Here is a 72,089-nt window from a genome sequence, read left to right on the forward strand (position 1 = left end):
ACTCAGAGTATGTTCAAGCGCGTGCACCACCACAATAAAAAGGCAGCATGAATGGAGCCATGATACTACGATTCACCATGATAACAACCACAAACAAACAGGTTGAAATACTCATGCGCACAAACAGCGAGTTTGAACATGCATTTTGTTATAAAAAAGCAAGACAGCGGCTGCTGTAAAAGAGAGAGAAGTGGTGTGGGAGAAAATTGCTGCTCCAGTCAATGCGTAAGCATTAACAGTGTATTAATTTCATATTTAATCACAGTTAACTGATAATATTACTGGTGAAAACTGGAATTGTATTACACCTATAATTTCATTTAGGTGCAGTCCTGTGGGCGAAAACGTAAGCTAGGCCTACTACTATATCCCATTCTGAGGCTGCAGCACCATGATCATTAACAGAACTATAATGTATAATCATTTATTTCTTTTGAATGGCTCTCACTGGTTTGTCTCCAGGGAACACTACAAAAACGTTTAAAAAATGTTTCAGAGCGAGTCACACTTTTCTGACAGCTCTCCATACAGTGGCTTTACTATTACAGCATGATCCGCATCACCAGTGTTATAAAGAAAACTGCCGTCTGCAAAAAACCTATGCAACACAAATAATCTGCTTGGATGTTAATAAAGCATGTCCATGATGGTGGATGTTAGTGATATGAGGACGGATATCTACATATCTGATGGACTGTGGAAAAAAATACCTCTCAAATCTGTGAAGTAATATAGCTTTTTCATCCACGGGATTGTTGATAAAAGGACATGACATGTTTGAGAAATAAACGTTTTGTAATCTGCCATACATAAACCAAAACGTTTTTGTATTAATGCAGATAACAAACTGCATTAAAATGCGCCTGATACAGACTGAATGAATGAATGAGGAAATGAGAGAGAAGAAACCTGGAGTTTCTTGAAGAAAACCTGCTCCCGACCAGGTTAGGTTCACAGAGTCAGTTACTTAAGTCACCTCTCTTTCTGAAACAGAAAACCCAGAGTTTCCCTCATCTCAGGGTTAACAAACTCAGAGTTTTCACTAAACCTGCTTTCTGAAACGGACCCCAGTTGTGATGACACGCTCGCAAAGATTACATCACCGCACACTGAGGTATTTCAGTGCCGAGCGTGCAGCACATTATGTAAGGATTACGCATTCACACACACGAGTTATGTAACTGAGCAGAACTCAGTGTTTCTTTAAGAAAAAAGAAGAGGAAGCTATTTCACATATTAGATCAGTTCTGGGCGCAAACACGCCGAGGAAACTGAAATTAAATTTACTTTTCTGTACATGAACCAGAGAGTAAATATGAGACAAAATGTTCAAAAAATGATGGAAGACAACATCAAAAACATAGGAAAAAAACGACCAAAACATATGAAAAAGTTCCAAAAACACTGTAAAGAATAAAAAACAAAAATGTCTTAAAAAAATGACAAAAACTTTGAAAAAAGTGCCAAAAATGCTGTAAACGAGACAAAGACATTGAAAAAAGTGCCAAAAATGCTGTAAACGAGACAAAACTGTTGAAAAAAGTGCCAAAAATGTTTTAAAAACTGACAAAAACTTTGAAAAAAGTGCCAAAAATGCTGTAAACGAGACAAACATGTTGAATAAAGTGCCAAAAATGTCTTAAAAACTGACAAAAACTTTGAAAAAAAGTGCCAAAAATGCTGTAAACGAGACAAAACTGTTGAAAAAAGTGCCAAAAATGTTTTAAAAACTGACAAAAACTTTGAAAAAAGTGCCAAAAATGCTGTAAACGAGACAAAGACATTGAAAACATTGCCAAAAATGTCTTAAAAACTGACAAAAACTTTGAAAAAAGTGCCAAAAATGTCTTAAAAAAATGACAAAAACTTTGAAAAAAGTGCCAAAAATGCTGTAAACGAGACAAAACTGTTGAAAAAAGTGCCAAAAATGTCTTAAAAAAATGACAAAAACTTTGAAAAAAGTGCCAAAAATGCTGTAAACGAGACAAAGACATTGAAAAAAGTGCCAAAAATGCTGTAAACGAGACAAAACTGTTGAAAAAAGTGCCAAAAATGTTTTAAAAACTGACAAAAACTTTGAAAAAAGTGCCAAAAATGCTGTAAACGAGACAAAGACATTGAAAAAAGTGCCAAAAATGTCTCAAAAAGTGCCAAAAACGTTGATAAAAGTACCAAAAATGCTGTAAAAGTGTCAAAAACTTTGAAAAAAGCAACCAGAACGTTGAAAAGGGACAACAAAAGTGTTTTTTTTCATGGTTGAAAGAAAGACAACACATGGGTTAACCCAGTGTGTGTGTGTGTGTGTGTGTGTGTGTGTGTGTGTGTGTGTGTGTGTGTGTGTGTGTGTGTGTGTGTGTGTGTGTGTGTGTGTGTGTGTGTGCGCGGACTTTTATGTTTTAAAAAAAGGATCTTACTCTTTAACAGAAAGGTCGACCTCCTTAGAAATACTTTCCACAATGTTGTCAGACACTTAGGATATTAATCTGAGCCTGTCAGCGGCAAAACGAGGACTTTTATGAACGTAAATACAAGCTGGACAATTGACGTCCATTAACTCACATTGTAGCCGACTGCAGTGATCTCGTTTAATACTGGACCAATGTCAAAGGAAAATATTTCCTCAATAGTTTTAACTGTATCTGATACTCAATGAGCTGTTGCAGAAACAAGCCCAGCGTGAAGCAATAAAGCAAAAGCTGTCAGATAAATGTAGTCAGTACACATTACAGCATTTCCCTCTGAGGTGTAGTGGAGTACAAGTATGAAGTAGCAGCAGGATCAGACCTTTAGGGGGGCTCAGCCCCTCATGAGAATGGGACACGGATACGGCGTATGCTAAAGTGTTAACCCCATTGCTGTGACAAATTGCAAGAAAATTAACATTGAACTTACATAAAATTTTATCATATTTGCATTCTGCATAAATCTCTGCACACCCATTATTCTCTGTGAAATATCTCACAAACTCTTCACTCAACACATGCATCGGTACAACAAGCGGTCCCTGAGCTTTATAATGTATTCTCATGTAAACTATTAATGTCAGCACAGACATTTTTGTAAGTTGCTTAGCCAGTGTATCCCACCATAATGGTTATTATATTGCCGGATTCCAGACAATCCCACTTACTTATATATATTCCACTTACAAATATGAATATATATTTCTACTGGTATGCTTCCTAGTGACATTCATGCAAAAATATGAAGAAAAAACTATTCCAGCTTGTGCCCCAGTGCAGCTCTAGGTCTAGTGACCCCCCCTAGGGGAGCTTATGCCCCAGTGCAGCTCTAGGTCTAGTGACCCCCCTAGGGGAGCTTGTGCCCTCAGTGCAGCTCTAGGTCTAGTGACCCCCCTAGGGGAGCTTATGCCTCAGTGCAGCTCTAGGTCTAGTGACCCCCCTAGGGGAGCTTATGCCCCAGTGCAGCTCTAGGTCTAGTGACCCCCCTAGGGGGGCTTGTGCCCCAGTGCAGCTCTAGGTCTAGTGACCCCCCTAGGGGAGCTTGTGCCCCAGTGCAGCTCTAGGTCTAGTGACCCCCCCCTAGGGGAGCTTGTGCCTCAGTGCAGCTCTAGGTCTAGTGACCCCCCCTAGGGGAGCTTGTGCCCCAGTGCAGCTCTAGGTCTAGTGACCCCCCCCTAGGGGAGCTTGTGCCTCAGTGCAGCTCTAGGTCTAGTGATGCCCCTAGGGGAGCTTGTGCCTCAGTGCAGCTCTAGGTCTAGTGATGCCCCTAGGGGAGCTTGTGCCCCAGTGCAGCTCTAGGTCTAGTGATGCCCCCCTAGGGGAGCTTGTGCCCCAGTGCAGCTGTAGGTCTAGTGATGCCCCTGGGGCAGTGTCCCCGTTTTAAGTTTACAAAGATAAAAAATTACCTGTTTTGGAGGTATTTATGCTTCTGAGCTGAAAATGTCCCCGGATTTTGTCTCAGAAATCTGGTCACCTTAATCTAAAAATGTCTTGTAGGTTTTTTCAGAGACGACATCCGAAAATATCCCTTTCATTTCAGTTTTGATTTTAACTGCAGTGAAATTATGAGCTTCAGTATTTCAGATAATTTGAGGTCTGACTGATGAGGAAGCTCATTGTTCTTCTGCAGATTCTGGCCGAACGCCCGTGGCATGAGGGAGGCGGAGGTGGAGGTGGAGGGGATCACATCCCATAATGAGCGAGGTCAGGCTCCTGCGTCAGGCGGCTTCTCTCTGAATGGAGCGCTGTTCTGTGGTGTGACGCCTCGCTAAGTTTCTGCACGGTTAGTCAGCAGCATAAAGGGATAACATCCCAGCAGCATTTACTGTTTGAATTTAGCTGCTCCAGAGCTCTGGTGAGCTGGCTACCAGCGGCAGTTGTTTAGCCGCCAATAGGTGACTGTGAGCTGGCTACCAGCGGCAGTTGTTTAGCCGCCAATAGGTGACTGTGAGCTGGCTATAGGCACCGCCAGATGACGCTCCTGTCAAGGGCCGTGGTAGTGGAGTTTAGACAGAAAACGTGAGTGTCATGCAGCGACGACAGTTACGTTTAGACACCAAAACAAGTCGTTAGGTTTAGGAAAAAGATGGTGGCTTGGTTTAAACACTCCCGAGGAACAAACGAGCGTTTCCTGGGTAAAACAGTATTTTTTTTTTCAACCATATTGAAAAAAAAAAAACGTGGATGGTTCCATACAACGCACTTCACAAGTAAAATAAATGATCAGTTCACTAATTTCATTGAATGTGGGTGTTTTGTTAAATTTTATAGCATTTGAAGAAAATAATTGATAAAATAACGTTAAATAAAAGCTTCAAAAACGTTGAAAAGTGACACAAACATCGGGAAATGTAACAAACGTCAAAAAAAGCTTCAAAAACATCAGGAAATGCGACAAAAATGTCAAAACAAAGCTTCAAAAACATCAAAAAGCTTAAAAAATGTTGGGGTAAAGCAACAAAAAGTGTCAAAAAAGACGGCCAGAATGTTGAAAAACTACTGGGTAGTATTTCGTCTTTGCCGCAAAGCAAACTTTTCTCTCCGGCTTGAACACGATGTGTTTCATGTTGACACCACATTGTGGTATTTCATTTTGAGATTATTTTCCATTGGCTATTGAAGTGCATAAACAAGTGTTTTTTGTGTAAAAAGTGTCACTTTTGCTAGTTTGACGGCGGAAAAAAGGGTCCGTGCGCCGGGCGCATGGTTCATAAAGGGTTGTACTTAGTGTCTTCATTAATCAGAGGTGTGTTTTGGGCGTAACATGCAATCAACCAATCAGAGATCATCTCCCATTCCCTTTAAAAGCCAGGCGCGTTTGGACCTTGGAGCATTGCTGTTATGATGGAGGATTTGCACCGTAATATTTGTATTTGTAATCTTCTGCATGTGTGTGTGCTGCTGTGCGTCCCTGTGTGTGTAACAAGCATAGTGTGTGCGCTCTGTGCACGAGCCTAGGAGCATTTTACTAATGCTCTGTTAAAATAACAATGAAATGCTGCGTTATTGACTTTAGACCAGGTTTTTGTTGGTCAATGGTGCCATCACTTCCCGCTGCCTCAAGATAGCAATACGCCCAGAATGCACCTGAACACACCTCCCTGTAAGACCAGCACGCCCAGAATGCACCTGAACACACCTCCCTGTAAGACCAGCACGCCCAGAATGCACCTGAACACACCTCCCTGTAAGACCAGCATGCCCAGAATGCACCTGAACACACCTCCCTGTAAGACCAGCACGCCCAGAATGCACCTGAACACACCTCCCTGTAAGACCAGCATGGGCCACAGATGGACGCAGGTGCATTTGTTATTTAAACGACGTGGGCGCTGGACGGTCATAAAATAGCAAAGACACTTGCATCGGGCTTTGCGCCGTGCTGCTAGATAGGGCCCCTAGACTCATAAAAAGTTTCCTCCGTCCTATTGACACTCAAAATATATTCTTCAGGATGCTTCAGTTCTCCTAAAATCTAAACTTCACTAACTCTTGAATCGAAGACTTCAAACTTGCAAGCTAAGAGCAGAATGAGGCTTAAATATTGTCTCAAACCGGACTGTTTTGCCACATATATTCACATATTCAAAGCACTTTTCAATTTAATGTGGATATGAAAAGTTTAAAGGGGCTTTCAATCTTCTTTCTCTGGTACATGTGAACTGTAAGAAATGACTGAATATGTTTGTTTACAGCCTAAAACTTCTCATATTTTAATATGTTTTTGTTCTGTTGGTTTACAGACAAAAGAAGTAAAAATGATTCGACAGGTTTACATTTTTAAACCTGCTATAATGATTTCCAGACTCATAAAAAAGTTGCCATCCTGTTGACACTCATTGGTAACATAATAATTTTTCACATGTACACTTACAGACAGATTTGACCCAGATAATAACATTAAAACCAACCACATATGAGGTTATGTCAGTTCAGAGTCAATGCAGCAATGCAGCAGTGTCTTTCAAATCCTGTTTTTGTTGTCGCTGTTGCTCTCAGCGTAAACTCCCCCCTGGCTGCTTCTGCTTCTCTCTTTCTCGCCTCTGCGGTTCAGGATCAGAAGTGGGAGTGTTCATCCTCTGCAGACACTCAGCAGCGGGGTTTCCCCCGCTCACGGAACCTGAAAGTTGAGACCTTTCCTCTTGAGTCTTTTGCTGCAGATGACAGTACAAGCACCTGCTCAGTTTCACTTTCAGTTTCAGCGTGACACTCCTCGTCTGTCTTTTTCAGAAGGCGTGGAGTGCTTGGTAGCGTATGATCTTCTGGGATCTCAGCAGAGGCGTCTGAGTGTCCATGTCTCGAGATAAAACCCTCCTGCCGACTCGCCGGAGACGTGCACAGGTCCATCCGTACACCAGACAGTTGAGAAAACCCTGAGAGGCCGAGGTGAAAGCCTAAAGGACAGAGAACAGTCAGTGAAACGTACACGGCTTTCTGTTTCTGCACACTTAAAGGTTCAATCCAGATGTTTTGCATGTTTCATACGTGTTCTTTCAAACTCTCCAAAAATCTCCAAAAAGGTTTATTTCAGCACTGAAATATACACAAACATTTAAGTTACAAATATGATCTTTGGTCCCTGAAAGGGGTGTTGTTGCTCATAAGTTTATGAACTCATGCTAAAGTTGAATAAAAAGGGAAATAACATTTTTTGGAAATTGATCTTAATGCCTTAATTAAAAAAAATTAGGAAAAATCCAACCTTTAAGGACACCAATTTCCTTTGTGAATGAATAATGTATCGTCAATAAATAAATGTTCTTCCTTAAAATACAGGGGGCATAAGTCAGTACACCCCTATGTTAAATTCCCATAGAGGCAGGCAGACTTTTATTTTGAAAGGCCAGTTATTTCATGGATCCAGGATACTATGCATCCTGATAAAGTTCCCTTGGCCCCCACATCATCACATACCCTTCACCATACCCCCCCATCATCACATACCCTTCACCATACCCCCACATCATCACATACCCTTCACCATACCCCCACATCATCACATACCCTTCACCATACCCCCACATCATCACATACCCTTCACCATACCCCCACATCATCACATACCCTTCACCATACCCCCACATCATCACATACCCTTCACCATACCCCCACATCATCACATACCCTTCACCATACCTAGAGATTGACATGGGGTTCTTTCCATAAAATCATCTCTCAATGCAAATCAAACCAGCTATTAGGCTAACTGAAATACAACCATGCCAATCTCTAGGTATGGTGAAGGGTATGTGATGATGTGGGGGTATGGTGAAGGGTGTGTGATGATGGGGGGGTATTTTAATGCCAAAGGCCAAGGGAACTTCATCAGGATGTATAGTATCCTGGATCCATGAAATAACTGGCCTTTCAAAATAAAAGTCTGCCTGCCTCTAATATTTTGTTCCAATGCGTTCATGGACTCTCTATGGGCTTCTCCCTTGACTGTATGCCTCCACGTCCCCCCCAATTGCTGCGAGCTTCTCCTCTACTATACGGTTATTCCTACTGTGAGACAGTAAGTCGCATGGTTATGACACAATCGTTAGCCTATTTTTATAAAAATGTTTGCTACGGAGCCATAACGTGAGGTACAAGGTAATGGAGCCTTTTATACATTGTCGTGTTTCTTTAGAGATAAACAACGGACAAATAGAGTCTTTAAACGCTTCAGATGTAAAGTTATTCACTGTCAAAGTGGTGCCCAAATGAAGTGGAGTCAATGGGATGCTAACGGAAGGTGATGGCTTGTTGGCCTCAGAATCTCCCCATAGGAGGTACGCTTTCCAGATGCTGGCTTACCCCCTCGGACTGACCTGAGATATGTAGAGGACGACCCCTGCCTTGCCGTGACCTGCGGAGGGCGTCGCCACCCGCAGAAATGCCAGAGCCACCGCTGAGGAAACAAAAACACAGCAAACAGATTCAAACCCTGCGCTTCCATCATTCATAACAACCAATCAGAAACACCTGCTGTCTCCAGTAACCATGGGGAATTTGAATATGGAGGCGGAAACAGACCTGGACCCCAACAGAGGACGAAAACCAGCGGGTACAGGAGCATCCTCCGGTCCATCACACGGAAGGAGGCCTGCTGCTCATTGCCCAGGTAACCGGTCGACGTCACGACTCGCCTGTAAATCTGACGGGCTTTAACCACGAGCCCCTGCAGCAGGAGAGGATATATATATATATAATTGACACATTTTCTGATGTTTTTGTCACTTTCTTTCCATGTTTTCGATGCTATTCTTCTCTAACGCCAACTTATTACCAATAGTTTTACACATATTTTTGGAATTTATGGTCAATAAATCTCATTTATAGGAGATTATACCTAATTATGAAATGATGAATGATTTTGACTAATGAATGATGAACTTATGTTGGTGGAGATTCACAGACGTGTGGATGTCAAAGTTTAGTCAGGTTTTAAAACCATTTACAGTTTTTCAAATGCTATGAAATTAAATACCCACAACACAATGAAAGTAGTAATCGAGTACTTGCAATTGTACCCTTATTTCTGATATAGAAGTTTTGAGAACAGGTCAAATTTGACCAGAGGACAACATGACTTAATAGTGAGGTCAGTTATTTGTTTTACCAAGCAGATGCATTCATGCTTTAATTAGCAACTACGGTCAATCGATTCAAATGTTTGCTGTCTGCATCCGCTTCAAGACACTAGTACTTACATACACGGACATGAATGGATCAGCTACAGCATGCATCCAGGACATGGTCAAACCCTACACCCCAACCCGCCCACTCCGCTTGCATCAGCCAACCTGCTTGCTGCTACCTCACAGCGAGGGACAACTAATCACTCAACAGAATCCCGACTGTTCGCTGTCCTGGCTCCTAAATGGTGGAATGAGCTCCCTGTTGACATCAGGATGGCCGAAAGCCTACGCATCTTCCGCCGAAGCCTAAAAACACATCTCTTCTGACTGCTTTGCCTTCTGAGAATATAGTTCCCAGTATGTATACGGTTAGAAGATGGCTGTGTGTCATGTGACCTTGTTATTTGTACACGCTGTGAATATACAAATCACTACATGTAAATAGGAACATGTTGGCGTTATTTGGTCACTTATTGGGAGCAGTAGGCTAGATGGAGCCGGTTACCTCCAGGATCTGTGCTAAGCTAGGCTAGCGGTGGGGTGCGTCAGACAGAGTTACGACACACACGGAGATGAGAAGGGTATGTATGGACTTATCTAACTCTGGGGGATACGGGGAATAAGACAAAGTCCCAATAAGTAGGCATGTTCCTTTAAGTGCCCAAGACAACATGTGGGACATTTGACCAATAAAGTGAATCTTAATCTTGATCTTGATCTGTTCTGAATGTACTTTAAGTATGAGAACGGAAAACACTCCTGTGTCTTCTGTCGTATTAGAAGGTAAGAACAAACGGCTCGTGTGGTTAAGACGACTTATTGCATTTCCCCCTACTTTCTGACATTTAATTGATTAGCGATTAATCGTGCAAATGAGCAGGTAATCAATAATGAAAATAATCATCAGTTGAACGTCAGCCACGCACATGTTCTTTCATGTCATGTAATGTCACATCACGTCATTTCACATCACGCGTCGTTACTCACTATGATGCTGAGCAGCGTGAGGAGGAAGATGGCGAGGAAGACGGCGATACTGTAAGTGTGCAGCAGGCTGCAGGCTCTGATTGGCTGCTGGTGCTCCGAGGTAAGATACAGCTCTCCGGTGTGCATCAGTAGACACCTGGCGAGGTACGGTGCACAGCGAGGGTCAAAAAATGCAAACATCACACACATTGTTATCATCAAAACCTTAAACTTTCACTCATGCAATGGTAGTCTGAACATTTAAAGGTTCTCTCCTGTCACCTGTAGGGCTCGCTGAAGTTGGCCTGACATTGGCTGATGTTTCCTTGTATAAACACAGGTGTCATCAGCAACACAGGAATCAGACTGCAAACACAACGGAGGAAGTCAGACATATTTTACATATTCCCATGTGTGTTAAATGTTGCCATGCGATAAAACAGTTTTAACCATGGTCTGGGTAAATCCTCGATTCTGATTGGCTGCAGGGGTGTCCATAAAAAAGTGATGTAGGACACCTACTAAAGGAGGTCCGGTGAAACTGACTGTTTACTGTTCTAAATGAATGTGCTACATTAAATCAAAAAGGAAATGTGGATCTGTTATTTCCAACACTGTGAGGTGCTTCAGTGCCTCGTCCTCTGAACACCACAGGATGGCGCTAACACACACGCTGCAGGAAGTACGTCATACTTCCCCTCTGGACTGACCTTGTTTCACAGAGAATAACGTTATCTCCGTTCACTGTTCAGGTCGCTACTTCAGGCTGCGGCTATATTGTTTTGGGGATAATGACATGGCTGATAGCTAGCTTGTCGTGTTGTTCAACATACTGTCAGGTTATTTTTACTGATTGCCAACTGTACATAATGTGATTGACTTTGGATCTTGCTAGCATAGCGTTAGCTTTCTGGCTCGTAGCTGAGCTGACGGGTTCTACGAGCTGAACGCCAAGTCGTATCTAAGGTCCTTCCTATTTCCTGGAGGAGGGAACATTTGCATTGCATAAGAACCTTATAGGATGGGAATGATTGTTCCAGGTATTAGTCAAACCGTCAGTCATAACCAGGGAAACGGAGTTATTGTTTGTAAAAACTTTAGATTTCGATTGTAAAATGAATTGAAATATAAACTAATGTTTTACAAATATGTTATTTGGCAAGTGACCATGCTATAAGCGGGTTAATGCCCTTCGAGGTGTCCATTGTCAGGTATTAATGAACTTCAGCGGAGGCCGGTTCACGCCTCGCTGTCGTCCATTAATACCTGACAATGGACACCTCGTCGGCCATTAACCCTTACTTGTACTCACCCTGAGAGCAGCGCGGTGGTTTTGCCAGCAGTGCTCACTCTGTTGGAAAACTGGACAACAACATGGGAAATGACGATTGCAATTTATATTCATAGAAAAATGAGATTAGTTAGAAGTAAGAGAGAGATAATATAAGAGATAAGATAAAACGTTATTGTCTGTTCACACAGAACATGTTCTTGCATCGTCTGCTCAAACAATCAACAGATAACAATAAAAACACAAACATAAAAAACATCTGTATGGTCACCCAACACACTCTTTCTCTATAGGGCTGTGGAAACATTGGGCTGTGGGAACATTGGGCTATTGGAACATAGGGCTATGGGAACATAGGGCTGTGGGAATATTGGGCTGTGGGAACATAGGGCTGTGGGAATATTGGGCTGTGGGAACATAGGGCTGTGGGACCATTGGGCTGTGGGAACATAGGGCTGTGGGAACATAAGGCTGTGGGACCATTGGGCTATGGGAACATAGGGCCTAGGGCCTAATTTTCAGTGAAAAAAAAATTCTTAGAAATGTGGGAACATTGGGCTGTGGGACCATTAGATGGAGTAGTGGCGTGTGGTGGTTTCATGTACCTGCACGTATCCATTCATGCAGCTGTAGAACTTCTCTCGGATTCCCGTGTAGAGGTTCCACACGTAGTTCAGGGTGTAGAGGAAGGACGCCATGTACAGAATCTGACAGAACAGAAACACAGTTTGTAGTTTCATCGAATCATAATCACTTCTCATATGAACCCATTCTCACAATTTGGTCCGTGTGATATCGTGTGAAAATGGATGCACACCAATGTGTATGTTATACTACGAAATTAGGCGACGGCCTGCCAGTTACGTAACAGTAATGTTTAAGAGGTCTTTACAGTTAAATCTAGACGGTAAAAGGTGACTGTGAGCCGGGACATGAACACCTGTTTCCTGGGTGAAAGTCTTTGAAAGTGTTTTCTCCATAAAGGACAATATCGGCGCAAAACGAACCTAGGGGTTAACAACAGATGTGTAGCCACTCTGTCATTCTCTGGGACATGTTTTCATGCTAATCGAATGTGTTTGTAGCTTGAAACAAGCTAGCGCGGACCGCTGATTAGCTTACAACGCTAATATTTCAGGCACAGGGAAAGTAAAAACAAATCTCTATTTATACCACTAAAAAGGCTCAAAATATCACCAAACTTCAACGGTAGCATAATGAGGGTCCCTACATGTTAACAGAAGCATTGCGAACAATGTATTTGTGCAGACAGTTTATTAAAAAGATAGATTAGGAAGACAGTAGCTCCCAAGACGGCGGCTGCCTGTATACGAGAACGCGACTGTCTTTATAATCTATCTTTTTAATAAACTGTCTGTACACTTACAATGTTCTCAATGCTTCGGTTAACATTTAGGGACCCTCATTATGCTACCGTTGAAGTATTACTTTCCCTGTGCCTCTAATACTAACGTTGTAAGCTAATCAGCTACAAACACATTCGAATAGCATGAAAACATGTCCCAGAGAATGACAGAGTGGGAACACATCTGTTATTAACCCATAGGTTCGTTTTGTGCCGGAATTGACCTTTAACTTCTTCGAGACACGAACACCTGTTGTCCCGGAAGACATTAAGGAGAAAACTAACAAGACTTTCACACAGGAAACAGGTGTTCGTAGGATATCATACGAATCGTTTTAGTACAATATGCTTCGATGCCATTCATGAGAATGCGTCGACCACAGCTCTCTTATACAGCAGCAGTCAATGTGAGGCTGACAGTAATAAATACTTAGAATACATACAAATGAAAGTACTTTTCGTACGAATGGTTGGTGAGAATAGCCTGTTCATATGGAGCTTGTTTGTGTCACACTCACACTCTCTGACCAGTAAACATCCAGCAGCTGAGCCGAGGCTCGGTGCGTCGGAACAATACATGTAGGTCAGGAATGTTTTGTGCTCTTTATCTCTTTACATCCAGTCTGATGTCCGTCCTGCTTCTGCTGCTCTAATTCCTCCCAGACTGACCCAGTTCAGGGTCTGTTCTGGACCAGGCCAAAATACCAGGACAGGATCTCTTTAAACAGTAGATCTGTTCACGGCTGAATCAATGCCCATGTTTCCATCCACACGTTTTTATGCAAATGAAGTAATATGGAATGAAATATGCCTCATGGAAATAGTAAAATACGACTAAATTTCATGAATATCGACACAGAGTTTGTGCATTCCATCTCATCTCTTCAGATTTTCTCTTAATCTGTAAACGGCTATTATAACTTGTGCAATAATTTGTACGTAGATGGCGCGATCCATTTTGGCTAGCAAACTTTGTACGCAAATGTTTGCTTGAATGTTGTGTGATTCAGTGCGAAAATGAATGGAAACACTAGCCTGACTCCGCCCTCCTACGTACGTACGGTTTGCGGTATATTCGCAGGTGTGACGACTCCTAGGCCTATTAAGTCCCTCTGGTTGCTGGGATCTGGGGCTTGGCTAATGAGGACTGATGACTGACACCTGGATCAACTGATTGCTCACATGTCTATGAATATGAGTGCATGGGCAGTCATTCTCTCTCCCTCCTCAAGGTTGCTTGGTTCGTTTGGATTTTTGGTTTATTTTTGCGTTCTAGCTTTGATACATGTACACACATCCATACATTACACACATTACTGATTAACTGATTGCACGTTTATCTTAGTTAATATAAATAAACTGGATTTAATTGAACAACCACGTGCGTCTCCACCTTTTGTCATGCCTTTGAGCCAGGTCGTGACAGCAGGTTTTCTCCGGCCAAATCTTTACCGGTCCAATCAGTGAAGAGGGAGCGGCTGAGAACGATGACGTTGAGGCCCAGACAGCCAGGTCGCCCCTCTGATAAAACTGCAGCAGAGCATACTGGAGAGAAACCTACCTCACGTATCCATCCCATTAGGAGGGAGGAAGTTGAGATTTTGTGGCCTGTGTGGCAAGCTTCATATGAGAGATCCTTATTTTGGGTGATTTTTGAGGAAACATAGGGAGGAAATATGTTTGTTTGTTATGAGGAAGGAAACCCCATAAAGTTTCCAAACTTTAGTGAAAAAGCACATAGGTTTCCCCCAAAAAATATTAGAAAGCTCTGTCTGACCTGCACTGACCGGCTGTCTGTTAAAGGACCTGGAGTCTTGGTTTCAACTATTTCTTTTTTATTAGAAATTAAATATAAAAAGGCAAATATTAAAAACTAAAACAGTTGCTCAGTGTGTGTGTGTGTGTGTGTGTGTGTGTGTGTGTGTATGTGTGTGTTTCCTGCTCCACTGTGTGTGTGTGTGTGTGTGTGTGTGTGTGTGTGTGTGTTTCCTGCTCCACTGTGTGTGTGTGTGTGTGTGTGTGTGTGTGTGTGTGTGTGTGTGTGTGTGTATGTGCCTGTGTTTGTGTTACCTGCTCCACAGTGTGTGTGTGTGTGTGTGTGTGTGTGTGTATGTGTGTGTGTGTGTGTGTGTGTGTGTGTGTGTGTGTGTGTGTGTGTTACCTGCTCCACAGTGTGTGTGTGTGTGTGTGTGTGTGTGTGTGTGTGTGTTACCTGCTCCACAGTGTGTGTGTTACCTGCTCCAAAGTGTGTGTGTGTGTGTGTGTTACCTGCTCCACAGTGTGTGTGTGTGTGTGTGTGTGTGTGTGTGTGTGTGTGTGTGTATGTGTGTGTGTTACCTGCTCCACAGTGTGTGTGTGTGTTTCCTGCTCCACAGTGTGTGTGTGTGTGTGTGTGTGTGTGTGTGTGTGTGTGTGTGTGTATGTGCCTGTGTTTGTGTTACCTGCTCCACAGTGTGTGTGTGTGTGTGTGTGTGTGTGTGTTACCTGCTCCACAGTGTGCAGGTGGTAACAGTGTGTGCAGCGCTGAGAGAAGAGCGCCACTCCGATGAGCCAGCAGACGGCGAGCAGCAGGTCAGACGCGCAGAGCAGGAGCAGCGGCTGCAGCTGCAAACACAAACACACACAAGGTTTTATCCTTTTAAGGCAGTGCAAACCGCAGCTGCAGCGAGCAGAAAACGTGTAAAACAAAAGAATAAAATAAGGAACTGACCTCCGGCGTCCGGCCGAGTCTCTGTATCGTCACACAGATGATGATGGAGCCTGAACCCAGAACACTGCAGACAGAATCACAGATTCAGTTCAATCCTCCTGTGGTCCTCATCTGACCCATTTTCAAAAAGTTTCTATATCAGAAATTTGGGTTTCTTTCAACCAAATTTTAAAACAAAATAACGAGGATGGTTCCCTACAACGCTCTTCACAAGTTAAATAAATGATCAGTTCACTATTTTCATTAAATGTGGGTGTTTTATTCAATTTTATAGCGTGTAAAGAAAGATGTATAATAGCACGGTGAAAAACGTAGGAAACGTCAAAAAAGCACAGAAAAAAGTGACAAAAACATGGGAAAAGCTTAAAGGTCCAATGTGTGGGAATTTCTCCCATCTGGGGTTGAGATCATATATCGCAATTAACTCTCTCGCGCCACGCAGTTCAAAGTACTACTACAAAGTATTACTCCTCATTTCCACCAACTGCGGAACTTCTGTGGATCCGCTCTGCTGCGGATCGGCTCCGTGCTCCGCCATCCTTCAATACCCACCAGGTCTGGATTTCTGAGGCTGTGACTGACAGCTGAAGTCACGAGGACCCACGAGATCTCGTGAATTCACGTATGATCGCGCGATATAACAGGATGTAGTTTCTATAAACAGAACCACAAAACCAGCAACAGTTTGTTTCCATCCATTATGACGTTTTCAAGGCGTAGTTCAGGGAAATATGACCCGCCGTGAGCATGGTGTATTTTATTTTGAAAATTAACCAGATATTTTATTTTGTTTCTGTGCTCGACTTCCTGTCCTGCACTATCTGCCCTGTGCTGAATTTCTGCGGAGCTCTCCGGCATCTGGCAAGTCAGTGGAAATACACACATTGACTTTAATGGAAACCTACTGACTCCGCCACCGTTCCGCAGCCGTTCCGCAGTTGGTGGAAATTAGCAGTTACAGCTACGGTAGCCTTCAATCTCCAAAAAGCTGGTCTCCTGCTCTTTTCAATATCCTTTTTCTTTTTAGTCGAAGACGAAGAAGACTCCTGTTCCTGAAATCTGGATTTTGAATACGTGTGGTCCTCCATGTTTCCTTCTTCAGGAAGCTACGATACCCGTTAGCAGCGTTAGCAGCAGCTGTTAGTTCATCATGTGACAGAGAAACATGTGAAAGGCGGAGCAGTATGTCCTGTATGTCCCTTATAGTGATCACCGGTTAATGAGACAGCGTTTGTACTCCGCAGCAGTTCCAGTGTGGCTGCTTTCTCCGTGTCGTACTACTGTCCCCCTCGACTGCTTTTTAAAAGTAAACTTTCCATTCAGAATCTTATTGGCATCCATTTCGGCGTCTCGCGCTCGCCATCCACTCAAAACGTAACGTTAGCCTACTACTCTTTGGCCGGCACGCAAGCCCAAACAAGTGTGTGCGGCGTGCCTGTTGTTGTGTTTCCGGTCTAGCTAGATCCGGTGTGGTGTTGTAGTTTTTCTAACGTAGTTGTTGCAACAGCATGTGAAAAAAACTACAACGTTTGCTAGGCCAAAAAGAACGCTAATGTTGCGATAAAAAAATGCACGCCGTTAAAATGGGTTTGCGTTAACTCCGTTAATAACGCGTTCAACTGACAGCACTATTAATAACTAACGCTAACTACCATTTTAGTGATCAATAATGAGCCTGTGTCTATGTTATCTCCTTACATATACCTACGCTCTCCGTCTCTGCTAGATTGGGAATGATTGAGATTTCTCTTGGCACAGCTACCAGAAGACTTCCAACTTTCAGACAGGTTGCTCACGTCACATCTACGTCTTCAAGCTCAGTTGGAGGCTGCTCAGTAACGCTCAGCCATCACCGGGAAAGAGCTTCTAATGTCCTTCACTGGTCTCCGTCCAGAGACACGGGACCTGTTGGTCCATTTCTTTAACTGTCTATGATATTTGGTAACAAACGCTTTGCAGCTTCTCAAAATGTCCCTCCATGAAACAAGCTCTCTAATCAGATTATTTCACACTGAAGTGAACTTCTCAGTCTCTCATTGTCCGTGTGCAGTGACCTTTGACCTTTAACCACCCGCCTCTCCGTTTAATTGCAGAGTGCATGAAGCAGAAACTGAAGCGTACAGTAATGTGCTGAAGGGACATTAAATAGCATCTGAAACAAAGTAAGAATCTCAACCTAAACTAACCCCTATGGACACGTATGGTTATTGTTCATGATAGAAGGTCACAACCGTACGTTTAAATGAGACTGTCCTTCTCTGAAAAGGACAGTTTAAAAATATTCTTAATTCTTTCTTAAAAAATGTGACTTTTTTTCCTAAAATATTGCATCTTTTTCTAAAATATTCGAAATTTTCCCCCAAAACTCCATTAAGTGAACAATCTTTTCTCATAAATCATTTCAAAATAAAAGTAACCGTACGGCGCTGCAGAACCACAGAATTGTGTCGGTAACGAATCCAACTTTTTGCAGAAACCAGTTGAACCAACAGAACCAGGAAGTGACTGACCTGAGCAGAGCCATGACGAGCTGGATCCACCTGACGACTTCATACACCTGCAGACAAGGTGAGTTCCATTATGACAGCACATTTCAGACACGCATTACAGTGATTTACATCAACATCAACACATAAAACAGAGAATAAAAAAAGAAATACGGTAGATTTAAAAGAGTAAAGAGGCGTATAAATATAAGAATGTGGTATCTTCAGGGGTGTAATGTAACTAAGTACTTACTATTTACTCCAGTACTGTACTTCAGTCCAAATGTTGAGGTATTTGTACTTTACTTGAGTCTTTTCTTTTCATGCCACTTTTTACTTCTATTGTACTTTTTACTCCACTACATTCATCTGTTACAGCTTTAGTTACTAGTTACTTTAGTTACTAGTTACTTTACACATTAAGATTTCTGCACACAGAACACATGTAGTTTATAACATGCGTAAACAATATACATAACAATATAACGACTACAAGTCCAGCTGAGATGATCAGACCATTAAACACACAGCTGGTTGGATTCTTTACACGTTCTACAATGGGAGGATTCTTCTTTACTTTTAATACTTTAACTACATTTTCCTGATGATACTTACAGGCTTTTGCTTAAAGTGCTCATAGTGCTTTGTTGTGCATGTTACAAGTTTACAAAGTGAAAAAGCCCAAAGTCCCCCCCAAAGGGACTTACCATCTCCAACAGAAAACACTGTTCACAAACTGCTCCAAACAGCTCTATTGTAGTCCAGCCTTTACTTCAGAGACAAACGTGGTCACTTTGGAACACACGTTATAATGCTCGCCTAGCTGCTAGCATGGCACGCCCTCATACTCTGCTTCTGACTGGCTAGTAGTCCTTACCTAGCTACTGTCAGGGCACGCCCTCATACTCTGCTTCTGACTGGCTAGTAGTCCTTACCTAGGTACTGTCAGGGCACGCCCTCATACTCTGCTTCTGATTGGCTAGTAGTCCTTACCTAGGTACTGTCAGGGCCCTCATACTCTGCTTCTGACTGGCTAGTAGTCCTTACCTAGCTACTGTCAGGGCACCCCCTCATACTCTGCTGGATGATGCTGGGACAAACGACCTATGTGGGCGTTTTTTTCCGGAGGAAGACAGTCTCTTTCATTGTGTTTTCTTCCACCATACCTTTATTTAGGTACCAGTAGGAACTGATAGATGCCTAAACAAAACAACCTATGTTGGCGTTTTTCCAGGTTAGTTTAACACCTCAAAACCACTTTTAGTTCACACTAACGTCACTTTAAAGTACGATTATCACACTGAGGAAGTTTCAAAGTAAAAGGAAACAAAGCAGAGGTCCAAGTAGGAAGTTTACAAAGAAAGCTAATAAAAAAAACTACATTAGTGACCAGTGCAATAGAAACCAGCACTTTATAGATAACTTAATAAACATAAATAGTTCTCAGCATGTTTCTGAGATCTAAAGGCTCAGACTTCATCAGTTTAGAAGTCTAAAGTGTGACATTTAATGAGGAAACGTTAACATGAAAACTGAAGCTGGTTTGAGTCGCTTCTCTTTTGGGTTTTTGTGTCTCGCCGTCTTCTCTATTTTTAACACTTTCACTCTCAGACATCTGCAGCTGATTTGAACATGAAGTTTTAATGCTCCTGTTGTCCTCTTCAAACCGTTTCTATATCAGTAATTAGTTTTTTTCAACCAAATTGTCAAAAAGAAATAACGTGGATGGTCCCGTACGATGCTCTTCACAAGTAAAATAAATGATCAGTTCACTACTTTCATTGAATTTGGGTGTTTTATTTAATTTTATAGCATGTAAAGGAAAATTGGTAACAGAACGTTGAAAAACGTAGGAAAAGAAATGTCAAAAAAGCACAGAAAAAGTGACAAAAAACTTGGAAAAAAGTGACAAAAAACGTCGAAAAAGACGACCAAAACGTTGGGTTAAGGACAAGTCTGCCTGGCAACAAATCTCTGTTGCCACAAATTACTCAGCAGGAGTAATAAGTCCCCCAAATAAGTTTAGTTTAAAGTACTTTTTACTTCTACATCTATGGTGAAAAGTATTAAAAGATCCATTTCTGGATTTTATAATTCGATATCAGTTCACTCAAACAAAGATCGATTTTAATTGGACAATCGATCATTTTAACTTGGCCCTTAATATAATATATAGTATTTTTTCTGCAGAATGAGGACTTTTACTTTGGTATATTTTGATGCTGATACTTTTCTGAGAGAGTCAACACTCTGAGTACTTCTTCCACCACATACATTATATATCAAGGGCTTTATATCCATTTGAAAATGGATATAAACAAGGCTTTTTGTTGCCTTTTCGTCGCCTTTCTTTGTTGTCGCCTTTGTTGTCGCCTTTTCGTTGCCTTTGTTGTCGCCTTTGTTGTCGCCTTTTCGTTGCCTTTGTTGTCGCCTTTGTTGTCGCTTTTGTTGTTGCCTTTTCTTTGCCTTTTTGTCACCTTTTTGTCGCCTTTTTGTCGCCTTTATTGTTGCATGAATGTGTAAAGATTACAACTGGTTGAGATAAAAAGAATGGGGGCGTAATTAACTTTAGATTTGACTTGTTTGACTTCAGACGTCTCTACGTCTTCTTACAGCTGGAACATACCGAACACGTTTACAAGCGTCACGTATAGCAGCGTAGCGCAGCGCAGCTATTTTTATCTCGCCGCCCATGTTATCCAATCTGTCCGGCCACACTGGGCGTCGGCCCGCACACTGCAGCGATCGTTTCGGCATCTCCTCTATTTTTTGCGCAATACGTGAGCATATGTGTCGAGCCAGTCAGATAATCACATACAAGAAGACCACAGTGCAGCCGGATACTTTACCAAAATAAACACAACATGCAATCAGGCACACGGAGAGAGTGACACACACACACTGTGGAGCAGGTAACACACACACACACACACACACACACACACACACACACACACTGAGCAACTGTTTTAGACAATTACTGAGCCTTTGTTTAAACACAAAACTATATATTTTTATTTAATTTCTAATAAAAAAGAAATAGTTGAAACCAAGACTTCAGGTCCTTTAACTGACAGCCGGTCAGGTCAGGCCACTGGGGGGGGACTTTATGGGGTTTCCCTTCCTTCCTCATAACATACACATATATTTCCTTCTTATGTTTCCTCAAAAATTACCCAAAACAATGCATCCTACTAAAACAAAGGGACGCTTCACAACTGGAAAGTCTTAACTTCCTCCTGAGAAATGCAGCTGAAATAGAACCTTTCCCTTCAAACAGCTGTACCAGCTATACTTTACTGCAGTAAAAGTACTAAAACACACAGTGAAAATACTCCACTACAACTTAGAGTCGTTATGTTGCAGTAAAATGTTCCCTGTCAGTCCTGTTTTCAGCTTTGTGACGATTTTCCTGCTAATTGCAAAGTAGTGGTGGGCGGCTCGATCCAAATATCGATAATATCGATACCAACGTTGGTATATAATGAGACCGATACTTTAGTTTCAGTTTCTCCCCAGTATGCATCGCTGCGGTTTCATCAAGGATGCGACCTGGCTGTCTGTGCCGGTGTCTGTTTATGTGCCGCTGCTTTCAAATTCCACAACACTGATCCACATTTTTCACAATTTTCTGACATTTTAGAGACCAGACAAACTCATCCATTCATCCAGAAAATAATCTGCATATTAATTTCCATACAGTAACACACACACACACACACACACAGTGCATTTCACTATCTTTGTGGGGACCTGTCGTTGACATAATGCATTCCCTAGCCCCTTACCCTAACCTTAACCATCCCAACTAAATGCCTAACCTTAACCCTTACCCTCACCCTAACCAGAACCTCATTCTAACCCTAATCCTAAAACCAAGTCTTAACCCTCAAACAGACCTTTAACCTCAAGTATAGTGTACTCATAGTTTTTGGACCCCACGAATGTAGTTAAACAAGAACACACACACACACACACACACACACACACACACACACACACACACACACACACACTTGTTTTAGACATCTAATGTTTGTTCTTTAAGATAAAATACAATTCCAGTGTCACTAATGATTGTAGTTGGACTTCTTTAGTTTTAAGTTTGATCTTTAAGCTTTTTGAGTGTTATGTAGTTTATTATGTGCTCTAGCGTTTCCAAAGGTTTAAGACACAGATATAGAGATAATAACGGTCCAAAATGATGTGAAAAAGAGACACAAAGTGACTACAAAGAGACACCAAATGACCACAGAGACCCAAAACAACCCCAAAGGAAACACAAATGACCAAAAAGATGACTACAAAGGGACACAATAACCCCACAAAGAGACAAAACTCCACAAAGAGAAGGGAAATTGCATTTTTTTAAATTGAAAAACGTGACATTTTCTTGAGGAACGGGCACCTAAAACCCAGCGCCAAATACAAGCGCCTATAAGTCTTCCACAAAGTGAGGGAAAACACTGCATTCCTATTGGTTGATAATACCTCTGTACTTGTACTTAATAATAAACTAAAAGAAGCAGTATTTTTTCTAAGTAATAGCACAGTAATTGATCCGAGGTTTCTCACCTCGGTCCAGTCGTTTGCTCCGGTGGTGTTTTTCTCCGGGCTGTTGGGGAAGACCTCGGGCAGACTCTCTGCAGCCCACATGCTGAAAACTCTCCCTGATTTAAAGATGATTCAAGATGAGAATGAAGGTATGTGTGTGTGTAGCCTGGAGCTGAGACTGTCAGATAAACCCCCCAGCAGGGAGGTTTTTATCCTGCAGCTGACAGACAGGAGGCTGGACTTATTTCCACTGACTCTGCCCACACAATACACTCCATCTTCAATGCTCTTGTTGCCATGTGAAATCCCCTGTCAGTATTATGAAGTGTTCTCAGTGGTGGAGTCTATACCAGTGTTTCTCAAATGAGGGTGCTCTGGAGGGTACGTGTACCCCTAGGGGTACTCTGGAGGACTGCAGGGGGTACGTGTCCCTCTAAGGGTACTCTGGAGGACTGCAGGGGGTACGTGTCCCTCTAAGGGTACTCTGGAGGACTGCAGGGGGTACGTGTCCCCCTAGGGGTACTCTGGAGTACTGCAGGGGTACGTGTCCCCCTAGGGGTACTCTGGAGGACTGCAGGGGGTACGTGTCCCCCTAGGGGTACTTTGGAGGACTGCAGGGGGTACATGTCCCCCTAGGGGTACTCTGGAGGACTGCAGGGGGTACGTGTCCCCCTAGGGGTACTCTGGAGGACTGCAGGGGGTACATGTACCCCTAGGGGTACTTTGGAGGACTGCAGGGGGTACGTGACATTTTTTGCAAAAAGTTTTTCAGTTACAAGGCTGTAGTTACTTCTACTGTCTTTTTCAAAGTTTTTGTAGCTGTTTTTGAAGTTTGTCACCTTTTCTTGAAGGTTTTGTCGTTTGTTTTGACCTATTCTTGCCTTTCTTCCTTACTTTTTTCTTTTTTTTCTTCGAAGTTTTTTTTGTCGCTTATTTGAATTTTTTGTTCCTTTTGTCGCCCTAGTGTTGCCTTCCTATTTTCTACTGTTTTTTTTTTTATTTTTGTTACTATTATTCAACCTATTCTTGCCTTCCTTCCTTCTTTCTACTATCTTTTTTCCAAGTTTTTGTCTCCTTTTTCCATCATCATCTAAATGTTTTCCAGGTCCAAGGCTGTTGTTTAGTAAATCTGTCTCTGACATCGCTGTATTCTTCCTCTTTATACAGACTTTTTTATTCTACCAAACATCATTCGTGCTGGTTGAGGGTACATGGCTTAAAAACACTCTTCAAAGGGGAACATTATTGAAAAAAGCTTGAGAACCACTGATGTAGACAACATGATGTAGACTACACCACTGGATGTTCTGCTAAAAAAGGGGATATTTTTTGTCCTGAGGGTGGCACTAAAAAGAAAGAATCGGGGGTTTGTTCTGACTCTAGCTTAGTCCGGTCCCGAACAAAAAAGGACAAAATATCCTCTTTTTTTTTAGGCAGAACAGTTCATTATACTTACAAGATTTAACAGGACTGGAGTTCACTCAGTTACACGCCTTCCTCCAGATGTGGAATCAAAGTAACTTTACTCAAGATGTTTACTTAAAGACAAATTCAATGTACTCGAGTGTTTCCATTTTCTGCTCCTTTCTACTTGCACTCCACTACATCTCAGAGGGAAATATTGTACTTTTTACTCCACTATACATTTGTTTGACAGTCAAATAAATGTAGTTAAAAGTGTAAAGTATTACAGTAGAAGTATAGTAGCTCAAAACAGTATTTTACTGTTTGATTTTTCCCTTGACATGTTCTAAATTTGAAGGTAAACTCTGATCCTGTGAGTAAACATAGTTTAACTGGGTGTGTTTGGTTTAACTTCCTCTACATCCCTGCTGCTGAGTGTCCTGTCTGATGGCGCCCCCTGCTGGTCGGTGGGAGAAACTACCGGAGAAATCAAAACCCAGCTGAGAATGTGAGGCTCATATTCACATTTGGGCGCCTTCCTAGGGAGGTGTTCCAGGCACGTCCAGCTGGGAGGAGGCCTCGGGGAGACCCAGGACTAGGTGGAGGGATTATATCTCTAACCTGGCCTGGGAACGCCTCGGGATCCCCCAGTCGGAGCTGGTTAATGTGGCCCGGGAAAGGGAAGTTTGGGGTCCCCTGCTGGAGCTGCTGCCCCCGCGACCCGACCCCGGATAAGCGGATGAAGATGGAAGATGGAAGATGGATATTCACATTTGATTATGGTGCTAAAACAGTCTCCCAAGTATTTGTAACTCGTGAAACACAATGCACACATGAATGTAGAGCAATTTGTATCCGCAAATGCGTATCTGTGTCCGTGCGTCTAATTTGTAACTCGTATTTCATCATTTGTAAATGAACTTAGTATTTTTCAATGTAAAAATATTTGTAAATCTCCTACTTGTGTGGCTACTTTTGAGACTGTTTTTCCACGCTGTTGTTGTCACAAACAATTCATGTCTCAGGTGACGATCCCAGCACTCTCCAGTATATGGAGGTAATGCAACATTTATTGTTACAGATTTCAGACTCAATCTTGTCTTATTCTTACATTAAGTGCCTTAATGTTCCACTTTCATAAACCAAAACCAGTTTTTTAATTTATTTTGTATTTAGCTTCTTTTTTAACTTATTCTTCATGGTTTCTCAGCATTTTATTTTTAGGTTTACCTAAATATCCTCCCTTTTGGAAATCCATAATCTCTATGATTCCGGTCCATATCAATCCATCATGATTCCCACAAAAGGCCCTCCCGGCCTCTGTTTTTACTCCCTTGTCCTCCCATTTCACACAAAGGACAGTAATACTAGTCCTGGACTAGTAAACACAGTCGTCACCATGTATCTTGGCTTGTTCCTAGGCACATTCAAAGTTAACCTTTGTGTTGTCCTCGGGTCAAATTTGACACGTTTTCAAAGTTTTTAACGTCAGAAATATGGGTTTCTTTCAAACAAATTGCTCAAAAATAACTTGTAACGTGTACGTTGTATAGAACCCATACATTTAAAAAAAAGGATTATTTCCATTAAATTTTGGGTCTTTAATTTTAATTGTATAGCATTTGAAAAGAATGTTTGAAATGGTTTCAAAAACCGTATCCTGACTAAACTTTGACAGTATGTGTCCTCACCATCCTCTGATCTTAACTCATAGTCAAAATAATTCATAATTTCTGCATTTTTTACCAAAAACATTTTTTGACCATGAAAAAACGTCAGATAAAGCACCAAAAAAAGTTGACCCGGAAAGACAACTACTTCATGGTCGACGGGAAGACAACATTAACAGGGTTAAAGGCGTTACGTCTAGGACGTAAGCGAGAAATCCCTTCTCGTCTTTAGTAGTAAGAGGTTCTGTTTGTTTGTCTTACAGTATCTTGTAATTCTGAATTTGCTTCATTTATATAACTATATATATATATATATATATATATATATATATACATACACACACACATCATTTTGACTTATAATTAAATTTTCTTAAAGAAAAAACTGGAATTTCAACTTCTCACTGAATTTAGGAGATTATTTCCCTTCGTCTAGATCGGTGTGGAGTTGATCGGTGACCGTTGGGTGCCTTTATCCTCTTGTCTTCCAATCCCATTTTTTGTGGAGGCAGAGGAAAGGTGAGCAGCCTCTGCACCCTCCAGATCCCTGACGGACTCACACCTGATCCCACTTCTGATACCAAATTGTTGTAGAAAATGTCTTTGGTGGTCGGTGATGAAGCTGGAAATTAAGATTGTCTGACACACTGGAGTTATTCATGTTATTTTCTTTATTATTCTTGCAAGTAGAAGGAGACAGTTTTTACTGCCAAGTACATCAGCTACATGATCTTTAAGATAATTGAGCACTTATAATGGATCCCTATAACTGATAGATTATATAATATAGAAAACAGAGTAAATGTTGTATAGTATGAAAGTAAATACATATAAAGTCATGAAAATATAAAAACATGCAGTAATGGATAATATATGAAAGAAATATCACACATCAGTGTGACAGATAAAAACTTCCCACTACAGGTAGCTCCTTCCTCCCAATCTTATGGCGATATCAATGGTGGAGTGGGGTTGGGGGAGGGTTTGGTGTGTTCGCACATGACGTCGACCACCCTTTGCTTGAGAGAGTGCAAAACATCATAGTTCCGCACAGTGAACAGCCTCTCTGGGGTGCCAGCAATCTGCAGGAGCTGCAGGTAGTGGAGATCTCCAACGCCGATGGCAAATATCGTAATGTTCCGATCCCTGAGAACGTCAGCTGCGTCCTCCACGTCATCACGAGAATCACCATCTGTGATCACCACCAGTTTTTTGGGGACCCGGTCACGGCTGCCCCTCGACTCCTCAAAGTAATTCTTAATGTGATCCAAGGCTTTCCCTAAGTAGGAGTTTCCACCTGTGTAATCCACTTCAAGGATGTGTGTGTTCAAATCCTCCTTATTGTAGTACTTGTTGAGGTAAAACTCATCCTTAGGATTGTCACTGAACTGGCAAAGTCCAATGTGCACCAACTTTTCACCGACTTCAAAGCTGTTGACTAATGTTGTCGTGAAGTTTTTCATGATACTGTGTTCGTCTTGGTTGATGCTGCTAGACCGATCAAGTAGGAAGACAAAATCGCCACTCTTGCAAGCTGCCAAAGCAAAAAAAAAAGAGAGAAAGGCATTTGTCTACATTACTAATACACAAGTGTGCCTTGGAATTATAACTGTATAGCCGGCGTTAATTTGATTGATCAATTTCAGAAGGTCGGTCTTAAAAGACCCTAACGTTTGTTGAGCTATGCCGCTGTCCACCAGGAAGAAAATATCTGCAAACCTTTCTGCCAAAGCTGCAAGAAGAAGAAAATCATGAACATTATTACATTGTGTTATAGTTTAATACAGTCAAGTCAATATTGCCTGGCTCCTCCCAGCCACCTCTCAAAGTTATAGTTAATTTGTCTTCATTTGGCTTGCACTGGAGCTTCTTGGACCTCTCAGCAGCAGCCTCGTGCTGTCATTATAAGCCACTATGAGTTTTCTAATGCTGCCTTGCTCATAACGGCACCACAGGTAGGCAGTATACAAAGGTGTACAATACGCTCTAAAGAGTGAGATCTTCACAGGTGCAGAGCACATGCTAAACTTACGACACAGCATGTTCGCTTGAGCATACAGCTTCCGACGCTGCCTATAGATATCCTTGTCATCAGACAGGTCATTTGCAATATTATAGCCCAAATATGTAATCTTACTGCACACCCTAAGTGCAGTGCCAGATAGATAGAAGTCAGGGAAGGTTGACTGTGTTCTCTACGCCCCCTATGCTTTAGCCACGCCCCATTTCACAGCTAATGAACTGTATGGCGTAGAGTCTTGTGTGAGGTATCATTGAACTCAGCAGAGAGTTCCTTTTTGATTGTGATGGTTTGACCCGCCCCCTATGCGTTAGCTACGCGCCTTTTCATAACTAGCGACCCGTTTAATGTAGAGTCTTGTGTGAGGTGTCAATGAACTCAGAAGAGAGTTTGTTTGTCATTGGTCATGGTTTGGCCCGCCCCCTATGTTTAAGCCACGCCCCTTTTCATAACTGGTGACCCATTTAAGGTAAAGTCTTGTGTGAGGTATCATTGAACTCAACAGAGAGTTCCGTTTTCATTGGCCATGGTTTGGCCCGCCCCCTATCATTTAGCCACGCCCCTTTCACAGCTAATTAACTGTACGACGTAGGGTCTTGTGTGAGGTATCATTGAACTCAGCAGGGAGTTCCCTTTTCATTGGTGACGATTTGCGGTGTCTGACTGCCGCGCAAATGCAAAGTTGCAAGGAGCGGCGTCCGCCAGTAACCCTGATGCACGCAGAGGCGTAAGGGCCCGTCCAACGCTGCTTGCAGCTTTAATTAGGGCCCGAGTGCCGACAGCGGCGAAGGCCATTTTGGAACTGAAGGAATTATTATTATTCTTTTTCCCGGCAAATTAATTGCCTTTTTGAGGGGCTTAACATATTCAAAAACTCACCAAATTTGGCGGTCGCATCAAGTCTGGTGAAAATGTACGTATTTTAAGGGTTTTAAGCGCCCCCTACAAAATTATACATGATACATATGTATCATGTCAAGACGCACGGAAAACGTCATTGGAGCCATACCCTAAACCCAACAGCAAGTCCACCATTTTGAATTGAAAGTTCGAAATTAGTGAGATTTTGGCCATTTCCACATGTCGTACTTTAATGAACTCCTCCTAGAGATTTCATCTGGCGGACTTCAAATTTGGTCTGTACCATCTCAACACGTTAAAGATGAAAAGTCATTAAAAGAAAAACTTTTCGTCAAACGGTGTGGGCGTGGCACGGCGGCCATTTTGAGTGTTTAGCGATGAACGAGAAAGTGGCTGTAACTAGAATGTGCATTGTCATATCTGCTTGAAATTTCCCACAATCAACAAGAGTCCAGGCCTGAGGACATATACAGGCCAATATTGACTTTGGTCATAGCGCCCCCCGCTGGCAACAGGAAATCAGCCTCATATGACAAACATCATCCGATTTACATGAAACTTAGAATGTGTGGTCTACATGTGATACTGAGCCCCCCCCTATACTTTAACCACGCCCACTTACTCAGGCCACTTTCATAACATTTGAACCGTTTAAGGTAGACCCTTGTGTGAGGTATCATTGAACTCAGCAGAGAGTTTGTTTGTCATTGGTCATGGTTTTGCCTGCCCCCTATGTTTAAGCCACGCCCCCCTTTCATAACTGGTGACCCATTTAAGGTAGAGTCTTGTGTGAGGTATCGTTGAACTCAGCAGAGACTTCCTTTTTCATTGGTTATGGTTTCATTGGTCAAAATGGTCTCGCTAGCGCCCCCTACAAAATTAAAAAAATTGAGCCCCTGCAGCACGTTTAATGTAGACTCACTGAACTTGGTAAACATATGTATCATGTCAAGACGCACAGAAAACGTCATTGGAGCTATACCCTAAACCCAACAGAAAGTCCACGCTAAAGTTTGGCCATTTCCACGTCGTACTTTAATGAACTCCTCCTAGAGATTTCATCTGGCGGACTTCAAATTTGGTCTGTACCATCTCAACACGTTAAAGATGAAAAGTCATTAAAAGAAAAACTTTTCGTCAAACGGTATGGGCGTGGCACGGTGGCCATTTTGAGTGTTTAGCGATGAACGAGAAAGTGGCTGTAACTAGAATGTGCATTGTCATATCTGCTTGAAATTTCCCACAATCAACAAGAGTCCAGGCCTGAGGACATATACAGGCCAATATTGACTTTTGGTCATAGCGCCCCCCGCTGGCAACAGGAAATCAGCCTCATATGACAAACATCATCCGATTTACATGAAACTTAGAATGTGTGGTCTACATGTGATACTGAGCCCCCCCCTATACTTTAACCACGCCCACTTACTCAGGCCACTTTCATAACATTTGAACCGTTTAAGGTAGACCCTTGTGTGAGGTATCATTGAACTCAGCAGAGAGTTTGTTTGTCATTGGTCATGGTTTTGCCTGCCCCCTATGTTTAAGCCACGCCCCCTTTCATAACTGGTGACCCATTTAAGGTAGAGTCTTGTGTGAGGTATCGTTGAACTCAGCAGAGACTTCCTTTTTCATTGGTTATGGTTTCATTGGTCAAAATGGCTCGCTAGCGCCCCCTACAAAATTAAAAAAATTGAGCCCCTGCAGCACGTTTAATGTAGACTCACTGAACTTGGTAAACATATGTATCATGTCAAGACGCACAGAAAACGTCATTGGAGCTATACCCTAAACCCAACAGAAAGTCCGCTAAAGTTTGGCCATTTCCACGTCGTACTTTAACAAACTTCTCCTAGAGATTTCATCCGATCAACTTCAAATTTGTTAAAAAAATTTCGTCATAGGGCGTGGCCTCGGCAGGGCGCCCATTTTGTGTGTTTCACCATCAAAACAGGAAGTAGGTGTAACTTGAGTGTACATTGTCCAATTGGCTCGAAACTTTTCATTCCATCTATCTATCCATCCATCCATCTATATCCATCCATCTATATATATATATAAAGTGTAAACTGTAAAGCAGTTTAAGCTGTTCATAAGCCTATAAGCATAGTCTTGTATTTTGTTTTAATTTTTCCGAGTCAGTAGTCAGTAAATGCAACTCAGCTATCTAGTTAACATTTTACCATCGCAAGATTTGTTATTCAGTTCTACTAGTTGTACGACACTCACGGCTCCCTGCATGGACACTGCTAAAACGTTGTCTGTGTCAGAGCTAGAGGCCAAAACAATGCAGTATATCATCCAAAACAACAACAGCTGTGATTGGAAACCGGAGCCAAGTAAAGTTCGGAAAATAAGATCCCTTGTCGTGTGTACCATGATGAAAGGAGGAAAAATAATTCTGGAGCCAATTACAACACATTGCCAGAACCCCAGTGGCCTAAATTAGCCACATTTGATGGAAATGAGGATTGGGACTCTTTTCTGATGCCGTTTGAACATCAAGCCAGGACATATGGGTGGAGTGCCATAAAACGAGTGGACAGGCTGCATGAGTGTTTAAGAGGAGCTGCAGTGCGGTGCGTCTGCTCGCTACCAGAGCGCACAAGGGAAGATTATGTTCTCCTGGTAGAGCAACTCACTCAACGCTTTGGGAAAAAAGACCCCCCCCCCCAACCACAATAAGGAGGAAGCTTGGAGAACTCCGACAAGGATGAGAGACATCAGCTGAGTTTGCAGAGGAGGTGAGACGCCTTATCACACTTGCATATCCAGGAGTAGATCTCCAGCTGCAGGACCAACTAGCAACTGATGCTTTCCTCAAAGGCTTATGAAACCAAAAGGTGGCTTATGAAGTCATGAATCGTGACCCAGGTTCCCTCGTTGAGGCCCAAAAGTTTGTGGAGGCCCATGAGCATAACTTCAAAGCTACTGTGGGCGTGACAATGAAATAAAGAACAGAGCAAAATGCATCTCATAGGTTGATGAAGGAGACATGTGTGAAGATACTGCTACTATGTTCCGCAGGGTCCAGACCCCCCACCATATTACATCTGATCAGTTTGCTGCACTAATGGATCAAGTGAAGACCCTTGTTAACACAGTGGGAAACCTACAGCTGCAGGTTGAAAATCTCCAGTCTACAAACACAGGACCCCAACAGCTCAAATCAGCCCAAAGCTTTGTACCAGAAAGAAACAAAATTATCAGCAGGTGCAACCCAACATAGGGCACTCTCAAACACCAAGCCCAAATCGTGGCACAGCCGGCCCATGTTTTAAATGTGGGGAAACAGGACATTTCAGAAAGGACATTGTTAGGCCACCCAGCCCAGTGGCTGCACGCAACCATAGTGACAGGCATATAGACTACCTGCTGCTGTCAGATGGAGCCCCTAACTCAGACCTCCAACTACAAGGTCGGCGGATTGGCTGCACCAAGAAGAGAGGCGAGAGTTTACAAATTCCCCTGACCATAAATGGCATTCCAACGCAAGCTGTGGCAGACACTGGAGCTCAAACAACTGTGATATCAGAGGAGCTGTACCAAAGTATTCTGAAGAGCAACATGGCACCTGCAGACCTACACCAGACCTACCTACTGAATGCAGGAGTTGGCGACGGCATGAAAGCTAAACATGGGCTCACAGTGACCTTTCAAATTGGATCCAAGTCTATTAACTGGGAAGTGCATGTAGCCCAGATAAGAGACTCTGTCCTCCTCAGATTGGATTTGATGAAAGCCCATGATATTGTCATCTATACCCGTGGCAAGGTTTTCATTGCAGGTGAACTTGGGCCCTCAAAAATCATGCGAGATAATGGATCAGACTACTGTGTGACTAGAGTGTCTCTTGGAGAAACCCCCATAAAACCAGCTACATCTGAATGTGTCATGTGGGGTGAAGTGGAGGACCCAAGGCCAGGGGTTACAGCAGTGCTAGCCTCTGGGAGTGTTGTTGTCACCATGGACAAAAAGGTGCCAATCAGGGTGTGCAATTTCTCCACCAAGAGAACAGCCCTACCAAAACGAGCATGCCTCGGAGTCCTCATCGAAGCTTATCCTGAACCCCCATGTGAACCAAAGCAAAGTGCAGTACCTACCCATACAGAAGACAGTGCACCATCACTAGTGGTGGGGGCCTGGTTGCTGCTACAAGTGAGGCTCTCAGTGAGGAACAACAACAGCGGTTCATTCAGTTACTGCTCACGTACCAATCCATCTTTGCTAAAAGTGACTCTGACCTTGGTTACATGTCTGCTGTTACGCACAAGATTGACACTGGTTCTGCTAGGCCTGTACGTCAGTACGTGAGAAGAACTCCTCTTGGATGTCAAGGTGAAGAGGAAGCACATCGTAAAGCCATGCTGGAAGCGGGTGTAATCACGCCATCAGCATCCGAGTGGGCCTCTCCAGTGGTCATAATGTGCTAAAAGTACAGAGGAGTAAGGTGGTGCGTAGACTACCACTGTTTGAACAATCTGACTATGAAGGATGCTTATCCACTGCCCCAGATTGAAGAATGCCTTGATGTTGTTGGTGGAGCTACCATGTTCTCTACCCTCGACCTTCAGTCTGGCTACTGGCAGATTGCAGTGGATAACAAAGATTGTGAGAAGACGGCATTCATCACCAAATGGGGCCTTTATGAATACCGAATGCCATTTGGACTCTATAACACGCCGAGTACGTTTCAGAGAGCAATGGAGCTCGTCCTCAGAGTCCTCCAGTGGGAAACCCTTCTCATCTACCTGGATGATGTCATTGTCATCTGCAACGGAGTGGACCAAAGCTTGGATCGGCTTGAGCAGGTCTTTCAGAGGTTTCAAAGCTATGGACTAAAGCTAAAGCCATCAAAATGTCATCTGCTTCAAGAAGAAGTTCTCTTCCTGGGCCACATTGTGAGTGGCGAAGTAGTCGGAATAAAACCAGCTCTTGTCAAAGATGTACAGCAGTGGAACCCCCCCCAACAACCTGCAAGAGCTGCAAGCCTTCCATGGGCTATGTAACTACTACCGCAAGTTTGTCCCAAGATTTGCAGAGCTGGCAAGCCCCCTTCAAAATCTTCTCAAAAAAGGGTCTTTGTTCCTATGGATTGACGAGCACCAAGCCACTTTTACTAAGCTCAAAGAAAAACTGACCACTGCACCTGTGTTGGGGTACCCTCGTGCGGAAGGCAAGTTCATTCTCGATACAGACACCTCAAACAACAGTGTCGGAGCTGTCCTGTCGCAAGTCCAGTGGGAGGAAGAGCGAGTTCTGACATATGCCAGCAGCCACCTTTCACCAGCTCAACAAAGGTGCTGCGTCACCCGTCGTGAGTTACTTGCGGTTGTTCGTTTCCAACACAGTCTCACTCCGTACTCGTCAAATGTATGACGCATGGTCAAGGACCCCTGGCATTAAGTTTCAACGAAATAGGGGTACCCGTTGCCTTATTTGTCGACGGGGGGGTCTGTCAGATAGACACATATCTGACGGTGAGGTAATCCCTCACCGTCAGATATAGATGAAAGGAAAAAACACGCCCCCTTAACTCGAAATCTGTGACTTTTTTATTATTGATATTTTTAGCCCAATAACCGCTGTTTTAATCAACATTATTCACAAGATATTATCATGGTTTATATGCATTTTGGCCAGGGAAGCTGGGTTGCCTTTTTGTTTTATATTTTTAATAGGGCTGTCAAAATAACGCGTTAATTTCAATTAATGAATCTGAGAAAAAATAAGGCAGATTAATCTATTCCATATTGACGTTTGACCCGGAGCTGTTCTAGCCACCATTGGACTGTAAAATGAAGGAGGGAGACGAGAATGTTCTGCCTGGATCATGAATTGGAACATTTACTTGTAAAAAATCTTTTTCCTGCCAACCCTGGCTACTGAAATCTGGTGCCACTGATATGTCTGCGCTTCTCTCTGATGCTCTGAAGACGATACAGGCAACACAAACACCGCTGCACGTGACGCTAGTTAACACAATACTCAACAGCAGCTAACGTTAGCTACTCAACAGCAGCTAACGTTAGCCTACCGCTAGCTAGTTAACACTATACTCAACAGCAGCTAACGTTAGCTACTCAACAGCAGCTAACGTTAGCCTACCGCTAGCTAGTTAACACTATACTCAACAGCAGCTAACGTTAGCCTACCGCTAGCTAGTAGCTGGATTAAACACGGTTAAAATGCTGACAGCTAACACTAAACGGTGTAAAGTGTGACTGTGTTTTACTGTAGAGGATTCAACACCGGTATGTAACAATCTGCAGCACAGATGGTGCGTTCAATGAAACTGGTAAACTACAGCCTTGTGGTGCATTTGAAGTTATTGTAAATGTCCTTTTACCATCTGGTTGTTGTTTTTGTCGTTCAACAGCAATTTACTAGTGAAATAAGTTAGTGTTATTGTTATACATTATTATTAAATCATTTAATTGTGACCATATGGCCTTAGCAATAAACAAGCCGTTCTTTAATGTCACCAACTGTTGTTTAGTACCCTTTTTTTCTTTTCTTTTTTTAACTTTCTTAAAAAGTATCGGTTCAGGCACCGTTAATTATGTATGCGATTAAATTCGATTAATTAATCACAGAGTATGTAATTAATTAGATGACATTTTTTAATCGATTGACAGCCCTAATTTTATTATTATTAAAAATATTATTTATTATTAACTATAACGCTACATCTATCAACATTTATTTAGATGTCATCATGGTATTCATTTCTTTATTTTAATAATATTATTTCGGTCTTATTACCGGTGAAATATTACACTATGCTGTTATACAGAACATTACGATATGATCCGAGCTAGACGCATTCAAAGCTGATATCCCACAATGCAATGCGGCCATTCATTTCAAAGAATTGGGCAGCAATCAGCGGGTCTTTAACGCCAGTATCGCTTCAATGTACATATATACAATCAGTGGTTTAGTCACCAGCAACAACACGTTGCTCAGCTTTGTTCCAGTAAGTTATACACCATGATAACATTTAAACTAATCTGTGGAATACTCTGGAAGTGACAGAGTAGTATGTCCCGCTCAGTGGATAAGAAGATAAAAATACATAATATTCGTAATATTGATGTTTTTGTCTAACGTTGTATTTGAGGATTTAAACAATAAAGATAGCAATAACAATAAAATACAGTTACATGTATTTGTCTCATGTACTGTTTGCTGGAATGGAGCCCATTCATGGCCGACAGCAGAAACACAGGAGTCGAACATGTCCCCCCTCCCACCCCGGAAGAACTACAAGTACATAAGCTTTGTAACAGCTTCTGTGGCGTCTCTTATGGGAGTTGTAGTTTTTAAATATATTGGTATATTTCTCATAATTAGAAGTTGGCAGTGTTTAGTTTTGGATACACCCTGGGGTTTTTTGGGATGGGGAACACACTGGTGTCATCAGATTTTAAAAATCAAATCGTTAAATAGGTGAAAATAGCTTATTACCATATTTGACAGTGCTTACAGTGGGGAAACTTTGAAAACCATATCTACATGAGAGCTGAGGTCCAGAGCTTTCTATAACAGCTGGTCCTATGTGTGTAGCACCTTCTATAACAGCTGGTCCTATGTGTGTAGTACCTTCTATAACAGCTGGTCTACATGTGTGTAGCACCTTCTATAACAGCTGGTCTACATGTGTGTAGCACCTTCTATAACAGCTGGTCCTATGTGTGTAGTACCTTATATAACAGCTGGTCCTATGTGTGTAGGACCTTCTATAACAGCTGGTCCTATGTGTGTAGTACCTTATATAACAGCTGGTCCTATGTGTGTAGGACCTTCTATAACAGCTGGTCCTATGTGTGTAGCACCTTCTGTTGCTAAATGCCAAGCCTTCAACGATGTAATGGATGTAATGGGTTTAATATTTCAAAGCAGGAGTCACATCATGGAGACCACTTTGCAGGCGATATGCTTCACACACAACACTTGACATATTGTTTTATCATACAGCTGACATATACTTACAATAAAAAAAACATAAAGTGATATGTAGTCATACTGAAGCACATCACACAGCAACAATATATTGCTTACAAACAGTGACAAGAGCAACACACAACCATATGCATCATATCATGAAGCTATTGCACAACACCCGCAGCCTCAAGCAACATTATTTAAAGTTTTAATTGAGCCAGGTCCAAATAGGATAAGAGCTCATACTTGGCATGGAGAATAAAGATCAGACCATATTCTCTGTGCATGTCTGGAGAGACTGGTTTCTATTCCTCTTCACAACCTTCGTGACAGTCATATGAATATGCTCTGTAATGCAGCCTAGTATAACATAAACCATGTGATTCACCGTGGGTGTCTGCTCTAAATGATAACACACACTTTCAACACGGGCCTTCCAGCCAAAGGTGAACCAATCAGATTTGATTGGTTCATCATTTATGACCTCTGATAGCCTCTGACCCATGTCACGACCCTTTCCTCAGCTTGTGAAATGGTTGAATGAGATGTGTGAGTTGTGTCTGTGTGCAGTATATAGGCTGAGGTAGAAGTGTGCCCAAAATGCCAAAACACATGTTCTATGTGTACACATACCCAAACAAAGCTATACACATCTTACTCTGTGAAGAAAAACCTCGGCAACAATCTGATTATCCTTTTAATTTCCTGAAAATGCTTCCTAAAACTAGTCCATTCTTAATTTTGACTAGGTAGTCTCTGTAAAGGCTACCAAGGTTAGGATGGCTAAGAGCTGTAACCATGATTGATATGAGGATCATCTTCTGAATATAATAATTAATATGTTAGGCCTACCATGAATTGATATTTCAAAAAAGTCATTTATTTAAAACAACTAATAATGCAGTAAATGCCATACATAAATATCCTCATGTTTTTTCCCTTTAGTCTTTGCTATTAATAGTCATCTACTGAAAAACTAGTAAATTGCATTTTTAAATAACTATGCATGTAAAATAAAATAAGAAATGCTTCTCTTTGGATATAGTTTAGTGTTTTTCACAACAGTACAAGTCCAAACAAATGCAAATGAGTCAAACAAGCCATTAGGCTGTAGTTCTAAACACTCAAGGTTTTTTATATAATATATATATATATATATATATATATATAAGGAAAATCAAAGTGCTTGGCAACGTGTTGTTGCTGCTGACTAAACCACTGATTGTATATATGTATATTGAAGCGATACTGGCGTTAAAGACCCGCTGATCGCTGCCCGATTCTCTGAAATGAATGGCCGCATTGCATTGTGGGATATCAGCTTTGAATGCGTCTAGCTCGGATCATATCGTAATGTTCTGTATTACAGCATACTGTAATATTTCACCGGTAATAAGACCGAAATAATATTATTAAAATAAAGAAATAAATACCATGATAACATCTAAATAAATGTTGATAGATGTAGCGTTATAGTTTAAAAATATAAATAAACAAAAAAGCAACCCAGCTTCCCTGGCCGAAATAGACCAAAATAATAACATTAAAAAAAAATACATATAAACCCTGATAATATCTGGTGAATAATGTTGATTAAAACAGCGGTTATTGGGTAAAAATACCAATAATAAAACTGTCACAGATTTCAAGTTAAGGGGGCGTGGTTTCTCTTTCGTCTATATCTGATGGTGAAGGATTAACATGAATGTCTATCTGACGGACCCCCCCGTCGAAAAATAACGCAACGGGTACCCCTATTTCGTTAAAACTTAACGCCAGGCGTCCTTGACCATGCATTTGACGAGTAGGGAGTGAGACTGTGTTGTCGTTTCACATGCCAGTTCCGCCACTATCTACAGGGCAGAAAGTTCCTACTTCGAACCGACCATGGCAGTCTCACCTGGCTTTTCCGGTTCAAATGCCCTGAAGGAAGTAGCTCGCTGGCTTGAAGAGTTAAGCCAGTAAGACTTTCACATTGAGCATCGAGCCAGTAAGCAGTACGCTAAGGCAGATGCCATTTCAAGGCTGCCAGGAGAAAATGTGGACAAATGTGACCAGTTAGAATGTTACCACCGGTCAGATCTACCATGCAAAGGGTGCAAGTACTGCCAGAGAATTCACCAGCAGTGGGCCAAGTTTGAAGATGATGTTGATGACGTTGTGCCACTAGCAGTAAGGTGCACTGAGCCCCAAAGCGACACAAATGGTGATGGCACTCAGTCAGTGGAAGATCAGCCATCTGCAACCTTGCCAGAGAGCACAGAAGTCAACTGGCTTGAATCCCTTAGCCCCGAGCAACTGGCAACATTCCAGAAAGCAGATCCTGTCCTCGCCACCCTTCACACATGGAAAGAAACAGGGACACTCCCCACCAAAAATGAAGTGATGCTCAAGAGCAGTGAGGAAGTTCTGGCTCTGTTGGCCCCAAGTCACACTGAGATAAGGAGTCCTCTATTACTCCTGGGAGAGAGTTGAAGTCCAGCACCCAACCTTGCTGTTATTAGTTCCAGCGTCCATGCAGAAGGAAGTCCTACAGTCATGCCACAACCCTCCATACTCTGGTCAACTGGGAGAAGCTAAAACCCTTGAGCGTGTGCATCAAAGCCATTGGTATGGCATGGGCGGAGATGATGTATGTATGTATGTATGTATGTATGTATGTATGTATGTATGTATGTATGTATGCATGCATACATATACATCATCTCCGACCATGCCATACCAATGGCTTTGATACACACGCTCAAGGGTTTTATGCATACATACATACATATATTCATACTTTAATACAGTCAAGTCAATATTGTCTGGCTCCTCCCAGCCACCTCTCAAAGTTACAGCTAGTTCAGCTTAGTTGAGGAGGGGTCAAATAATTCAGCATAACTGACCTATCAACCCCAGAAAGATGCATGTTTTGACAAGCAAAAGCTGACTGCACAAACAATATGGTGCCAAAATCTATTTTTTCAGGCTTAACACCACTACTTTTCTCATGTGTAGCAGGTCCAACACCGTGAATACCCATTTGCCATTTGTAAACTTCCATGTCTCGCCCCTTTCTATGATGGCAGGCTTTGAGTGGGCCATTTGGAACAGGTACACTTTTGTCTTAGTATGTGTTCGAACAAGACTGTGTAGAAACTGACACCTTAACTACACCTACACATGCACATTTTTTCCTGCGTTCTTCAAAACCGTTACTGGAAATGACAGTAATCAAGTTGAACTTTTTGACAAAATGGCTACCAAAGTGGACTGCAGATTGTAAGAGTAGTAAACCAAATGTAAATTGACCATAAGGGTTAGAGCCAGGGTGGGATAATCAATCAATCAATTAATCCCTGGTTAAGATTCTCAACTCCATATATCCAAACTATATAAGAAAAACAGGAATGTCCTCTTTCATTAGCTACGTAAACAGCTTAGAGGAATTTTGTCTTTTTCAGAATAAGAGCAAAAAATGGAATATTATGTGCATACAAACAAATAAATTATGATAAACTAATGGAAGTACTGTATGTTAAATGGATAGCATAGCTCCAAAATCACCAGTTGTGATGTACACAATGGAAGTTACTGTACTTTTAAAAATTCTACATATATTTTCTTCTGTTTTCTACTCATTCATAGTCTGAAATCTCATTCACAATTTTTCTTAAAAATGGAACCCATCAATACTTTGTTGTCCCAGGGTTCTTTCAAAAGTAAACCATGAATCCCAAACATATACTGTGTTTGACGGCTCATTTACAAACAAACACAACTTCCCACCTGTTCTCTGAGCAGCGATGCCAGAGAGCAATGCTGCTACGATGAGGCTGAAGACGAAACTGGTTCTTCCCATCATGTTGGATCGGCTCGTGAGTTTCTCCCTTCCTACAACACAGATAGAACAGGAGTTAGTGCAGAACTTGTCCTGGTTCTCATCAGCAACTTGCCCCGGGCCATTGGGAAACCCTTACTGTCGAACCCTGAGCATGTAAACATCTTCTAGTAGAAACCCAAAATACAAGAAAGAACCTCCAAATGAGAATAATATGGGACATTTAAAAAACAACACAACTAAAAAAGGAGGGTAATGTTTTTATGTTATTTCATTTTCTCAGGTTTTGTGTTGATATTAAAACACCTTTACATCCAAATTTATGTCCTCAAAATTCCCAACATATCAATACAGAATCAGAAAAATAAAAATAAAAGAACCCTCCAACATAATATCCTACTGTGAATATCCTTTTTCTTTCTAAGGGACCACTTTGAATCATCCCTAGCAATTTAAGATTGATATGTTTTTTTGGGCGCGCCAGCTGCAGGTATTTTTTATTTTTTGTTTTTACAGTGTAGATTTGAATCACTTTGAAAAGCTCCAACTACTTATATGGGCTAAAAATGACCAAATCATCTGTGTACATAAGGTGATTAATTAGTGAGTCACCACCCTTACAACCTGTACCACATGCATTTAAAATCAAAGACAAATCATTCATATACATATTAAAAAGAAAAGGAGACTGAATTCCGCCCTGGCGAACACCATTGGTCACTTGGAAGGGAACAGATGTCACCCCATCTCACTCTCTTCGTCTGATGCGAGTACCAATAAACCAAGATTCTAATTAAAAGACCAGGGATGCCTATTACATTTATCTATAATTTCCTTTAATGCAAAAATACATAAGTCAGTGCCATGCTTTCATTTAAAACCAAATTGGTTATCAGTAGACAGGACGTACCTCTCAAGTCTACACAGTAGAACTGTCTCCAGTACTTTGGACATAACACTGGCCAGAGCTATTGGCCTGTAATTATCTGGGGTCTCATTTATAAAACTGTACATAGGATCCTTACTAAAAGTGTACCTACGCCCAAAAGCCCAAAATGGCATACGCAGATTTACAGATTTGTATCAGATTTATAAAACCGTGCGTATGCACATCTGTAAGCAATGTTCCCTTTATAAATCAGAGATTACCAACAAGTGTGCGTACGTGAATCAGCCTCTTATCCCGCCCTGTACACGCCCATTTCTAACCATAAATAGTCAGTGCAAAGCACCTCGCAGTGTAGGGAATCCTGATCTATAACTACAGGTATTAATAATACGTCCAAAACGGCAGGCATTACGGCACTCGGGGACAGCTCCAATATATCAGACCTAGATTTAACAGAACAATATATTATATCCAAACAAGCCTTAGTGATAAAGTTGAAGATTATATATAATATTTATATTAAAAAAACACTTAGCTGTCTGCCATTTCCCTCTGGCAACCGGTTGCCCCGAGAGTGGCGAGGACCTGTATTTGGACCGGGATGGACCAGGATGGACCGGGATGGCACGGTTCCGGCGCGTTGCCCTACTGGACCCAATTCAGTACATAGACCCAAGAGCGCAGCTTTAGAGAATCTATATCGGCATATTAGCCAGTCATCGTCATAGTCCCTGAAGCCTCTTTCTCTCCTGATTCTTCCATTGGCGTAATCCTCCTGCAGTGCCAGCAGGGCCATCATGCAGCGTTACGCACGGGGGTCACCGCAGTATTTATATGTTTACAACAATTATAGTGATTGATAACACCTTGCCAAAATCACAGCATTGACTAGTGGTATACCTCAGCCCGAGATACAATTTGAAGACGAAAGAAACTGTAATAGGCAAACACACTTTTCTTCATGCAGGTTTTGTCACGAACAGTATTAAAGTTAGGACCGATAATGAGGACATTAAGTGTAACGATTACGCGAGAGCTTAACGGCTGTATTTCCAGACTTTGACATATGATGATATATGCACAGTTTTAAAGACAGATATTTAGTTATTTAGGCTACACTGTGCTCTGCTGTTATCTAATGGTAGGGTATTTGATGCTATCCTGTATTGCATGCAGTCGGGCCATCCCCTCCTCCTGCGCTCCGTAGCGGTGAGACAGCGCTGATTAAACATTAAGAACGATTTTTTTTTTTTTTATTTGTTTTTGTAACACATTTTTATTGGTTTTCAACAGAAACACAAGTTATATATTTTGCCATCATAACAGCGATAGATAAAAAAAAATATATATATATATATATATATAGATATGTTTCCCTGTTTAATACAGCTGCACAGTTCATGCTGGGACTTCAGCAAATTAAAACAGTTTATTTTGTTGTGCGTCTTGTTTATTTTGGGTCACGTCAGTGGAGACAAGTGTTCAAGAAAATGAACTAAAACATCATAAATATATTTACACTCTATGACACTTGTTACACAAAGGTGAGACCTGACGGACCATCTTATTTAGTATGTAAGGAGTTATGTGTGAACGGTGTAATATTTTATACTGTGTCTCTCTCAATCTATTACATGTAAAGGTGGATTTAAATACGTCAATGGTCTCCTGCCAGTCATCCTCAATATACTCTGTGTCGAGATCTTTCTCCCACTTCTGTGCAATGCTTGTAATATCACCTGGACTAAGAGAGTATAGCAATGCATAGAAGGAAGAGATAAAACGTGTGATGCCTCTCCGGGAAATAAGGAACCGCTCTCCATCACTATACATGACTAGATCAGTTGGATGTGTTTATGGAACAATTATCACTGCTGGATTTAATCTTCATGGTAATGCGGATGATATGGAGTGAAGAAATGTGCATGAGGCATCAATACTTGAAAATATTACAAGTAATCATTCTTCCCACATGTACTTTCTGCAGTCTGACTTCAGTTCACCACCTCATCATCTGCGTTGCAAATTGCCATTGTCTCCAAAATGTGCGTACGCACGAGTCAGAGTTTGCTTGGAGCACCGCACATTCTCCCGTCAAGTTTGTTTTTTATAAATCACAACCTTTGCGTGGGAAGTGGCACACGCACATTTTCAGCCACGGTTTGTGCGTATGGCACGTTTATAAATGAGACCCCAGAGCTGTTCAGCTTCCCCACTTTATCTTTAATAACTGGTACTAGCACAACAGAGAGCATAGAATCAGGTAACTCTCCATGAACAAAAAAACCTGTGTAGCATATAGCCATCAGCGGGCACTGTTTATTACTGTCATATTAGTTACTTTACTCATTCAAAGGATTATTCTGGTGTTTATTTATTTTTAACTTCAATCCATGCAACATCTTCCCAAGAGTCAACGAGGAATTGTTAAATAATCCTGATTTCAATATTGACCAAAGTAATTGTGATTATTATTTTCTTTCAGCCCATAAATGTTACCCCTTTAAGTTTACAGATCAAACTTGTAAAATCTACATTGCTGTTACATTTCCATCACTGCACACGTAAGTGAAAAGAAATGTTCAAAGTTACTTACAGAAATGCTGTGGTATGCGCTCCCTCTGTACCCAAACACAGGAGTCCCACAGTCATGTAGCGGCAGGCTCGTTTTCTGGAGGAGGAAGAAGAGGAGGAGAAGGAGGAGGAGGAGGAGGAGGAGGGGGGGTAGGACCGGGCCGCCGAGACTCCTCCCTCCACCTCCCACCACATTCTGCAGGAGAAAAACAAGAACATTTTTGTTTTATGTGTGTGTGAGTCAGAATTGGCTTGTAACACAAAAGATAGAGATCCATTTCACAGGAATCTAGCCTGATCTTTTTCAGAGTTTTCTTTTTTTTTCCTGGATTAAACATGTAATGAAATACAGAAAAAAGGGCTAATAGCACAGGTCAATGAGTCACGTTGGTATCATTTGTACGATTAACAACAAGGAGACAAACTTAGATGTTTCTTTCCAGTCTGTGTCCGTTTCTTTTTATGCATTTTCCTGTTAGGTCAGTTTGTGTTCTCATAATTAGGAAATAGTTCCTCTGTCTGAACGTTTACGACTCCAATCTATTCCCCTTATGTTGGGGCTTTCAGAGACAAACTGAAAACTACACTGTACATTTACTACCATAAGCTGCCAATGTATTCGCCGCTTCGATAGCCGACAGCTGTCTGCTTTGAACGCATTCACGTCACATTGTCTCTCATGGAGCCTCCACGCTAACCACTGAGCTTCCATTCCAAATCATTGCCAAAACTCACAGTCCTAGTATGGAATATGCATGGTCTCTAGAGCTGCAAAGATACATGTGTGTGATGGCAACAGAGGAGATGTTCTGGGGGATTTCTGGAGAAAAGGTTTCAGCTGAATGCTGGACAGCAGTTGAAGGGGGACAGCTACAAGTTTTGTATTTTGTAGTCTTATTGTTCATCGTTACAATTATTTATCATTTTATGAATTAGTTAAGATATAAGTCATTGCTGAGATTGATCCCTGATCGGCATCGTTTCTGAGGCTCAATCGTCCTTACAATGAATGACCTTATTACAAAGTGTGAAGTCCCCCAATAAACTTATCTTGGATATTAAATGAAGTCAAAGGGACTCTTTACAAGCTTACAGCTATGCTAGCTTTTGATTTACCGTATTTCCTCAAATAAAAACCGGTAGACAATTAAAAGCCGGGCCTCTGATAGTGGCCGGGGCGTGGTCAACACGGACAAATAAAGGCCGGTCTCAAATTAAGGCTGGATGATAATCTCCTAAATGCCTTTCATATAATATTAAGTCAAAATACAATTAAAGTTCATTGTAATGTACATTTCTACCAATTTAGTTTAACAGATTCAACGATATATTCATGCTTTTTTCCACACTTTGTTTTTCTGGATTATTGTCCTACCAGTATTTTAGTCAATGCGGCTGTATGTGTTACACTGAGCCAAGTGTAGTTTGTAGTAACGTACAGGTGTCAATAGATGGCAGTAGCTACACTGGATGTAACCCGGGTCTCATTTAGTGCTGGCAGGGAAGAGAGTGACGGACTTTTCAACAACAAAACAAAAAGGGTTAAACCACTTGGTTAGGAAAAGACCGTGGGTGTGGTTACAAAATGTACGTTAAAGTGACACGTGGGACAAGAATGGGACACGAACCCCCGTCTCCTGGGTGAAAGTCCTGTGGTGGCAGACAGCACCAAGTGAGAAAGGAAGGGTTAAACTCAAAGGCTGGGTCTGATATCAAGTGAAGGAAATGTGGTCCAGATTTCCAGTGAATTTCAGGACAAATTTCCCACAAGTAGAGAACATCTTGCATCATCGAGAAAACATTTCTGATGCTTCAGCCAAGTTTCTCCGCAGCCAGCGTGCAGAGCAAAGAGGCATTGCTGTAGAAACAAGGAAACAAGGAAATGTGTTTTAGAGGGATGAGACGTCCTTTCCTCTGTAGCGTCACGTGAAATCATGTATGTGTCATTCAGGACATTCAGGTACATGTCCCCGTAGCGGTACTCTGGAGGACCGCAGGGGGTACGTGTCCCCGTAGGGGTACTCTGGGGGACCGCAGGGGGTACGTGTCCCCGTAGCGGTACTCTGGAGGGCTGCAGGGGGTACGTGTCCCCCCTAGGGGTACTCTGGAGGGCTGCAGGGGGTACGTGTCCCCCTAGGGGTACTCTGGGGGACCGCAGGGGGTACGTGTCCCCCTAGGGGTACTTTGGAGGACTGCAGTGGGTACATGACATTTTTTGCTAAATGTTTTTCAGTTCCAAGGCTGTAGTTACGTCTACTGTCTTTTTTTGCTCCAACTTTGTCGTTTTTTCCAAAGTTTTTGTAGCTGTTTTTGAAGTTTGTCACCTTTTTTTGAAGGTTTTGTCGTTTGTTTTGACCTATTCTTGCCTTTCTTCCTTACTTTTTTCTACTGTCTTTTTTCTTCTTTTTTTGTCCCTTTTGTCGCGCTAGTGTTGCCTTCCTTCTTTCTGTGTTTTTTTCAACGTTTTTGTTACTATTTTCGACCTATTCTTGCCTTACTTCCTTTCTTCTACCGTCTTTTTTCCAAGTTTTTGTCTCCTTTCTTCATCATCATCTAAATGTTTTCCAGGTCCAAGGCTGTTGTTTAGTAAATCTGTCTCTGACATCGCTGTATTCTTCCTCTTTATAGAGACTTTTTTTTCTACCAAAAATTATTTGCGCTGGTTGAGGGTACATGGCTTAAAAACACTGTTCAAAGGGGAACATTATTAAAAAAAGCTTGAGAACCAGTGACGTAGACAACATGACGTAGACTACACCACTGGATGTTCTGCTAAAAAAAGAAAAAAGGGGATGTTTTTTGTCCTGAGGGTGGCACTAAAAAGAAAGAATCAGGGGTTTGGTCTGTCTCTGGTTTAGTCCGGTCCCGAACAAAAAAGGACAAAATATCCTCTTTTTAGGCAGAACAGTTCACTATGCTGACAAGATTTAACAGGACTGGAGTTCACTCAGTTACACGCCTTCCTTCAGATGTGGAATCAAAGTAACTTTACTCAAGATGTTTACTTAAAGACAAATTCAATGTACTCGAGTGTTTCCATTTTCTGCTCCTTTCTACTTGCACTCCACTACATCTCAGAGGGAAATATTGTACTTTTTACTCCACTATACATTTGTTTGACAGTCAAATAAATGTAGTTAAAAGTGTAAAGTATTACAGTAGAAGTATAGTAGCTCAAAACAGTATTTTACTGTTTGATTTTTCCCTTGACATGTTCTAAATTTGAAGGTAAACTCTGATCCTGTGAGTAAACATAGTTTAACTGGGTGTGTTTGGTTTAACTTCCTCTACATCCCTGCTGCTGAGTGTCCTGTCTGATGGCGCCCCCTGCTGGTCGGTGGGAGAAACTACCGGAGAAATCAAAACCCAGCTGAGAATGTGAGGCTCATATTCACATTTGATTATGGTGCTAAAACAGTCTCCCAAGTATTTGCAACTCGTGAAACACAATGCACACATGAATGTAGAGCAATTTGTATCCGCAAATGCGTATCTGTGTCCGTGCGTCTAATTTGTAACTCGTATTTCATCATTTGTAAATGAACTTAGTATTTTTCAATGTAAATATATTTGTAAATCTCCTTCTATTTGTGTGGCTACTTTTGAGACTGTTTTTCCACGCTGTTATTATGATGTTTCTATGCAATGCCGAAATATAAATTTCTGAGCTGGAATGGGTTGGGGAGTTCTGCTAAAAAGAGGAAAGTCTTGTTGCACCTTGAAGGAAATAAAATAGACACAGCTTATTTACAAGAGACTCACCTCATATCATCTGCTCATGATCATCTTAACTCTAGGCGGTTTGGGAAAGTGTATTATTCATCATTTACATCTAATTCAAGAGGGGTGGCTATTCTTATTTGTAAAACCTTTCTCCCCAGAAGAAGTTAAATAGTCCCCATGTGGTAGATATATATATATATATATATATATATATATATATATATATATATGTAAGAGGTTTTTTAGCCCATGAAGAGGTTATTCTATTGAATTCATATAGTCCTAATTATGATGATCCAAAATGTATTAATTATCTTTATATTATGTTACTTCATTACGATATTCCAATATTGTGTACTGGATGCAAAATTGGATCGATCATCTCAAAATAAATATGTATTATCTAATATGTCAAGAGATTTGGTAAATAATACACGAAATGTAGGACTCTATGAAGCATGGAGAACGCTTCACCCAGAGGAGAAAGGGTTCTCTTTCTACTCCCATGTGCATGATTCATATTCGCGATTAGATTTTTTATTTAACCCAGCTGATTATCTTTCGAAAATTATAAACTGCTCTTACTATGCTAGGAATCTTTCAGACCACTCTGCTTTGATTTGTGAAATATAATTTGGAAAGCTCGCATCAACCTTCAAGCCATGGACATTTAATGCTGTTACTCTTAAAAGAGGAATAACCATATATGGATCCTAAAGAAGTGGTTAAAATCATTAGAAATCCTGTTATACTGAATAGCCTCCATATTTGGAAATGGTCTCATAAATTGTTAGGATATAAAAATATGTGGAGAAATCCAGGTATTTCTTGTTGTGGGGATGATACTTTTAAACATTGGTATGATAAAAAGGTATAAGAGAAATTTCACATTTGTTTGAAAGGGGGATTTTTCTTTCATTTATTGAGCTTTAGCAGAAATATGGAGTTCATTCTTCCCATTTGTTTAGATATTTTCAAATAAGGCATGTAGTCAACTTGGAGCTCTTTGCAAGAACCTGAACCATCAAAAATGTATTTTATAATGAACAATATGGAGAAAAATAAGGATAAACGTATTTCAAAGATTTATAGTGTTCTTACTACAAGCTCAACGGTAAATACAGACTATTTAAGACAAAAGTGGGAACAAGACCTTCAGATTGAAATACAGCAAGAAGATTGGTCTTTTATTTGCAGGAAAGTACATAAATGCTCTTATAATTTAAGGCATACATTAGCATTATTTAAGATAATGCACAGGGTCTATTATACCCCAGAGAAATTAAATAAAATGAACAGTGAAATATCATTCCTTTGTTGGCAACTCGTAAGAAATACAACAGGTTTTTTTCATATGCTTTGGTCATGTGAACAACTTTTGTTACCAAGGTGGTATCTCAGTGTTTAAATGTATCTGTTCCCCTTTCACCTCGTTTATGTCTTTTGGGAACCAATATGTCTGACAAGTGGAATATATATGAAAGTATGTACATAGATCTTGCTTTGATGGCAGCTAGGAAATGTATAGCTTTAAAATGGAAGGCGTCCAAACTAGAGATGGTCCGATACCATTTTTTGCTTCCCAATACCGATTCTGATACCTGAACTTGCGTATCGGCCGATACCGAGTACCGATCCGATACCAGTGTGTCATATATTTTATTATGTTTTAAGAACTGTATACTACTATCCCTGTATGGATGTTATATGATTTCTATCTTTGTTGTCAGTCTGGCTCAGGTTAAACTCTTTGTGAAACAGAACGTTCTTTTATTATCCAGTTTGACAGTCAGTTATAACGGAAAAAGAACAAGCAGGCAGGGAGTTCAGCGTTTGAGCTCAAGGATTTATTATTACAAAACACAAAAATGAACCAAGGGAGTCCTGGGATAAGGAGCAGGCAAAAACCAATTCCAAAAAAGAGGTAAAAGGCGTCCAAGAAAACCAAGGGAGTAAAAAAAAACAGGGAAATGGAGGAAGGGTAGAAACTGACTGGACACTAACACACACAAACTGACAGAAACAAGACACAAAACAATCTGACAACAGACAAAGGAAACACAGGTGCTAAATAAACTAGGTAACGAGAAGACACAAGACAGGTGACACCAGGGCTGGGGAACAGGTGGAGCACATCAGACAATCACACAGGCGGGAAAACCCAGGAAGTAAAACTAGACATGACAAGACAGAAAACAGACTATCAAAATAAAACAGGAAACAGAACATAAACAGGGAAATACACAACAGGGAACAGAAATATACACAACAAAATATACACAGACCACGGAATACAATACACACAACAGGAAACATACAGAAATAATAATAACAGGCAACAGAAATGTCCACAACCACAACAATAAAAGGCAGCACTGAAAGGGTTAAAGTGGTTTTTTTCTACTGATTTTCTTTCAACTAACTCAAACAATGAACTTTTGGGTCTTTTGTTTAATTGTATAGCATTTGAAAAGAATGTTTGAAATGGTTTCAAAACCGTATCCTGACTAAACTTTGACAGTCTGTGATTCACTCGACATCCTCTGATCTTAACTGAATAATTCATAATTTCTGTTTTTTTTAACAATTGTTTTTGCTAAAATGTCATATAAATTCAGTTTATTGACCATGAATTTAAAGAAGCGTTGAGAAAAATGTTTCAAAAACCATTAAATGCATCGAAAAAAGGGACAAAAATGTTGGATAAAGCGGCAAAAAATGTTCATTTTCAATTTTGACCCGGAAAGACAACAACTTCATGGTCGACGGGAAGATAACACGAGGTTTAAAGGCGTTACATCTCGGACGTAAGCGAGAAATCCCTTCTCGTCTTTAGTAGTAAGAGGTTCCCTGTAAACTCTGGGTTCATTAATTCACAGTTACTGACTCACATTCGAGAAATCCAATTTCTCGTCATGACAGATGAATATGGAACAAAAGCATTTTACTTATGGATTCCCCAAATTCCGTACCATATATATATATATATATATATATATATATATATATATATATATATATATATATATATATATATATATAAAACGTGTGGCCAATATCATAGACAAACTCTTTTAAACATTTTGGTTTGTCTTACAGTATCTTGTAATTCAGAATTTACTTCATGTATATAACTATATATAATTTGGACTTATAATATAATAATAACGATAATTACATTTTCTGAAAGAAAAAAAAACTTTAGGAGATTATTTCCTTTCGTTTAGATCGGTGTGGCGTTGATCGGTGACCGTTGGGCGCCTTTATCCTCTTGTCTTCCAATCCCATTTTTTGTGGAGGCAGATGAAAGGTGATCAGCCTCTGCACCCTCTGGATCCCCGACGGACTTGCACCCGATCCCACTTCTGACCAGTGGTGTAGTCTACGTGATACGCAGGTATACGCAGTATACCCACTAAGAAAGCTCCAGGATTTCCATATACCCACTTAAAAATGCCCAATGACATGCAACAACATACTTTCCATTATATTTTTTATATATTTTGAATTTTCATCTGTGTTTTTCTTTTTCACATAGGCTAAATAAAGGTATTTTCACCGTAAATTGGTGCATAAATGTGTATCAGAATACAGGAAATTAAGTCAATGACACTGAAAATAACCCTGGGGGAGGACACCCCCACTACGATATATATACAGTACAGTATACCCACTTCAATACATTAGACAACACCACTGCTTCTGACACCTAATTGTTGTGGAAAATCTCTTTGGTGTTCAGTGCTGAAGCTGGAAATTAAGATTGTCTGACACACTGGAGTTATTCATGTTATTGTATTTATTATTCTTGCAAGTAGAAGGAGACAGTTTAACAGAGTGACAAGCAGTCTGAGAAAGTGTGTCAGTGAGACAAAGAAACCTCAAGGATTTTATGGGTGAGCATGCAGAGGGAGGGACTGTATTCTTGTCGACTCAGCAATTCTGTACACTTGCTGATTCTGCTTATTTTACTGCTGAGTCTGAGCAGCTTCAGGGTATTGGCCCTTTGCCAGGTACTGCCAAGTACATTGGCTACACGAGATGGAACGGGCAGTGCAGCTTCAGTGCTACGGAGGCAGGAGAAACCATGATTTCCTTTTAAGATAATAGAGCACTTATAATGGATCCCTATAACTGATATATTAGCCGCTTTCCGACCGGAGGGATTTTTGCAGTTCCTAGAACATAAAATTCCTAGACCCCTTTTTTTCTCGTGTGCCGACTGGACCAATTTGGGGATTTTTAAGTTCCAATGGCCGCAGTTCCTGTAACTCTTTCAGCTCCTACTTCAGGGCAGGGTCTTTTCTCTTTTCCCTTTACAGCATATGAACCTAGGTGAACGAGAGTCGGGTTTCTGGTACAGACAGACCAACAATGGGACAATTTTAACAATTTTTGTCATCTTATTCATCACTAATTTCACTTCTGACAACGTTTTAGGTGAGAAATACTATATATATACTCCATAAAGACCGTTGCCGTGCTTGCATAACTTCCTTACCCCTCCTACCAGGGCCTATGGCCACTTCGCCAGTGCGAATGCAATTGCAAAAAACCGGTTTTGGGGGGAAAGTAGTTAGTAGATCTGTTTGGAAGTGGACTTTTCCTATAACTACGTTCCTGTAACTACTTGGTCGGAAAGCGGCTATTATAATATAATATAGAAAACAGAGTAAATATCGTATAGTATGAAAGTAAACACATATAAAGTCATGAAAATATTAAAAAAATGCAGTAATGGATAATATATGGAAGAAATATCACACATCAGTGTGACAGATAAAAACTTTCCACTGCAGGCCGCTGATTAGCACCTCATCAGGAGCTCCGGTCCTTTGAGAAATATTGAATCCTATGGCGATATCAATGGTGCAGTCTTCCGGGGGTGGCGGTGATGTGGGGGAGGTTTTGGGGGGTCATGGGGAGTCTGTGGGCGTTGGGGATGGGAGAGGGTTTGGGTCATCGCACATGACATCAACAACACTTTGCTTGATAGAGTGCAAAACATCATAGTTTCGCACAGTGAAAAAACCTCTGGGGTGCCAGCAATCTGCAGGAGCTGCATGTCATGGACGTCTCCAACGCCGATGGTAAATACCTTAATGTTCATATCCCTGAGAACGTCAGCTGCGTCCTCCACGTCATCATGAGAATCACCATCTGTGATCACCACCAGATTTTTTGGGGGACCTGGTCACGGCTGCCCCGCGACTCCTCAAAGTAATTCTTAACGTGATCCAAGGCTTTCCCTAAGTAGGTGTTTCCACCTGAGTAATCCGCATTAAGGATTTGTCTGTTCAAATCCTCCTTATTGTAGTACTCGTTGAGGTAAAACTCATCCTTAGGATTGTCACTGAACTGGCAAAGTCCAATGTGCACCAACTTTTCACCGACTTCAAAGCTGTTGACTAATGTTGTCGTGAAGTTTTTTCATGATATCGTGTTCGCCTTCATCGATGCTGCTAGACCGATCAAGTAGGAAGACAAAATCGCCACTCTTGCAAGCTGCCAAAGCAAAAAAAAGAGAGACATTTGTCTACATTACTAATACACAAGTGTGCCTTGGAATTATAACTGTATAGCAAACAATACACTCAACTCCCAATTTTACTGTGGTATCTCCAAACTGATAATGAATAGGTGCAAAATATCAGGCTCCATTTACACTACAATGTTTGGGTTTAAAAACAAATATCTTTTACATTTACGTGTCCACACTGCTGCGGCATATCCAAGCCCCTAAGATGAAGACAATTGGAAACACTGCTGTCCCTGTTTTCGTTTGAAACCTCTGGGGTTTCTTTGTAGCCCTTAGGTAGCTTACAGACCTTTCAGTAACAGGTCCACCTCACCATCACTCCAAGATAGTAAATCCCTGCTCTTACTTTTTATCATTGTTGTTCTTTCTCCAAAGTATTTTCTGTATTTCCAAACTTATACAGCCATGATTTTCAACGGCAGATTAACGTCAGACAGTCTGTGTTTTCTGCTGCCTTTCATCACCTTGTAATCACGTGTTACTTTTAGTAACAGTTCTCCCTCATCGTCGGTCCAAACTTATTAAAAGGAAAACTCTCGTCTTATTTTTCCGTCATTGCTGTTCTTCCTCTATAGTAAAAGCAACTACCACCACTTAGGTGGAGTATACATGCTACTTCCTGTTTACACCAGCATGCGTATGCCCAGTACATGTGAATGGTCGAGAGATATGCCTTTTGGGCATGTTAGTATATGCTACAGCTTAGATCGGGCCCAAAAAATAAAGCCCGACCCTACCCGAGCCTGTGCATGTTGTGTCCGAGCCCGGCCCGGCCCAACACTAACTGTAATTATGAGCCTGGGCCCAATTTAAATTCAAACATTTATTAATACGTGGGCCGTTATAGCTGACGTTCTCAACTACAATTCTGAGTTGTTTTTACTTATGGACAGAAATCTGTTTAGAATTATCTTAATGAATAATGCATCAATGAAGCCTGTAAACTGCGCTGTTTGTTTATTCAAAATGGAACGGATCGCAAATGATCCGAATGAAGAAACGTAAAAAAAAACAACCCCTCAGCCGAATGGTGTGGGTAAAAGATCAAGGCAGCAACATAATCAAAGCCCTGGAACCATATAGGAGACTTTTTTGTCTCAATCACCTAATTAATACCATCCTTCGCCACGGTCTGCATGCTGATGCACTGGCCGACAACAGTGCTGCAGAGGGGGGGACACGATGTAGCCCAGTGTAGCACCTCACAGTCAGTGCAGGACATTCACCCAGAGCTACGGGAGAAGCTGGAGAGACATAGCTTTCTCCCCACCGAATTAGGCTAATAAAGTAATGATTAAAAAAACACAAATGCTTGATCAAGGGCCGGCCGGGCCCAAGGATAACGGCGGAAAATATCGGTCAAGTTCAGGCTCGGACTCGGGCAGAGAGTCTAAACTCTAGTATACGCGGAGAATATTTCTGCTACTGGAGCTAAAACTCTTCATCTTTTTTGGCCTAAAACGCAGCTTAAAAACCAAAACTTAGTAGTGTAGATGTAGCCTCAGAGACTGGTAGTGCGTTCCATTTGTACTCGGAAGTCAGATTTTCCGAGTTCAAAGTCGGAAACATGCCCCCTGAAATCAGATTTCTGAGTTGGGAGGTCAGAGCCCCTCACAGTACAGTACACCAAGCAAGCAGACCTCGAAATCCAATATGGCTGCTTTCACAGTAGTGAAAGCTGTAGTAATATGCAATTTAATAGCATCTGTCTTATTTTTGTTTCATTAAATCAGTCGTACACACAGTACTGTCCAACTTTCATCTGTGGACATGTTGCCAATGTATAGTGTTTGTATGCACAAAAAACAGCCCAATGCGTTATCAACTGGTATTGCTAAGGGACTGTTCGTTATTTATTTAAGGGGCCACCGGAGGAGTTTGGGGACCTTTAGGCTAAAAAGACTTGACCCTCCCCTCACCAGTTTTTCTATGACCCTCCAAAATGATTTGAAATATTTGCATGACCCTCCCCTTATGTGCTAGTTTGCGCTTAGCAAAGATGTACGGATGCCATTTGACTTTTTACAGCCATGTCATACACAAGTTAACCTCTGCATTCTCATCTTACACATCCCACTCCTCTGTTATGGTGTGGGGGCCATTTCAGTACATTTACTCACTAACGTTGTGGAAACGCAACAAGCATGGAAGCTAAATGCACACTTCCTGCATTACTGCATTACTTCAAATACTAAGTTACTCCTCTAGTAAACTAGTATTCACATGAAATAAAACAATAAAACATTGACACCATTCAGCAAAGGACACTGAGAAAAATAACCAATTCAACACTGATTGCTATGGACTCGTCACTAGGCTTCCTCAGTCAATGTATATTTTAGCATATAGATAAAGCTGCCGAAGCTGAACATTATATTCCAAAACATATATGTTTAGTTTTAAAGCAGATTTTAAATTACATTGTAACAATTTAACAATTCGCCCTCATGAAATCCAATCACGGCACCCCGACACTTACATTCAACTAAAATGTAACGGTGAACAATCAGTGTTCGACCTACAGTCTGTTGAGCTGCCTCTCCAAACGCAGAAATGAAGTGCAGTAAATATTTTTTTACTAAAGCAGTATATGAAATCAGATGTATTACCTACCACCATTTAGTTGTTTTGTGTTATTTAAGATATTTATAAAACATCTGGTCATGCCAGATGTAATTATTCCACTCATTTTTTAAACAATGCAATTACTGGTTTCAGCCACCAGGGAAACTGCCAGCAAACTCATGGGTCAGACCCATCTGGTAGCGAAGGAGGGCCGAGACTAAGAGCTACATGAAAAAGTATGCACCAAACAAGCCACTTTGAAATGTTGCTGTTTTCATAAATACAAAAGTTGGGTGACCCCCTCCCCCCAGATTAAAAAATGTTGGGTGACCCTCCCCTCAACAAAGAATAAAAAGACATGACCCTCCCCTATTTTCCTCCGGTGGTCCATCCCATTAATACCGAACGGTCCCTAACAATGGCTAACCTGAAAAGAGCAACCCCACAGTGAAATCTGACTTTTATGAATGGAACGCGCTCCACTCCGGTGTGACGTTATTCCCAGCTCTGATTTCCGATTTAAATGGAACGCACTATATGTGCCTCCTGTGGTCCGCAGATGATCTGGCATGCAATAATTTTCACCATCTTTCCCTGCACCACCCACACCTGATTAGCTTGACCAGGTGTGTTCAGCAAAAGGGGTAACCTTTTTCTGACGTGCTGACATTACTCTTACCTGGCTTTGTAGATTTGCAGAAGGCAGAAGACATATTTTCGTAAAGAGTTTCTAGAGCCTTAAAATTGTCCACAAAGAAAACTTTGGATTTGTCGCCACCAGCCATAGTCTCCAGCTGATCAATGTTTGCTTCTTTCACTCCGACACTGATGACGATGATCCCGTTGTCTCGCAGTGCATCAGAGTGCTCTTTTAAGATGTAAGGGTTGGTGGCAGCCCCGTCTGTGATCACCATGAGAATCTGAGGAACATTTAATGCTTTACGGCCACCATGTGCAGCGTTAAAGTACTGCAACGAGAATTGTAAGGCCTCGCCCGTGTGGGTGTCTCCTTCTGCTGGCTTCTTCTTTGGTAATGCTGCAAGAACTTTTCGTTTGGAGTCATAGTCATGCAAAGAAAAATGAGACTGGGGTTGATCGGAGTAGGAAATGAGCCCAAAACGAGTCATGTCCTTGCCAACTGTGGTTTGTTTCACTATTGACTCCATAAAGATCCGCATGCTTCCATACTCTGTATCATCAATGCTTTTGGAGCTGTCCACCAGGAAAATAACGTCAGCATTATTTATTGTACAATCTGGTTGAAAGAAAAAAAGAAAGAGCATAAAGTCAGTAACTTAAAAGATTGTTTAACTTTTTCAGGAAATACACTTGATTGCTGTCAAAACAAAAGTTAGAGTTACTTCGCACAGGGGTTGCTGATCAACAATTAGCTTCAATGCTAACTGGTAAAAGCACAAAAACTCCTTTTCACATTTCTATTTTAGCTGTTCAATCTTAATAATAAAGATATATGTAAAAAATGAGATAATGGGTGTCATACATGCATATGTTGTTGAAAATCATTTCCATGCTTATTTAAAGTGCAGACTCCTTCAAAGCAGACTGGAACACTTACTTTACAAACGTGTACACTGGTTACTCTAAAGTATTTTTGGGGAAACTGCTCTTACCTTTCCGGCAGAGCTCCAAAGCCATGTTGCTCTCCAAGTCCTTCAGTGCATCAAAGTTTTTCTCAGAATACACCCTGTCTGTTGAGCCACTGATATCAACCAGCTGGGTGGTGTTGGCGTCCACCACTCCAATGGCGTAGACTACCACTCCCTTTTTCCTCAGAGCCTCAGCGGGACCTATGACCTCGTCTTTGGCCTCACCGTCTGTTATCACGATCAGCCTCTGACTGATGTCAGGACGCCCTCCATTGGTTTTATCGAAATACTGTGACACCTTAGTAAGGGCCTTTCCTGTGAGCGTGCCTTGATCCAGCTGTTCCATGTCATCGATGGCTTTCAGAATTTCATCTCTGTTGTAGTAGCGGTTGAGGGGAAACTCCAGCCTGTTGTCAGTGCTGAACTGCATGAGACCGACGTGCACCTTATTCTGCTCGATGGCGGACTTGCTGATGACGGCTTTCATGAATTCTTTCATTTTTATGAAGTCGCTCTTAGAGATGCTCTCAGAGCCGTCAACTAAGAAACATATGTCGCCCTGTACATCTTTGCAAGCTGTGGACACAGAACACAGAAATATTAACGTGGTGTTCCTATTTTCCCCTTTTCTTCCCTTAGGGCCCAGTCGTTGGGTATCATTGAGATTGCAGGCAGCTGATTAGTTCTTCTTAGTCAACATTAAAAACAATGAAACTATAATCGCTACCTTTGGAAGGCTTTGCTTAAAAGAACACTTCTAAAATGACCCCAGCGCCCAAATTAGTGCAAAAATAACTGAAGGGCCTAGCTAAGGCGACATTCACCCACTTTCTCTAGTGCGACCGCGGTGCCCCGTCCTCCTTTTTCCATCGCAGATTTAGTGCCGCCTCATGTGTGAGGCGAGCGTGGCTGGTCGTCATAGCTACGCCACAGGAAACTACCGTGACATAACGCGACACACACACAGAACGTGGAAGGTGTGTGTTGTTGATTCTCGGCATGTGGCTGTTTGCCAGAAGACACGTTTAGTTTCTAAAGAAGCTGGAGGCAGCACAGAAAACACCGCTGGCTAAACTATTTAAAAAATGCCGGGTTTGTTCAGGACTCCCCATTGTTTACATCCTCAAATACAACGTTAGACAAAAACATCAATATTACGAATATTATGTATTTTTTTTATCTTCTTATCCGTCGAGCGGCATGTATACGTCATTTCCGGAGTATTCCACGGATTTTTTAAAACGTTATTACGGTACATAACTTACTAGAACAAAGCTGAGCAACGTGTTGTTGCTGGTGACTAAACCACTGACTGTATATATGTACATTGAAGCGATACTGTTGTTAAAGACCCACTGATCGTAGTCTGATTCTCTGAAATGAATGCCCGCATTGCATTGTGGGAAATCGGCTTTGCATGCGCATATCGTGTTCTGTTTTACAGCATACTGTAATATTTCACCGGTAATAAGACCAAAATTATATTAAAATAAAGAAATGTATACTATGATAACATCTAAATAAATGTTGATAGATGTAGCGTTATAGTTTTTAAAAATATCAATAAACAACAAAGCAATCCAGCTTCCCTGGCCGAAATAGACCGAAATAATAACGCCGCTTTCCGACCGGAGGGATTTTTGCAGTTTCCTAGAACATAAAATTCCTAGACCCCTTTTTTTCTCGTGTGCCGACTGGACCAATTTGGGGATTTTTAAGTTCCAATGGCCGCAGTTCCTGTAACTCTTTCAGCTCCTACTTCAGGGCAGGGTCTTTTCTCTTTTCCCTTTACAGCATATGAACCTAGGTGAACGAGAGTCGGGTTTCTGGTACAGACAGACCAACAATGGGACAATTTTAACAATTTTTGTCATCTTATTCATCACTAATTTCACTTCTGACAACGTTTTAGGTGAGAAATACTATATATATATACTCCATAAAGACCGTTGCCGTGCTTGCATAACTTCCTTACCCCTCCTACCAGGGCCTATGGCCACTTCGCCAGTGCGAATGCAATTGCAAAAAACCGGTTTTGGGGGAAAGTAGTTAGTAGATCTGTTTGGAAGTGGACTTTTCCTATAACTACGTTCCTGTAACTACTTGGTCGGAAAGCGGCTATTATAATATAATATAGAAAACAGAGTAAATATCGTATAGTATGAAAGTAAACACATATAAAGTCATGAAAATATTAAAAAAATGCAGTAATGGATAATATATGGAAGAAATATCACACATCAGTGTGACAGATAAAAACTTTCCACTGCAGGCCGCTGATTAGCACCTCATCAGGAGCTCCGGTCCTTTGAGAAATATTGAATCCTATGGCGATATCAATGGTGCAGTCTTCCGGGGGTGGCGGTGATGTGGGGGAGGTTTTGGGGGTCATGGGGAGTCTGTGGGCGTTGGGGATGGGAGAGGGTTTGGGTCATCGCACATGACATCAACAACACTTTGCTTGATAGAGTGCAAAACATCATAGTTTCGCACAGTGAAAAACCTCTCTGGGGTGCCAGCAATCTGCAGGAGCTGCATGTCATGGACGTCTCCAACGCCGATGGTAAATACCTTAATGTTCATATCCCTGAGAACGTCAGCTGCGTCCTCCACGTCATCATGAGAATCACCATCTGTGATCACCACCAGATTTTTGGGGACCTGGTCACGGCTGCCCCGCGACTCCTCAAAGTAATTCTTAACGTGATCCAAGGCTTTCCCTAAGTAGGTGTTTCCACCTGAGTAATCCGCATTAAGGATTTGTCTGTTCAAATCCTCCTTATTGTAGTACTCGTTGAGGTAAAACTCATCCTTAGGATTGTCACTGAACTGGCAAAGTCCAATGTGCACCAACTTTTCACCGACTTCAAAGCTGTTGACTAATGTTGTCGTGAAGTTTTTCATGATATCGTGTTCGCCTTCATCGATGCTGCTAGACCGATCAAGTAGGAAGACAAAATCGCCACTCTTGCAAGCTGCCAAAGCAAAAAAAAGAGAGACATTTGTCTACATTACTAATACACAAGTGTGCCTTGGAATTATAACTGTATAGCAAACAATACACTCAACTCCCAATTTTACTGTGGTATCTCCAAACTGATAATGAATAGGTGCAAAATATCAGGCTCCATTTACACTACAATGTTTGGGTTTAAAAACAAATATCTTTTACATTTACGTGTCCACACTGCTGCGGCATATCCAAGCCCCTAAGATGAAGACAATTGGAAACACTGCTGTCCCTGTTTTTCGTTTGAAACCTCTGGGGTTTCTTTGTAGCCCTTAGGTAGCTTACAGACCTTTCAGTAACAGGTCCACCTCACCATCACTCCAAGATAGTAAATCCCTGCTCTTACTTTTTATCATTGTTGTTCTTTCTCCAAAGTATTTTCTGTATTTCCAAACTTATACAGCCATGATTTTCAACGGCAGATTAACGTCAGACAGTCTGTGTTTTCTGCTGCCTTTCATCACCTTGTAATCACGTGTTACTTTTAGTAACAGTTCTCCCTCATCGTCGGTCCAAACTTATTAAAAGGAAAACTCTCGTCTTATTTTTCGTCATTGCTGTTCTTCCTCTATAGTAAAAGCAACTACCACCACTTAGGTGGAGTATACATGCTACTTCCTGTTTACACCAGCATGCGTATGCCCAGTACATGTGAATGGTCGAGAGATATGCCTTTTGGGCATGTTAGTATATGCTACAGCTTAGATCGGGCCCAAAAAATAAAGCCCGACCCTACCCGAGCCTGTGCATGTTGTGTCCGAGCCCGGCCCGGCCCAACACTAACTGTAATTATGAGCCTGGGCCCAATTTAAATTCAAACATTTATTAATACGTGGGCCGTTATAGCTGACGTTCTCAACTACAATTCTGAGTTGTTTTTACTTATGGACAGAAATCTGTTTAGAATTATCTTAATGAATAATGCATCAATGAAGCCTGTAAACTGCGCTGTTTGTTTATTCAAAATGGAACGGATCGCAAATGATCCGAATGAAGAAACGTAAAAAAACCCTCAGCCGAATGGTGTGGGTAAAAGATTAAGGCAGCAACATAATCAAAGCCCTGGAACCATATAGGAGACTTTTTTTGTCTCAATCACCTAATTAATACCATCCTTCGCCACGGTCTGCATGCTGATGCACTGGCCGACAACAGTGCTGCAGATGGGGGGGGACACGATGTAGCCCAGTGTAGCACCTCACAGTCAGTGCAGGACATTCACCCAGAGCTACGGGAGAAGCTGGAGAGACATAGCTTTCTCCCCACCGAATTAGGCTAATAAAGTAATGATTAAAAAAAACACAAATGCTTGATCAAGGGCCGGCCGGGCCCAAGGATAACGGCGGAAAATATCGGTCAAGTTCAGGCTCGGACTCGGGCAGAGAGTCTAAACTCTAGTATACGCGGAGAATATTTCTGCTACTGGAGCTAAAACTCTTCATCTTTTTTTGGCCTAAAACGCAGCTTAAAAACCAAAACTTAGTAGTGTAGATGTAGCCTCAGAGACTGGTAGTGCGTTCCATTTGTACTCGGAAGTCAGATTTTCCGAGTTCAAAGTCGGAAACATGCCCCCTGAAATCAGATTTCTGAGTTGGGAGGTCAGAGCCCCTCACAGTACAGTACACCAAGCAAGCAGACCTCGAAATCCAATATGGCTGCTTTCACAGTAGTGAAAGCTGTAGTAATATGCAATTTAATAGCATCTGTCTTATTTTTTGTTTCATTAAATCAGTCGTACACACAGTACTGTCCAACTTTCATCTGTGGACATGTTGCCAATGTATAGTGTTTGTATGCACAAAAAAACAGCCCAATGCGTTATCAACTGGTATTGCTAAGGGACTGTTCGTTATTTATTTAAGGGGGCCACCGGAGGAGTTTGGGGACCTTTAGGCTAAAAAGACTTGACCCTCCCCTCACCAGTTTTTCTATGACCCTCCAAAATGATTTGAAATATTTGCATGACCCTCCCCTTATGTGCTAGTTTGCGCTTAGCAAAGATGTACGGATGCCATTTGACTTTTTACAGCCATGTCATACACAAGTTAACCTCTGCATTCTCATCTTACACATCCCACTCCTCTGTTATGGTGTGGGGGGCCATTTCAGTACATTTACTCACTAACGTTGTGGAAACGCAACAAGCATGGAAGCTAAATGCACACTTCCTGCATTACTGCATTACTTCAAATACTAAGTTACTCCTCTAGTAAACTAGTATTCACATGAAATAAAACAATAAAACATTGACACCATTCAGCAAAGGACACTGAGAAAAATAACCAATTCAACACTGATTGCTATGGACTCGTCACTAGGCTTCCTCAGTCAATGTATATTTTAGCATATAGATAAAGCTGCCGAAGCTGAACATTATATTCCAAAACATATATGTTTAGTTTTAAAGCAGATTTTAAATTACATTGTAACAATTTAACAATTCGCCCTCATGAAATCCAATCGCGGCACCCCGACACTTACATTCAACTAAAATGTAACGGTGAACAATCAGTGTTCGACCTACAGTCTGTTGAGCTGCCTCTCCAAACGCAGAAATGAAGTGCAGTAAATATTTTTTTTACTAAAGCAGTATATGAAATCAGATGTATTACCTACCACCATTTAGTTGTTTTGTGTTATTTAAGATATTTATAAAACATCTGGTCATGCCAGATGTAATTATTCCACTCATTTTTTTAAACAATGCAATTACTGGTTTCAGCCACCAGGGAAACTGCCAGCAAACTCATGGGTCAGACCCATCTGGTAGCGAAGGAGGGCCGAGACTAAGAGCTACATGAAAAAGTATGCACCAAACAAGCCACTTTGAAATGTTGCTGTTTTCATAAATACAAAAGTTGGGTGACCCCCCTCCCCCCAGATTAAAAAAATGTTGGGTGACCCTCCCCTCAACAAAGAATAAAAAGACATGACCCTCCCCTATTTTCCTCCGGTGGTCCATCCCATTAATACCGAACGGTCCCTAACAATGGCTAACCTGAAAAGAGCAACCCCACAGTGAAATCTGACTTTTATGAATGGAACGCGCTCCACTCCGGTGTGACGTTATTCCCAGCTCTGATTTCCGATTTAAATGGAACGCACTATATGTGCCTCCTGTGGTCCGCAGATGATCTGGCATGCAATAATTTTCACCATCTTTCCCTGCACCACCCACACCTGATTAGCTTGACCAGGTGTGTTCAGCAAAAGGGGTAACCTTTTTCTGACGTGCTGACATTACTCTTACCTGGCTTTGTAGATTTGCAGAAGGCAGAAGACATATTTTCGTAAAGAGTTTCTAGAGCCTTAAAATTGTCCACAAAGAAAACTTTGGATTTGTCGCCACCAGCCATAGTCTCCAGCTGATCAATGTTTGCTTCTTTCACTCCGACACTGATGACGATGATCCCGTTGTCTCGCAGTGCATCAGAGTGCTCTTTTAAGATGTAAGGGTTGGTGGCAGCCCCGTCTGTGATCACCATGAGAATCTGAGGAACATTTAATGCTTTACGGCCACCATGTGCAGCGTTAAAGTACTGCAACGAGAATTGTAAGGCCTCGCCCGTGTGGGTGTCTCCTTCTGGTGGCTTTTTCTTTGGTAATGCTGCAAGAACTTTTCGTTTGGAGTCATAGTCATGCAAAGAAAAATGAGACTGGGGTTGATCGGAGTAGGAAATGAGCCCAAAACGAGTCATGTCCTTGCCAACTGTGGTTTGTTTCACTATTGACTCCATAAAGATCCGCATGCTTCCATACTCTGTATCATCAATGCTTTTGGAGCTGTCCACCAGGAAAATAACGTCAGCATTATTTATTGTACAATCTGGTTGAAAGAAAAAAGAAAGAGCATAAAGTCAGTAACTTAAAAGATTGTTTAACTTTTTCAGGAAATACACTTGATTGCTGTCAAAACAAAAGTTAGAGTTACTTCGCACAGGGGTTGCTGATCAACAATTAGCTTCAATGCTAACTGGTAAAAGCACAAAAACTCCTTTTCACATTTCTATTTTAGCTGTTCAATCTTAATAATAAAGATATATGTAAATCATGGAGATAATGGGTGTCATACATGCATATGTTGTTGAAAATCATTTCCATGCTTATTTAAAGTGCAGACTCCTTCAAAGCAGACTGGAACACTTACTTTACAAACGTGTACACTGGTTACTCTAAAGTATTTTTGGGGAAACTGCTCTTACCTTTCCGGCAGAGCTCCAAAGCCATGTTGCTCTCCAAGTCCTTCAGCGCATCAAAGTTTTTCTCAGAATACACCCTGTCTGTTGAGCCGCTGATATCAACCAGCTGGGTGGTGTTGGCGTCCACCACTCCAATGGCGTAGACTACCACTCCCTTTTTCCTCAGAGCCTCAGCGGGACCTATGACCTCGTCTTTGGCCTCACCGTCTGTTATCACGATCAGCCTCTGACTGATGTCAGGACGCCCTCCATTGGTTTTATCGAAATACTGTGACACCTTAGTAAGGGCCTTTCCTGTGAGCGTGCCTTGATCCAGCTGTTCCATGTCATCGATGGCTTTCAGAATTTCATCTCTGTTGTAGTAGCGGTTGAGGGGAAACTCCAGCCTGTTGTCAGTGCTGAACTGCATGAGACCGACGTGCACCTTATTCTCCTCGATGGCGGACTTGCTGATGACGGCTTTCATGAATTCTTTCATTTTTATGAAGTCGCTCTTAGAGATGCTCTCAGAGCCGTCAACTAAGAAACATATGTCGCCCTGTACATCTTTGCAAGCTGTGGACACAGAACACAGAAATATTAACGTGGTGTTCCTATTTTCCCCTCTTCTTCCCTTAGGGCCCAGTCGTTGGGTATCATTGAGATTGCAGGCAGCTGATTAGTTCTTCTTAGTCAACATTAAAAACAATGAAACTATAATCGCTACCTTTGGAAGGCTTTGCTTAAAAGAACACTTCTAAAATGACCCCAGTGCAACCCTTTAGTGCAAAAATAACTGAAGGGCCTAGCTAAGGCGACATTCACCCACTTTCTCTAGTGCGACCGCGGTGCCCCGTCCTCCTTTTTCCATCGCAGATTTAGTGCCGCCTCATGTGTGAGGCGAGCGTGGCTGGTCGTCATAGCTACGCCACAGGAAACTACCGTGACATAACGCGACACACACACAGAACGTGGAAGGTGTGTGTTGTTGATTCTCGGCATGTGGCTGTTTGCCAGAAGACACGTTTAGTTTCTAAAGAAGCTGGAGGCAGCACAGAAAACACCGCTGGCTAAACTATTTAAAAATGCCGGGTTTGTTCAGGACTCCCCATTGTTTACATCCTCAAATACAACGTTAGACAAAAACATCAATATTACGAATATTATGTATTTTTTTTATCTTCTTATCCGTCGAGCGGCATGTATACGTCATTTCCGGAGTATTCCACGGATTTTTTTAAAACGTTATTACGGTACATAACTTACTAGAACAAAGCTGAGCAACGTGTTGTTGCTGGTGACTAAACCACTGACTGTATATATGTACATTGAAGCGATACTGTTGTTAAAGACCCACTGATCGTAGTCTGATTCTCTGAAATGAATGCCCGCATTGCATTGTGGGAAATCGGCTTTGCATGCGCATATCGTGTTCTGTTTTACAGCATACTGTAATATTTCACCGGTAATAAGACCAAAATTATATTAAAATAAAGAAATGTATACTATGATAACATCTAAATAAATGTTGATAGATGTAGCGTTATAGTTTTTAAAAATATCAATAAACAACAAAGCAATCCAGCTTCCCTGGCCGAAATAGACCGAAATAATAACGTTAAAAGAAATACAAATAAACCATGATAATATCTGGTGAATAAATGTTGATTAAAGCAGCGGTTATTTGGCTAAAAATACCAATAATAGCAAAGCTATACAGCTTCTCTGCAGCAGCCCGACTGGCAGAAAGAAACGTGCTGTGATCAGGGAATCCGTGCGTAGACCACAGATGATGCCTGTCATTGACTTAAAGAGGCATTGCATCCGTGGGACCGTCACAGAATTTTCGGCGATTCCGTGAAACTGCCACAGATTTTGAGTCAAGGGGCCGAGTTCATTTCACGGAATTCTGTGAGATCAGGTTGATTTTAAAGTCCAGTGTAGTTAACCTTTACTTACCGTCTTCAGTACAGATGTCTGTGATGATGTCGTTGTTGATGGATTTCAAGGCATCAAAATTATTGACCTGGATAGTCCTCTTGGGGTCGCCTGCAATATCTAGTAGCTCAGCTTTGTTTGACTCTTTTACCCCGATGGCAAAGATGATGACACCCTGCTGCCTCAGTTCTTCTGATGGAGCCTTGACTTTATCAGTGGATTCCCCATCTGTGATGACAATCAGGTACTCTGGGACCTTGTGACCACGAGTTTCCATTGCTTTCGTAAAGTGTGGGCCCATGGATTTTAGGGCTTTTCCTGTCTCTGTCCCACCTCCTTCATGTGTAATATTCTCCACGGATTTCTTCAGGTTATCAACATTTGAGGAGGCTGTCAGGTCAAATTCCAAAGTTGGATCATCAGCATATTTCACAAGCCCGACACGGACATGATCTGGCCCAATATTGAAGGTACCAAGAAACTTCAAGATGAAGTTCTGCATATCTTCGAAGTCTCGGTTCCCAATGCTTCCCGAGTCGTCCATCAGGAAGAAGATGTCTGCTTCATCCTTTTTTACACATGCTGGAGAGGAAAGCAACTGCATGAGTTAGTTCTTTTCACACAGTCAAAGAGAGGAGGGCTAGAAATGAACATTCAAACATAGGAAAAGGTCTGGCTTTGACTCGTCATTCTGGGAACAAAAACTTAGGTTGGGTCAAAATTACTTTTTGTTCCACCCATCCCATTCTCATCCATACTCTAACTCTCTTCTTACATTGATTTAATATGCAGGTTACAACATAAATACTAATACAATATTTAAATGTTGATTATTTTGTGTCTATGGAACTTGTCAATATTTACGTAACGAAAGAAGACAGTGGTTCAAACCTTTTTTGGCCTCGGATTCCCTTGTACTGACTTTGACGGCTTGGTCAATGATGTTTTCGCAAATGACTTTCTGCAGGCTGTGTTTCAGGGCCTTCAGCTCGGTGAAACTGTTCACATTAAAAACATGCCTATTAATGGGGTGAGACGCCATGTCCCTCAGTTCTTCCATGTTGGCATTTTCGATTCCTACAGAGTAAACGGTGACATCAGCCCGACGGAGACTGATTGCTGCTTCATGCACTCTGTCCTGGGATTCACCGTCGGTGATCACCACCGCCACCTGCTGGACACCCTTACTTTTCCTGCTGCCCTTTCCCTCAATGAAGATATTGTCCCGAGTGAAGTTTAGGGCAGCTCCAGTGCTCGTTCCACCTCCATTGTAAGGCAGGATCTTGATGAACTGGAGGATTTCCTCCCTGTTATCGAACGTGTTGAGGTAGACCTGTGCTGTGGACTCCTCATTGTACGTAACGATGCCCACTTGGACTTTATTCGGTTTTACATCCAGGCTGCTCACAATCGAGTGCAGGAAAGTGCGCATCAACTTAAAGTTTTCAGTTCCAATGCTTCCCGACTCATCAACGATGAACACAATGTCTGCAATATTGGCTCCTTTGCAATCTGTGAAAAGGAGTGTAATAAGTTAACTTGAGCCGTCGGCTACTTAACCATTCAAATATATATTTGAAGATGAAATTATTTATAGTTTGTTGATTTGCGATCCTAAAAGGCGGCTAGGTTAAAAGAATGGCATCAAATAATTTAAAGGTGATTTATTTAAAGTCTGCTTTACATTTCAATTAGCATTCAATTACTTTTTTTTTCTTCAAAAATGAACTCAGTCATTCGTATTTGTTCCTCACTGCCCACTTCCATTGTCCACTTCCAGACACTAACACCAATAATTACTACTGGCTAGGTGGCTGAGTGCCCAAAGGAGTGACGATTCTCACCTTCAGTAATGTCGTCCTTTTTCTCAGTCAAGATGTAATCCTTCAAAAGAAGTACTCTGGGAGAATCAAATGCGTACCCAGAACTGACAAAACGTTGTAAGGCATCCATACTTGCACCTGCACTCATCCCAACAACAGTAACCCCTGCTGATTTGATCTTTTGAGCATCCTTAGACACAGGATCATCTGAGTCTCTTCCACTCACAACGACCAGGAACTGTCGGGCGCCTAGGTGTGCACGGCCTCCCGCCTCGCTGGTAAAAAAGCGAGTGTTGGCGTTCTGCAGAGCCCTACCCAGGTTATGTGGTTGGTTGGGTTGTGGGCGCAGGCGGAAACCACTGACAGCAGATGTGAGTTGCTGTCTAGTTTGATGAGCATTGAGAAGGAATTCAACCCTGGGTATCTTGACCGTACTGCGCCATACCGACACGGTAGGTGGACGCTCCGGCGTTAATTTGATCGATCAATTTCAAAAGGTCGTTCGTAAAAGATACAAATTGTCCTTGAGCTATGCCGCTGTCCACCAGGAAGAAAATATCTGCATACCTTTCTGCCAAAGCTGCAAGAAGAAGAATTATTTAGAATTATATAGAACATTATTACATTCTGTTACAGTTTAATACAGTGAAGTCAATATTGTCTGGCTCCTCCCAGCCACCTCTCAAAGTTACAGCTAGTTCAGCTTAGTTGAGGAGGGGTCAAATAATTCAGCCTAACTGACCTTCCAATCCCAAAAAGATGCATACAAACTTTTATATTTTCAGGTTTTGACAAGCAAAAGCTGACTGCACAAACAATATGGTGCCAAAATCTATTTTTTCAGGCTTAACACCACTACTTTTCTCATGTGTAGCAGGTCCAACACCGTGAATACCCATTTGCCATTTGTAAACTTCCATGTCTCGCCCCTTTCTATGATGGCAGGCTTTGAGTGGGCCATTTGGAACAGGTACACTTTTGTCTTAGTATGTGTTCGAACAAGACTGTGTAGAAACTGACACCTTAACTACACCTACACATGCACATTTTTTCCTGCGTTCTTCAAAACCCTTACTGGAAATGACAGTAATCAAGTGGACTGCAGATTGTAAGAGTAGTAAACCAAATGTAAATTGACCATAAGGGTTAGAGCCAGGGTGGGATAATCAATCAATCAATTAATCCCTGGTTAAGATTCTCAACTTCATAGATCCAAACCATATAAGCAGCACAGATGCTTTCGGCATTTAAAAACATAGACTTAAGCATAGTTTTTTTTCTTTGATAGTTGTTTTCTATTATTGTGAAATTAACAACTATGCAACTATATAATGTTTCCTGCAATCCTTTGCCTTACCGTCCCTTTGAGCTACCACAGAGACACAAACAGTTTCCAGCAGCTTTTCCATCAGCCCCTGCAGAGCCTGGTAGCTATCTAATGAGTGAAGGAAGCGATGTGGTGGCCAGTTGGCGATGGACTCAAGCTGCTTCTGGTTGGCTTCTCCCACCCCGATGCCAAACACAATGACTCCGTCCTGCCTCAGCTTCTGAGCGGGTTCCTTCACCTCATCAGTCGACTGCCCATCCGTGATAACTATAGCGATCTGAGGCACCCGTTGGCCAAGTCGGCTTCCCGCCTCTTTGGTGAAGTACTGCTTCTGGAGGAAGTCGATGGCTTTGCCTGTTTCAGTGCCTCCTCCTAGGAGTTGAATTTTTTCCACGGTGGCCAGCAGAGACTTCTTGTCAGAGTGATCCTTCAGCAGGAACTCCTGTTGAGGTTCATCACTGTACTGAGCCAAGCCGATGCGAACTTTGTTGGGGCTGATGTCGAGGGCTTCGATGAAGTTGCGGAGAAAAGACCGGACCTCCTGGAAGTTTCCAGGGCTGATGCTGGAGGAGCCATCAACTAGGAAGACGATGTCGGCCACGGTGGCGTTTTCACAATCTGGAGAGGGGGGAGAACAAGGTCAGCATAGCACGCTCCAAAATAGGGTGTTCTGGGAAAAGTCTCAGTGTAAAATTAGAGCTAACAACGTCACAGTGAGTATGTTTAGAAGCATATTCCGAATTTGATACAGGTCATGTAAACAGCATAACACGCTGTGTTCACACGCTCCAACAAGCTTTCTACTGCTGAAAATCCTGTTCTACACGAGTGCATGTAAATAGGAATGTCCTCTTTCATTAGCTATATAAACATCATAGAGGAATATTGTCTTTTTCAGAATAAGAGCAAAAACTGGAATATTATGTGCATACAAACAAATAAATTATGATAAACTAATGGAAGTACTGTATGTTAAAGCATAGCTCCAAAATCACCAGTTGTGATGTACACAATGGAAGTTACTGTACTTTTAAAAATTCTACATATATTTTCTTCTGTTTTCTACTCATTCATAGTCTGAAATCTCATTCACAATTTTTCTTAAAAATGGAACCCATCAATATTTTATTGTCCCAGGGTTCTTTCAAAAGTAAACCATAAATCCCAAACATATACTGTGTTTGACAGCTCATTTACAAACAAACACAACTTCCCACCTGTTCTCTGAGCAGCGATGCCAGAGAGCAATGCTGCTATGATGAGGCTGAAGACCAAACTGGTTCTTCCCATCATGTTGGGACGGCTCGTGAGTTTCTCCCTTCCTACAACAGATAGAACAGGAGTTAGTGCAGAGTTAGTGATGGTTCTCATCAGCAAACTCTGCAGACTGAGTTATTTCGAAGAGGATCTTAAAGAGACAGGCGCTAGAACGGAGCGTTTCAGACAGAGGGGGACTACAGGTATATTCAGACAGACAGTATGAGAAGAATTAAAAAAATTAAAGCTGCAAGCAGCATTGGACGGGCCCTCGCACCTCCTTGCATGTGGGGGTCACTGGCGGATGCCTCTCCTTGCGACCATGCATTTGCGCGGCACTCAGACACTGCAAATCGTCACCAATGAAAAGGGAAGTCTCTGCTGAGTTCAATGATACCTCACACAAGACTCTACATCATACAGTTCATTAGCTGTGAAAGGGGGCGTGGCTAAAGCATAGGGGGCGGGCTAAACCATGACCGATGAAAACGGAACTCTCTGTTGAGTTCATTGATACCTCACGTAATAGTGTACAAGAAATAGGTCATTAGTTATTAAAGGGGGCGTGGCTTAAGCATATGGGGCGGGGGAAACCGTCACCAATTAAAAAGGAACTCTCTGCTGAGTTCAATGATACCTCTCACAAGACCCTACCTTAAACGGTTCACAAGTTGTGAAAAGGGCGCGTGGCCTGAGTAAGTTGGCGTGGTTAGAGTATAGGGGCCGGCTCAATATCACATATAGACCACACATTATGAGTTTCATGTAAATCGGATGATGTTTCTCATTTAAGGCTGATTTCCTGTTGCCAGCAGGGGGCGCTATGACCAAAAGTCAATATTGGCCTGTATATGTCCTCAGGCCTGGACTCTGTCAATCTTCAAATTCCGTCCAGATTGGAAAATGTACAATCGAGTTACAACAGCTTTCTCGTTCATCGTTAAATGCGCAAAATGGCCGCCACGCCACACCAACACCGTTTGACAAAATATCTTGATTTTACTAACGTTTCATTGTTGAGATCTTGAGATAGTAAACACCAAATTTGAAGTTGATCAGATGAAATCTCTAGGAGGAGTTCGTCAAAGTATAGCACCTTGACTTTTAGACTTACTTCCTGTTGCCACTAGGGGGCGCTATAAATATCTGTCTCTAGATGTCGTCAGGGTTGAACTCTTATGACTCATGAACATTTTTGAGCTCATTGGGCAATGTACACTCAAGTTACACACACTTCCTGTTTTGTTGGCGAAACGCAAAAAATGGCCGCCCAGCCACGGCCACGCCCTATAATGAAATTTTTTTCTTTTAATAACTTTTCATCTCTAAGGTCTTAAGATGGCACAGACCAAATTTGAAGTCGATCGGATGAAATCTCTAGGAGGAGTTAGTTAAAGTACGACATGTGGAAATGGCCGGACTTCCTGTTGGGTTTAGGGTATGGCTCCAATGAGCTTTTTTTGTACGTCTTGACAT

General features: G+C 41.7%; 4 protein-coding genes across 4 annotated transcripts in view; all 4 read right to left on the reverse strand.

The window, feature by feature from the left end:
• Positions 1-6,146: 6,146 nt before the first annotated feature.
• On the reverse strand, positions 6,147-22,707 carry tmem116 (transmembrane protein 116). The gene is made up of 11 exons (XM_078251985.1): positions 22,480-22,707; positions 17,929-17,975; positions 15,419-15,482; positions 15,193-15,312; positions 11,948-12,049; positions 11,364-11,413; positions 10,334-10,417; positions 10,073-10,208; positions 8,481-8,625; positions 8,276-8,355; positions 6,147-6,856 (listed from the first exon to the last, which is right to left on the reverse strand). The coding sequence occupies exons 1-11, from the start codon at positions 22,558-22,560 to the stop codon at positions 6,689-6,691; spliced, it is 1,077 nt and encodes a 358-aa protein (XP_078108111.1). The 5' UTR covers positions 22,561-22,707; the 3' UTR covers positions 6,147-6,688.
• A 3,478-nt stretch (positions 22,708-26,185) lies between these two features.
• On the reverse strand, positions 26,186-43,776 carry LOC144518890 (collagen alpha-4(VI) chain-like). Its single transcript, XM_078251761.1, has 3 exons — positions 43,669-43,776; positions 40,132-40,236; positions 26,186-27,066 (listed from the first exon to the last, which is right to left on the reverse strand). The coding sequence occupies exons 2-3, from the start codon at positions 40,205-40,207 to the stop codon at positions 26,477-26,479; spliced, it is 666 nt and encodes a 221-aa protein (XP_078107887.1). The 5' UTR covers positions 40,208-40,236; positions 43,669-43,776; the 3' UTR covers positions 26,186-26,476.
• Positions 43,777-52,764: 8,988 nt separating this feature from the next.
• On the reverse strand, positions 52,765-57,950 carry LOC144518868 (collagen alpha-6(VI) chain-like). The gene is made up of 4 exons (XM_078251741.1): positions 57,905-57,950; positions 57,105-57,656; positions 56,153-56,728; positions 52,765-52,874 (listed from the first exon to the last, which is right to left on the reverse strand). Exons 1-4 carry the CDS (start codon positions 57,948-57,950, stop codon positions 52,765-52,767), a joined length of 1,284 nt encoding a protein of 427 aa, XP_078107867.1.
• An 811-nt stretch (positions 57,951-58,761) lies between these two features.
• The window catches only part of LOC144518869 (collagen alpha-6(VI) chain-like), a 32,374-nt gene continuing 19,046 nt past the window's right edge, over positions 58,762-72,089 (reverse strand). The window contains 9 exon segments of the mRNA XM_078251742.1: positions 58,762-60,055; positions 63,341-63,916; positions 64,293-64,844; positions 66,228-66,788; positions 67,098-67,718; positions 68,051-68,441; positions 68,443-68,609; positions 69,387-69,974; positions 70,574-70,678. Coding sequence (XP_078107868.1) covers positions 59,469-60,055; positions 63,341-63,916; positions 64,293-64,844; positions 66,228-66,788; positions 67,098-67,718; positions 68,051-68,441; positions 68,443-68,609; positions 69,387-69,974; positions 70,574-70,678 — 4,148 coding nt within the window. The 3' untranslated portion in view covers positions 58,762-59,468.

Source organism: Sander vitreus, chromosome 6 (assembly GCF_031162955.1).
Source record: "Sander vitreus isolate 19-12246 chromosome 6, sanVit1, whole genome shotgun sequence".
Lineage (NCBI taxonomy): Eukaryota > Metazoa > Chordata > Actinopteri > Perciformes > Percidae > Sander > Sander vitreus.

Excerpts from the sequence above, each read along its gene's own strand:
- tmem116 (XM_078251985.1), bottom strand. The coding sequence starts at position 22,560 with ATGTGGGCTGCAGAGAGTCTGCCCGAGGTCTTCCCCAACAGCCCGGAG. Across the intron at positions 15,483-17,928 it reads CTCGTCATGGCTCTGCTCAG|TGTTCTGGGTTCAGGCTCCA; the intron begins GTCAGTCACTTC and ends TTCTGTCTGCAG. Across the intron at positions 10,418-11,363 it reads ACCACCGCGCTGCTCTCAGG|TCTGATTCCTGTGTTGCTGA; the intron begins GTGAGTACAAGT and ends TTGTGTTTGCAG.
- LOC144518890 (XM_078251761.1), bottom strand. The coding sequence starts at position 40,207 with ATGATGGGAAGAACCAGTTTCGTCTTCAGCCTCATCGTAGCAGCATTG. Across the intron at positions 27,067-40,131 it reads CATCGCTGCTCAGAGAACAG|CTTGCAAGAGTGGCGATTTT; the intron begins GTGGGAAGTTGT and ends TTGCTTTGGCAG.
- LOC144518868 (XM_078251741.1), bottom strand. The coding sequence starts at position 57,950 with ATGGAAAAAGGAGGACGGGGCACCGCGGTCGCACTAGAGAAAGTGG. Across the intron at positions 57,657-57,904 it reads GGTCGCACTAGAGAAAGTGG|CTTGCAAAGATGTACAGGGC; the intron begins GTGAATGTCGCC and ends CTGTGTCCACAG. Across the intron at positions 52,875-56,152 it reads CTGCAAATCTACAAAGCCAG|CTTGCAAGAGTGGCGATTTT; the intron begins GTAAGAGTAATG and ends TTGCTTTGGCAG.